The sequence below is a fragment of the Bacillus rossius genome, chromosome 13 (assembly GCF_032445375.1).
Source record: "Bacillus rossius redtenbacheri isolate Brsri chromosome 13, Brsri_v3, whole genome shotgun sequence".
In the NCBI taxonomy this organism is placed as follows: Eukaryota; Metazoa; Arthropoda; class Insecta; order Phasmatodea; family Bacillidae; genus Bacillus; species Bacillus rossius.
The window spans coordinates 4,618,399-4,690,487 of NC_086340.1; the positions used below are offsets into that span (position 1 = coordinate 4,618,399).

At 39.7% G+C, this 72,089-nt stretch overlaps 2 protein-coding genes across 3 annotated transcripts; both read right to left on the bottom strand.

Annotated features, from left to right (window-relative positions):
* Positions 1–19,831: 19,831 nt before the first annotated feature.
* LOC134538136 (UDP-glucosyltransferase 2-like) lies at positions 19,832–39,343 on the bottom strand. Of its 2 annotated transcripts, none has more exons than XM_063379176.1 (5): positions 39,124–39,343; positions 31,126–31,954; positions 26,762–26,984; positions 26,024–26,243; positions 19,832–25,379 (listed from the first exon to the last, which is right to left on the bottom strand). In XM_063379176.1, exons 2-5 carry the CDS (start codon positions 31,948–31,950, stop codon positions 25,112–25,114), a joined length of 1,536 nt encoding a protein of 511 aa, XP_063235246.1. In that variant the 5' UTR covers positions 31,951–31,954; positions 39,124–39,343; the 3' UTR covers positions 19,832–25,111. The 2 variants fall into 2 exon arrangements, with proteins under 2 accessions (XP_063235246.1, XP_063235247.1); XM_063379177.1 differs by lacking the exon at positions 39,124–39,343 and adding an exon at positions 33,146–33,235.
* Positions 39,344–41,184: 1,841 nt separating this feature from the next.
* LOC134538632 (UDP-glucosyltransferase 2-like) lies at positions 41,185–55,534 on the bottom strand. Its single transcript, XM_063380067.1, has 5 exons — positions 55,505–55,534; positions 48,382–49,210; positions 47,269–47,491; positions 42,059–42,278; positions 41,185–41,524 (listed from the first exon to the last, which is right to left on the bottom strand). The coding sequence occupies exons 2-5, from the start codon at positions 49,204–49,206 to the stop codon at positions 41,257–41,259; spliced, it is 1,536 nt and encodes a 511-aa protein (XP_063236137.1). The 5' UTR covers positions 49,207–49,210; positions 55,505–55,534; the 3' UTR covers positions 41,185–41,256.
* Between the last annotated feature and the right edge of the window lie 16,555 nt (positions 55,535–72,089).

Consider the following 72,089-nt stretch of genomic DNA (forward strand, 5'->3'; position numbering starts at 1 on the left):
GTTGGGTTCTGCAAATTGAAGAATTGAGATCTTCACAAAAATACTGTGTTAGGGGGGTAGTTATTTATAAACCTCATGTAACAAGAGGTATCATATGTAAAAAAGATTTTAATTTTAATTTTTTTAACTTGAATTTCATCAAGCAATGAAAAATTCTGCTTTTAAGTGGTAGAAAAGGGGGGGATGGGGTGTTTTTTTTTAAAGGTTTTGTATTATGTGAAACTCCTTTATGGAAATCAATCGTAGACACTCATTTTCCTGTTATTATGAACTTAAAGAAAGCAATATTTTATTAAATCCGCCTTTAAATAAAAAAAACTGATTGAAATTGGTTCATCCTTTCGGGAGCTACGATGATACAGACACACACAGATAGAAGGTCTTCAAACTTATTACACCCCTATTTTTGTGTTGGGGAGGGGGGGGGGGGTTAAAGTAATATAAGGTTCATCACTTCCAGCCGTAACTAAAATTCTTCTTTAAGGGCTGGGAAAGAGGAACTGAGTTGGTGACCTTCCTCTTGTTTTGAAGGTCAAATGTGCAAAGTCTCATTAAGATCGGAGTAAAACTAGAGAATTGTAAAAAAAAAAAAAAAAAAAAAAACCCTATCAGACGTACAAATGCAGAAACCAACAAATGGAAACAGATACAAACATTGAATTAAAATTTTGGTGTGTTGCATAATTTAAGCAGGGAGAGCCTTTAGAGCTTTTCTCGTACCGAGCTCCAGTGGTGGGGGTAAATAGTGGACTTGCGAAAGTGCTATTAATGTGTGGACAGACAATTAATTGTTATAATTTAAATAACAGTGTGAATAACAAGTAACAAAATAAAACTGAAATTTATTGATTGGACTATCTTTTTCGAACCTGTTTCCACTCTCGTAAGATAATGACTTTTCAACACGTTAGAAATACAATAAAATAGTCATTTAATGGACTATTATTATTTGTTTTAAAAATTTGGCCAACCCATTCAACTGGAAGTTATTTCACACCATGCAATGTGTTAAAGAAATATCTCTGTATGCTTCATCTTGGTCCTTCTATAGGCTACGTTAGAAGCTTAGAAATTAAACATGCCTCAATAATGAGAATAATGATATAGATCCTGCCGTACTAATGGAAATAATACTAGGTTTCGATATAGATCCTTCTTTACTAATGAGCAGCTTCTATGTCGATCCTACCTGACACTCTTCAGTCGTTTGCCCTCCCCAGAACTCGAGGCTGGGTCCGCCACTGCCCAAAGACTCCGACGAACGGCAGGCAGGAAACGGGAGGGAAGGACGAAACGAAAGAAGGGGGGGGGGGGCGATAGAAGGTGGAAAATGAGGAAGGGGGGAGGTGGGCGGAGGGGGATGACGAACAACAATGCCCGGCCCGCCAACATCTCGTTAAATTGTGTCGAACAATTTTCACCCCTCGCCGCAGTGCCGCGGTGGCTTCCGGGGGCTGCGACCCCTCGCCGCGAGATGGCGCTATTGTTCGCCCGCGTAATGGCGGGCAGCCCCTTCCCCCCCACCATCCCGCCCCCACCCCTCGCCAACGAACTCAATTACGCCCCCGGCGAGGGGGGGGGGGGAGTTTATCGCCATTATGCCGGAGCGCCTGGAAATGGCCAGGGCGTATATACTCACTCTCCCCCGCGTTTGGCTCCCGGCTATTATTTCATTTATAATAAACCGACAATTTTTTTTTCCTTTCGTAGTGCTGGCTAAGACGAATGGTAGGAAAAAAAAACCTTTCCATTTTTTTTCCGAGCACACACAAAAAGAAAAGTCTGAACATCTGTATAGGTCTGTATGCATAGTAAGTTAAAAGATATCCGTGGAGAAATAAAAAAAAGTTTGCGAGTCTTTCAGTACTCTCCAGATATTTCGTGTAACATCTAACCTTGGAAACAGGAAAATTAATGTGTTCTCAAGTTGCGAATCCCTACTTAATAATACGAAAGTGGTGTTTGTATGTTTGTCCTTCTTTCATTGGGCAACTGATAGACATATTGCATAGAGATAGTTTACGGGCCGGAGAGGACATATAATACACATAATTATGAAATTCCACCCCCTAGAGATGTAAAAGATAAACATCTAAAAATAAAATGATTTATAATAGAAAATCATAGGAGGTTACAGTGAGTTTGTGTCATTTCTCTATGTCCGCCACACGGTCATATAGTAAGATCTGGGAACTTCCTGTCCTTCTCCTTGGCGGAACCCACCCGCTTAGTGAATCTCGCGGCTGCTAGCGTAATAAAAGGCGCTAATAACAGTTTAGTTTGGATCTTCGTCAAAAGATGACGTTGCATTGAATTCGTAACGCGCTATAGTTTGGTACGTTAGTCACGTCTTGCCTAGGGGTTACCTGCCTTCCCACAAAATGAAGCTGACGATAGGCGTCCCGGTTTAGCTGGTGCGTAGCCTTGATTCACCGAGATTGTGTAATCAGTGTGACTTTAAAATCAAAATGTGATCAAAATTATTTTGATTTGATTTTGATCACGAAGCCCTAATTAGAAGGATAACTATTCGTCCATGATGATCCAGCCGCACTGTCTGTAGGCTTTCTATATGATTCGATATTGATCATGAAGCACTAATGAGAAGGCTGTCTATAGGATTCGATGCTGATCCTGCCACACTAATGAGAAGGCTGTCTATATGATTCGATGATGATCCTGCCGCACTAATGAGAAGGCTGTCTATATGATTCGATGATGATCCTGCCGCACTAATGAGAAGGCTGTCTATATGATTCGATGGTGATCCTGCCGCACTAATAAGAAGGCTGTCTATATGATTCGATGATGATCCTGCCGCACTAATGATAAAGCTGTCTATATGATTCGATGCTGATCCTGCCGCACTAATGAGAAGGCTGTCCATAGGATTCGATGCTGATCCTGCCGCACTAATGAGAAGGCTGTCTATATGATACGATGGTGATCCTGCCGCACTAATGAGAAGGCTGTCTATATGATTCGATGCTGATCCTGCCGCACTAATGAGAAGGCTGTCCATAGGATTAGATGCTGATCCTGCCGCACTAATGAGAAGGCTGTCTGTATGATTCGATGCTGATCCTGCCGCACTAATGAGAAGGCTGTCTGTATGATTCGATGCTGATCCTGCCGCACTAATGAGAAGGCTGTCCATAGGATTCGATGCTGATCCTGCCGCACTAATGAGAAGGCTGTCAATATGATACGATGGTGATCCTGCCGCACTAATAAGAAGGCTGTCTATATTATTCGATGGTGATCCTCCCGCACTAATGAGAAGACTGTCTATATTATTCGATGCTGATCCTCCCGCACTAATGAGAAGGTTGTCTATATTATTCGATGAAGATCCTCCCGCACTAATGAGAAGACTGTCTATAGGATACAATGCTGATCCTGCCGCACTAATGAGAAGGCTGTCTATATGATACGATGGTGATCCTGCCGCACTAATGAGAAGGCTGTCTATATTATTGGATGGTGATCCTCCCGCACTAATGAAAAGACTGTCTATATTATTCGATGCTGATCCTCCCGCACTAATGAGAAGGTTGTCTATATAATTCGATGAAGATCCTCCCGCACAAATGAGAAGACTGTCTATAGGATACAATGCTGATCCTGCCGCACTAATGAGAAGGCTGTCTATATGATACGATGGTGATCCTGCCGCACTAATGAGAAGGCTGTCTATATGATTCGATGCTGATCCTGCCGCACTAATGAGAAGGTTGTCTATATTATTCGATGGTGATCCTGCCGCACTAATAAGAAGGCTGTCTATATGATTCGATGATGATCCTGCCGCACTAATGATAAAGCTGTCTATATGATTCGATGCTGATCCTGCCGCACTAATGAGAAGGCTGTCCATAGGATTCGATGCTGATCCTGCCGCACTAATGAGAAGGCTGTCAATATGATACGATGGTGATCCTGCCGCACTAATAAGAAGGCTGTCTATATTATTCGATGGTGATCCTCCCGCACTAATGAGAAGACTGTCTATATTATTCGATGCTGATCCTCCCGCACTAATGAGAAGGTTGTCTATATTATTCGATGAAGATCCTCCCGCACTAATGAGAAGACTGTCTATAGGATACAATGCTGATCCTGCCGCACTAATGAGAAGGCTGTCTATATGATACGATGGTGATCCTGCCGCACTAATGAGAAGGCTGTCTATATTATTGGATGGTGATCCTCCCGCACTAATGAAAAGACTGTCTATATTATTCGATGCTGATCCTCCCGCACTAATGAGAAGGTTGTCTATATAATTCGATGAAGATCCTCCCGCACAAATGAGAAGACTGTCTATAGGATACAATGCTGATCCTGCCGCACTAATGAGAAGGCTGTCTATATGATACGATGGTGATCCTGCCGCACTAATGAGAAGGCTGTCTATATGATTCGATGCTGATCCTGCCGCACTAATGAGAAGGTTGTCTATATTATTCGATGAAGATCCTCCCACACTAATGAGAAGACTGTCTATAGGATACAATGCTGATCCTGCCGCACTAATGAGAAGGCTGTCTATATGATACGATGGTGATCCTGCCGCACTAATGAGAAGGCTGTCTATATTATTCGATGGTGATCCTCCCGCACTAATGAGAAGACTGTCTATAGGATACAATGCTGATCCTGCCGTACTAATGAGAAGACTGTCTATATTATTCGATGCTGATCCTGCCGCAACAATGATAAGGTTGTCTGTATGATTCGATGCTGATCCTGCCGCACTAATGAGAAGGCTGTCTATATGATTCGATGCTGATCCTGCCGCACTAATGAGAAGGCTGTCTATAGGATTCGATGCTGATCCTCCCGCACTAATGAGAAGGTTGTCTGTATGATTCGATGCTGATCCTGCCGCACTAATGAGAAGGCTGTCTATATTATTCGATGCTGATCCTCCCGCACTAATGAGAAGGTTGTCTATATTATTCGATGCTGATCCTCCCGCACTAATGAGAAGGTTGTCTATATTATTCGATGAAGATGCTCCCGCACTAATGAGAAGGCTGTCTATATGATTCGATGCTGATCCTGCCGCACTAATGAGAAGACTGTCTAGGGCCCGCGCGCGTATCGGCCCAGCACCCGGGCATTCGGCTCGTCCTGTACACAGCATTTCACGCGCCAAGATCAATTGCTTCCTGCCTGGTCCGGGGAGACCAGGACCCAGGGGGCTGGCAAGGGGGGAGGGGGCAGGAAACCCCGCCAAGTGCTGTCGTAGCCGAGCGGAGGAAATAGCGCTGTAGTTTAAAAGTTTTCCGGTGAAAAGGGAAGAAAAAAAAACGTGGGGGGGGGGGGGGGGGTGTTTATATATATATAGAGATAGATACATAGAGAGAGGGAGAAAATATCTCCGAGTGCTGTTTCGCACAAAAATGTTTATTGTTTGCCAAAATCTACTGACTGCGATGATTTTTGATTTGAAGATGCGGAAGAAAAACCCTCAATACCTGCGGTAATTAACAATTCAATGTAATATCCTCTGGGCGTATGTATACTTAAAGAGTTAAATTATTCATTAGTTGAATAGGAAATAGCAACGCCGAGATAAACTATATTCACAAAAAAAAAGTTGGAGGTTAACGCAAATATAAAATTTAAAAAAAACTCAGGGTTAGAAAAAAAGGAACAGGTAAATTATATCGAGGACAGAAAATATACAGCACAAGCAAATAACTGTGGACGATACAGCGCAAAGACTGCAGAGATGAGCACAGTAACAAAATACTGATATTGAGGAAAGTCGCTTGTCAAAAGGATGGTTTTGTTTCAGAGTTTTGGCTGCCATAGTGAATTATATTGTAGTGGGTTATTAAGGAAAGGTTAACATGAAAAAAAATATTTTATTATATTTTTATGAATTGTATTGGTACCTCTCTGTAATAACATCGTGTGTCATTATTATGGGAACTACTGGATCCTTTAATGAGGAGGATTATACGTTTTTAAGCACAATGAACATGGTTGCCACATGTCTCTTCTTAAACTTTGCTTTCACCGAAAAACCTGCAAACCGAATGTTAAGTCATTATTTTTATAACAGGTAAATTAGTCTAGTGTAATACAAAAATCAGTGTGTGATTCTTACTTTGTTGGTTCTATTTCCATCAGAACTGCAAAAAAAAAAAAAAATAGTAGCCTACTGTTACACTGTTTCGTACACCATGTTTATTTAATTTTAATTTTATTGTTATTTCTGTTATTTAAGGGCTATTTATGAATTTCCAATACGATGCGTGTAATGCAATGGACGCAAAAAGTATCGCCAGCGATCGTAATTATATATTATCACTTGCACGATCTTCCACACAAATAATATTTGACTAAGTAAGTATATGTTGGCATATTAGTGACAAAACAATCCAACCAATGCAAGCAAGGGCGTCGCCAGCCGATTGCCAAAGGGGGGGGGGGGGGGCAAGTTGTATTTTTTTTGCATTTGGCTACATTTTTTTGAATCTCTTGGGCTCTGGGGGGGGGGGGGAGGGAAACTGCCCCCCCCCCCCTACCCCCTCTGGCGACGCCCTTGGATGCAAGGGAGATATCGTGTTAAACGTTCATAAAATAGGACGTGACGTGTGAAACACTCGTGAGGCTTCTTACGTCGACAGATGTTTTAAACTTTGTCGTGAAGTGTGGTTGGTGGTGGTTCGAAATGAAGTTGTTGTTGTTGGTTAAGAATGACTGTTGGATGCCGTGTCTGGTGGTGTTGGGGGGGGGGGGGTTGTCCTAACATCTCCGGACGACGACCAATCAGTCCGCACGAGCTACAAGAGACAAGACGCCGGACCGTTCATCTGGTTGTCCAATAAGAGACCCGGTGGCGGCAGGTGACTTCGTATCAGATCGTCCCTCGGGTGATTCCGGGTGTCCTCGCAGGCGTTCGTCACGACCTTAAAGAGGACGCATCGAAGTGGCCCGCGCGTCCGAGATGCGCCTGGGAAACAAATATATACGGCGAGATCTTATCGCAGCTTATCGCCCCCCCCACCCTTAACCTTTGCGCCTTTCCGCCGAGGGGATGCAACTTTAACCATTCGTCCAACTGCCTGTGCTTACCGGCTGTGCTGTAATAAACTAACAGTTTAAAAAACATAAAAAAAACGCTTTTGTCGTTGAATGAACAAAAAAATTAAGAAAATTATAAAATTTAAATTGAAGTATTTTGTCCAACAGCCAAATAATGCGCAGTAAATTAAATTCCTTTCTTTTCAAAATTTAGGGTTGTTAACCCCACCCCCTACGAGAAAATTATGAAAATTTGACAGAAAATTGTGTAAACTCTTTTGAAATAAAAAAAAAATCGTACCTCGTTAAGACGAATCGTAGTCCAACCTAACCTAAATATAACAAACAAACCTCATTGTAACGAATTATGTCCTTGGTATAACGAATATTTTCTAATTCCCTTAAGTTTCGTTAAAACGAGGTTGCACTGTATAATCAATCTCCCCTATTGCAAGAACCATTAAAAAAAAATTAATGTTTTATTTAGTATTTGAAATCCGTACGTTTGCAAAAAAAAAAGTATTTAGAATAAAACTACATATTTTTTTCGTAATAATCTCAAAATATCAAGTGTAGTATGTATGGAGTATTAAATTTCATAGCAAAATTATTATATCTACTTAAGTTGTTAAAATGAAGGAAAGGTTCGCACATAAATTTAAAACACAAAAATCATATTTTACTTTGTACAATTTTGTTTTGGACAGAAATAAACATACACAACCATTAAATGTACTTTTGATACTGTAACAGTTTAAACATAATACATGTTTTATACTATTACACGTAGAAATATTACACAACCAAAATATTTAAAACAACGTATTCCACCTTTGGTTTCAATTAATTAAATAGCGATGTCACTTTCTGTGGTTGTGTGTACTCAAAGAAGTTCTTGTTTAATAATCCCGATGATTTAATTAAGTTTCTGAGGGTTTGATTGTATAAAATAAAACATTTATGCTCCTGCTAAACTGTGATTTATGCTCCTGCTTAACATTGAGATAAGCTATTACCATGAATTCTGTACTCAGGAGTACTGCAAGTTCCAATAAATAAGTAATCAAATCTCACAAAACTAGTGTCATCTAAATTCTTAGTCTTCACAAACTGTTCGATTTAAGGTCAGTACTATCATTACCTGAAATTCCGGTGATGTCAGTATGAAAATGTTTCTTTTAATTTGGCATCTCCAACACTATCATAGATTTAGTACTTAATTTAAGATTTTGAAATTGCCTATTTGCAAACAGTTGTTTGAATAGCTTTCCAGTATTAGTTACGCATATTAAGCACGGTAAAACAAAAAAAACAGTGATATAAAAATGTTAACTTTACTGTGGCTTTAAAACCAAATAAATTAAATGTTTATACAATAACTTCATGCTCGTAAGCACACACATATTTTAACTAAACACACTCTTTCAATATCTAACATTTATTTCAAAATAACTTTATCATCGACAGTGCAAGCTCTTACATATGTTTTTACTAGTCTATATTTCTATATAATTATTGTACAGCGGGACTGTAAGTTTGTTTGCAGGAAATCAGCTACAAAATTGACAGACTAGTAATACAAATTATATTTCACTGTTATGAAATTACATAATTCATGCTGAACGAACAACATAAGAACACATAAATTTGTTCGTTACCGAGGTTAGATGTTACTGCACGTGTCAATGACACACGAAACTACAGTAAACTCGTGGAATAACATCATGTCAGTGTTAGGAAGACTGCCGATTGTCGCTCTACCGCTCTGGTTCTGGGGTAGAGCGCTTGCCTTGTGACTTGTAGGACCCGGGTTCGCGCCCCGGCTCCTCCAAGGCGGATTGCCCAGACAAAATGGTGGCATTTTCTCTGGTAGGAATACATTCCCTTGTAACAAGTCAGGCTACCAAAGAAACGGTGGGTGGAACAGAAAAAAACCTTCCAGGTGGCTTCCAAATGGGGAGCCTGTTTCTTTTCTTGGGCTCCCCATGCGGTGGCCATTCCGGGGGTTTCTCCGGGGGAACGGAGTTTTGAAAAATTATTTTTTGTAGTATTGTAGCGTTTTAGTTTTTAGTAACTGTAGCATTATCATTCTAACATGTTATAAATAAAGCTCAAACACAAATTTAAAACATTAAAAAGATTTATTTTTGTACAAAAATATTTGAATTACATATATGTGTATCAGTCAGTGATTGGTTGTATAACGATGTTGTGTGTGCAACCATTTATCGGTATATATTTTCTTGAAGTATTATTGACGGTTAAATTTTAGTCACAAACTATTGACCAATACCTTTGTTATGTAGTATTTAGAAGTTTTCGACAAAAAATATTTATAGGCACATTAATTTTATTCCTAAAATACCACATAGTTTTCAATCAGGATCGTCTTTAACACACATACATACGTGTGTATGTGTGTTAAAGATGATGTGTGTGTACCAGTATAACATCCAGATATAAATAAAATATTATATTAATTTCAACATTTGATTCTTTCCAACACAGTCTTATGATTAAAAAATGTTCAATTTTAGGCCTCGTCAAGCAATGCGTGGTATATATATATGTTTTAACTATCTTACAAATAGACGCTTTTCAGTCAAATTTGCAAATGCAATTTCATGGTATAAGATGTTTCGATATATTCCAACTGTAATAACAATTTATCAAGAAAAGATGCTGATGAAGAAAAACATCATTGGGAAATATGTTTGTGAAACTATTCAGCAAGATATTTCAGATGTCCATATCTGATTTTCAAGTTAACAAACGTCTCTGAATTACGATAGCATTTATTGTATAACTTTCAGTAAAAAAAAAACTAATTCAATTAATCAGAATTATCACATAGTAAGTATTGACATTAAACGTGGTGTCCTCTTTTAACACCTTCGAGTTATATTGGATGCCAAGTTTTTTATCCACCAATATGTAGATAATACTATTAGCAACATATGAAGATCTTTAGGTATTAAATTTATAACTTTATCTGCATGAACTAATTTTAATTAGAATAGAATTGAAAGTATGCAGAAAATTTAAAAATGTTAGTATTTTAAATTATTTTGAATATGCTACATTCCTATATAACCTATTTGCATTTCAGTGATGCACTTTTTAAATATATACATTTTATTACCATTTTTGTTGGTTCAGACATAATATCTCGGTTTGGATTAAGAATTACAACTTGCTATTACAGAGTTAGTGACTCTTTTATAAACATTAGTAACTATAAAATTAAAAAAAAATATATAGCTCTTTTTGAATAATCTAGAAACATTCAATGGAAAACACTTAAGGAAAAAGTTATTTTAAACTACATCTACATATTTATTTTGTATACACCATTTTAGTTTCTGTTTAAGATTTTTGTAAAAAACAAAGTAACCAATTAGTTAACATGAACTTTATCAATCTGTGTGTTGTGTTGTTTCGTGTTTTGTCGCAAAGTTATTGATATGTATCAGTGTATGTCTTGTGTTTTTGTTGTTATTCTATGTCATAATTCGTTTATAGGTGTTGTAAGGCACATAAAACTGGATTTCAATTTGATCTGACAGATTTAACGAAGCAGAATAATATGTTACGCATAGTAATATTTTTTATTTTCTAATATAAAAATACTTAAATTTTAGCAGAGTTTATTTTTGAAAGACTGCAAGCCTGTGCAAAGTCCACCAACATTCGATGTACGAGCCTATGTCTCCCCTAGAGCGCCTGTGCTGCTTGACCTACACTACACATTTTTGCATCTCAGCACCTTAAAAATACATTTTGTAGACTTTAAATAATTTAATATGGATGTTAAAAACCTTAATATCTGAGTTTGTGTTGGATGTTCTACAATTATTTTAATTATTCCAGAGTGGAAAAATGTAAATTCTATGAAGTTAGTTACATTAAGATTTTATGAGTTAGGCCGGTTTCCTCATTCCGTAGAATATATACGAAATTTTGGCAGAATTCCCCTTTGTCCTTTAAGTTATGGCAGTTTTCCATTATGGTACTTTTCCTTCGCCTCCGTCATAACAGGAGGAAAAGTAAGAATATAGCGCTGCTCCCTATAACGCATTTTTGGAAACATTTGTTTCTACTAGTGCGCGATCTATGCTGTGATTTGTGGTTGCAACTATGACAGCCAGAAGCGTTATCTGTAGGCTTTAAAGTTAACCTGAGAAACAGCTAGAGGGTTGACAGCGCTACCTACCCATATTCTATAGAATACTTCGAGAGCAATGCTGCTGTACTCATTCAATGGAGTGTATAAGAAAATATGGCAGAATTCCGTCCCGTTATGGAAGTTTTGCGTTATGGTGTTTTTCCGCCTTTTTTGAAGAGGCCAGGCGGAATTCTGGCATTATTGTAGTTTTCCATTATGGTAGTCTTCCGCGCCCCCTATTTCTCACTCTGACTCTACGGCCAGAACCGACTATTATATACTACTAGCTGCTATACCCGGTGTTGCCTAAGCGAGTTAAAGCAAAATGGATATCGCTATATGACAGAGTGGTGGAGAGAAATGAAACACAATTACTGTATGTATTTCTAAGCTGCAGCGCTATCTAGCGGCAAGTTACAAAAAAAAATGGATAGCACAAAAACCTCCATGAAAAAAAAAAACACTTCGATCAGCCAACTTTCATGGCGATCGGTCAAACGGTATCCGAGTTTATCAAAGTCGTACATGCCAACATATATATATTGCATATATATATTGCATATAAGTATATAATTGGATGTGTATATATATATATATATCGATTAACCTGTTATTAATTCGGTATCACACATGCAAATGTTTAATATTCGTGTGTTCTTTAATACTACACATGTAAAATTTATTTCAATAGTCAACGACTAACGCTATTGCAAAATTTCAACTAAAATCAATCTTGTCCGCCAAAACTAAAGTTGAAACAGGAGAAGAGGCGAACAATCTAAACTGCAAATAATTCCGTAGAGAACGCGTGTTTCACATACAGGCGGTTTTTATCCCGCACGACAATAACGTTGCCATTAATGACCAGCAATTTATTTTACGTTTCGACTGAAATAGGATAGTAGCTATTCATTTATTTATATTTTTTGAACTAGTACCGCGCGATTTGCATACAGGCCGAGGGCTGGGAAGAAGTGAAGTGGGTAGAAGCAGGAGGCGGTGGCCGAGAGCGCATAAAAAGGGATTTGGTTAACCCCTGATGGTGGTTATTTCGGCGAGGCAGGGAGGGGTTGGCAGGAGGACAGGAGGTGTACTCACGGGCAATTTGCTCGTTGAAGGGTTTCGGCGGAGAGCTGCAGCGACACCGCTTACATTACGCGGGATTATGCGCGCGCAACGCAGGGAAGAACTCCCACCCCCTTGCCAAGGGGTGGCTTACAAGGGGTGGGTTAGGGGTAAGGGAGACTTGCCCCGGGTGGGGGTTGGTTTCCCCCCCCCCCCTCCCTCTTCCAAAGCTGCGACGGAGGGGGCCAGTTCCGTGTTTCGATTATTTAAGTTTTGCAGAATTGTAATGCGGGCGCCACTTCAGTGCTCATACGTCTGGGCATGCGTCGAGAGGTAGCCATTGCCATCTCTGTTCCCGATTTCAATCAAAATATAGCAGTGCAGTGTCTCGTAGAGATGCAGCGATTCATACCAGTCAAATACTACATTTATTCACCTACCCAACGCAATTTCAATTAGTCACAAACTCTAAAAACTACAAAATTGTAGTTCTTTTCAGGGCAGGGAATGACATCCCAGACGGATATTCTTGGACTTGTCATTATATTAATAGGTGGGTGACTATGTGTAGTGCATATATGTGGTATTATTTTGTGTATATCTCTACGAGAAACAATTAGGTACGTAAAGGTAGGAAGCACTAAGAAATGTCTTTATAGTTGTATATATGACAGAAGTCGCGACAGATAAACACTTTTTTAAGGTGCTTGTTATTTGTATATTTTGTTATTAAAATTCCTTTTGGTAGGGGTTTTTTTATAAAATTTTTGTTTAATCCTGTTTCGATTACAACGTTTACATCCGTCGTGGGTTTTTTCAAATTTTTTTATTTTGCTTCTTTATTTTAAATTTTTTAGAGAATTCCTTACGTTACTAACTAAATGTAGGTATGTCTATTTGTCTGTTTTTCTGTATGCTGGGGGGGGGGGGGGGGTCCTTACAAAATATCATACCCCTACATTTTACCCCCGCACTGCTCCATTTAATGAACCCAACGATGAAACTAACCCGGTATTCTGGAACACACAGCGTCGACAGCAACGACGAACCGGTAGGTTTCTATTGACATTGTTTAGTTTCATCGATGGGTCCATCTGTTCGACATTAAGCTGATTTAGGCTTCTTCTCTGTGTGTTTAGGTTTCCAATTTTTATATTTTCCACGGAAAAAAAAAGAGTGCAAAACTGCAATGGCGTGCGTTAAAAAAAAATTAGTGTTAAATCGGTTGTTTACTGGCCGATAGTGAAGAGGGAAGGACTGCAAGGGAGGTGACGAAGTGCCGTGTGTTTGCTTCACGCCGCCCATCCTCGTACCTGAACAGCCGATATCATCTTGGAACTTTCAGAGTCTAGCTTTCTCCTAGTGCTTTGTAGCCGACGCGGTGACAATAAACATCTTAACTGGTGATCGTTCGTCTTTTCCCTTTCTCCCCCCCTCCCCTCACTCTCACCCCTCCCCTAGCGTCCACTGGCCGTAAGTCACGAGGCCTCTTTGCGGTCGCGGACTGCTCGTTGTCTTATGACTTTACGTAACGGTCGTGTTTTACATTCCAGATAACGAAGCGATAACGTACATTTACCAGCGCGCCTTCTTATTTTTCTCTAAAAAAAAAACCTTCCAGCCGAGTTATGTTCGACGCGACCCATAAACCAAGCAACCTGACGGCGGAACAAGGGAAAACAAACGTGCAGTTTGTATTTATACTAATCTTGAGCTGTTTATTCCCACCCCACCCAAGCGCGGCTTTTACTGTATAAATCGTTATGGAAATCGCAGATATTTCCTACCCCCCCTCCCCCTTCCTTTTTTTTTTTTCCTCCTGCGCTGCTAGGATGAAATAAATGTTTCAACAAATGCAAGCTGGCTTTATCTTCGTTCTCGTAGTTTTTTTTTTTTTTAACTTTTCTTTCGGGAGTGTCACTGAGGTGAAGTGTATCTGCCGCGAGAAGTTGTACTTAAGGGGAAGACAGGAACCGAAAGCAGCCATTTTGGTTTCAACAGCTTTTAAGCCTTAACTTTTTTTCTATCTTTTAGTTTCACAAATTTTCTTCCTTAAACCATAGTTCGAAGCAATAGCAAAAACCACTCTTTTAATCCGTATAAATTTGGAAACATCATATAAATTATTTTTCACTATTGAATTAAATAGTTTACAATTGAATTATTTTTAAATGGAATTTCTATATTATTATTGAATATTTGTCTGTTTGTTTTTTCGAGTATAGCGCAAAAAACTAATGGACAGATTTAGATGAAACTTTTTGTGTTTAAAAACTTATGACTAGAATTGAAAATTGGTGTGTATTTTTTCTTGTTACGATGACGGGACCAACATAAGTTGAGCTCCCATTTCTACCAACACCCACTTCTACCAATACTAATATGTACCAAATACATAATATATTTATGCTATCAGAATCAATAGATATTTCACGATTGATAACATTTTATTAATTAATGAATTTAAGTAAAAAAAAATCACAGTCCGATTATGCACACAGGTACACACACTAGTTTGCCATTACAAACAATAATAAAATTGTAATGATATGAAAACTTTTGAGTCCAATATAGCGCATTTCGGTCCCTATCTCTTACCCTTAAATAAATCTAAACTATAAAAAAAGACATGCAATTGCAACAAAGTGTGTCTGTTAAACATTTGAGTGAATTTGAATCCTTATTAACATTATTTTTATATTTTGCTAATACAAAAAAAACTTTAAATTTTCAAATAGCTATTGTTTAATATTTCAACAACTTTTCGAGGCAACAAATATTGGTTATAAACATTTTCAATGACATTTTTCAGTATAAATTTGGTATATTATTTACGATGACACTTTATCTCAAGCAAAACAAATGTATAGACCTGCTATAAACCAAAGAACAAAAGCGTGCGTTTATTATCCTTGAGTTACAGGCTTTAGACTCTACCGATTTAGTGCAGCTCCTGAAATATCACCAATTCAGCTTATTCAGAATAATTCTTTTAATCCCCTACCTCCCCCCCCCCCACCCACTCTCCCTCATCCGAGCGAAAGTAAAAGTTGCTATCTGCTTATACAAACCAGCGGAGACTTCATTTCTCGCCCAGAACGAATTCGCTCCTATTAAAAAAAAAGAGAGAGAGAGAAAACTTCTACAATAGACATCATTGTCGTAACAGGAACCGTCCATTCTCTTTCATCCAGCGGGACAAGAATAACAGTCTCCAACGCAGAGCATGCCTTTTCCCCCTTTCAGCCGTCGTTATTGAAATTTTCAGCTGACAATTTCGAAGAGAAAACAAAAAAAAAAGGATGGATGGAAGAATTTGTGTTGGGGGGGGGGGAGGGGGGCGGGTAGTGAGACAGTTGGATTGGGGGAAGAGCACCAAAAGAGAGAAATTAGAACTGTATAACCGGCGCCCGAACGAAAATCCAATTAAATTTTGAGTGCGTTTTCAGATTCGGCTCTGATTAACTGAGAAGTCTAATTAAAAACTTAACGCGGCGGCGGTGGATAGCCGGAGGGGGAAGTCGTATTTAGCGATTCCCCGTGGCTCTCCAAGTGTGGTTGTCAGGCGGCAGTGACGGCGCGCGTCCGAGAGGAATTAATTCGGCGCTAGCTCTACCCCTCTACCCCCATTCACCGCCCCTACCAGCTCAACCCAGGGCGGGCGGCGTCGGAAATACTGCGGCGTCGGGACGCCTGACAGGTCCTCGGGACTCGACGCACGTCCATGTTGGCAAGCCTGCTCGTCCTCCGGCTGGAACTGCAATGGCGCCCGAGAGAGATTTGTCGTCCTTGGTCACCTTCATGCATAATAAACTTACTTCACAGGAGACGAGCTGCACGAGTAACTTATTATATGTTTTGAAAATATTATAAGTATTACTTTCTTTGCTGAGGAGGCTCCAAATTTTCGAGCGTTACGAAAGTTCCGATCGCACGAGGGGAATAAGTAGTTACAAATGTTGGTGGGGGAACCGGCAGGGGAGAGGTAGAAATGACGCAGCATACTCGCACACTTGAACACTTATACTTGAACATTTGCGTACTTTCACACTTTAATACTTGCATACTTTACAGTTAGTTGCATACTTCAATACTTTCACACTCTCATATTAGCGCAATAGCATAACTTATAACTCGTATGATTGTATATGTATATCCTCAGCCACATAGAATTGTGTTTCCGATACCTAATAATTAGAGACCGGAAAAATTCGCGAATTCATTTCGCGATAGGCTAAAATACAAATCGTTGTACCTCAGTGCTGCCTCTGCTATTGGTTCACAACTCACCTGGATGACTCTGGGCCGATGAGAAACACCCGACCCAAAGCTTTATCGAATCACAGGCTGCTACGCTGGGACGTCTCACAAGACAGCAGCCAATGAGTGAGTGGCATTTGACCGAGTGTACGTAGAACTATGGAGTTCATCCTGCAGGTCATTGAACCCGCGAATTTTTCCGGTCCCTAATAATAACAATATAATAAGCAAGAAGTTTCGCTTCAGACGCGCAAGGACTCCCGCGCATACATATTGTTTTTTTTTTTTGAAGAGGAAGTCTAGAGATGAACTCAGAATTGTGCTGCCAAGGTTTCGGTCACATGAGCGACAAAAGAGTGCTGCAAATTTGCGGGCGGCTGTTGCTAAAAGCATCCACCCCCACCGCCCCCCTCCCTTCATCCCCTTCCCCCGCTGTACCCACCCGACACGCGCGCGTCTTTTATAACTTCCCTTTCCCTCCGGCGCCCAAGATGTGAAAATGTTCCAGGGGGAAAGGGGGGGTGTTTCGGTAAGTGGCGCATGACACATCCCAGCCAGGGCAGGGCAACAGTATAGTTTCCCAGGCTTGAAGGGGTGTTAATCTTCGCGCCGGCTACTAATGAATTGATTGCCCCCTTACCCCCCCCCCAATCCAGCCCGAAGGACTCCATCCTCTGAAACTGTTAGGGGCACCCCGCCGTCGGCGAAAAACCACTCTCGCTAAGGCGCGCGCCCGTTTACTTTTCAGCCACGTGCTTGGACGCCCTTCTCTCTCTCCCCCTCTCGCCATTTGTTGCTGCTCACGCCACTGCCTCGCACTCATTTCCCCCCCCCCCCCCTCCTCCCACCCCGAGTCACGGCCTGTTTGCGCCTCGTCTCAGAGAAGGCTCCGTCGGTCCTCGCAACACCGGTCCATGTCCTTCGTCCTTCCGTTCGCCGAGCGACGCGCCGCAATGCATCCTGCTCAAGGTTAAAAAAAAAAGCAACAACAGTTTTTATTTTTTAAATTACGTAAGTTGTTTTGATTCCACAGCATCAAGTGGTGGGAGGTCAGTTCGCCGATGGCTTCCAGATCCGTAGTCATTTTCATGATCGAATGACCTCGCCGGGTTTTAACTAATCACTCCGTTGGTGATTTTTGATTAGAATTTAAATTAATTTATTGTTTTCAAATTTTAAATTTTCCCCTGTTAAATCATACAATAATTACGGAATTTCAATACGTCGTTTTTATATTAAAATTTTAATAATATAAATTTTTTTTTCTGATTTTCAAGCATAAAAACTACGGATTTTCAAGATGGTGGCAGTAACGAAAAGTGCAAACGTTCATAATCAAATATGGCGGGTTTGGCGTAAGCAAGGATTTTTTATAATTTTAATTTAATAGTAATTAAGATTTTAAAAAAATATTAATAAATTACATGTTTACTCTAGCCGGGAATAAATCTAGGACCGAAATCGATAAAGTAACTAAAAATTGGAAGTAAGATACTATTAATTTTTTTAATAATTTCAAGTTTATAGTCAAGGTCAAGACCTGGGCGACTTAGGGTGGCTTGTTTTCGGGAAATTTAAGCCACTTCGTGAACTTTTGGTTCTTTCCACGGCAAGAGTCTATTAAGGGTTTTTCGAATTTTTGAGTTTTTTAGGAATAAAAATTTCCTCAAAACGGGAATTTTCCCCTCAACATAGGGAAATTTTTTATTTTTCAATTTTTTGAGATTTTTGGCGGAATGTTATTCTAAAAAGCTGGACATTTTTGTGGATTTTGGACAAATTTGGGCAAATTTGGAGTAATTTTTAACAATTTTTGCCAAAATTTGAAGGTCAAGGTCATCCAAGATGGTCGCCGTGACGTCACAATTCAAGATGGCGAACCGGCGCCACGCTTCCTCGAGGGAACATTTATTGTAAACTGCATATATAAACATAAAAATTTTGTTAAGAGTTCAGGCCACTTTAAAAAAAGTCTACAAGTTGAAAACCGTGTTGAAACATTCTTTAACACGAAACGTCTTTCCCCACGTCGCTTCGGAGCAAGCAACAGTAGAGGTGAGTTGTGGGCGTCTCTGTTCCTTGGGTGAAGGGGGAGGGGGTGAGGGGTCAACTGAAGGAAGTGGTCGAATGAGTGGAAAAAAAGGAAGGGGGGTGTTTGCGTTGTGCCGGCCGACGAGGGAATATATACGTGAATAAAAAAAATTATATATATATTTTTTTTAATTTTCCGCGCCGGCGGCGGTCGAGCGCCGGGCGCCGCCTGGGAAATAAAAAATAAAAACACGCGAGACATCCCCCTACCCCCTTTCCAACCCCTAGAGGACCCATCACTTTCCTGCGGCATGGCCGTCCAGGGACAAATCTCCCCTCCCCCCCCTTCCAGCGACCCAGTGTTCTCAGGAGGCGCAACCGGTCAGTTTTTGTTTAGGGGGGATTATGATTCGCCATCTTGCAATTGAAAATATTTCGATACTGCTTGCGATTCAGCTTCCGTGCTAATTTTTGAAGTGACAACGTCTAATAAATCGATAAACGCCGGCTGCACGCACGAAAAAGTGTCCCGTTACGCACATTGTCCCGTTACGCTGTGTCCCGTTACGCTCATTGTACGCTCGCGCCGTATATATCTCTCTTCCACTCGATTGGAACAACCGTCGATTTGACTTTTTCGAGGCACATTAAACTTGAAACACTCCCATTCGTTTCCCACTTTTCCTATCATCGTCCTATCCTTAACAGAATAACACAGATTGGAAGAAGTTAAATAGCAAACATGTATAAAATTTATAGTTAAAATAATCTCTTCGTTAAAGTAATAAACATATTTGAATTAATGAGTGCAAATAAAAGTAAATTTATCAATTAAATTGTAGATTTCATTTCACTCCTTCTTTGTTTCCATACAAAATAGTGATAACAATAAAAATGATTCAATTTTATTCATAAAAGTATGCAATCATTTCATCAATGTTTTGCTATGACGTTGTCACGTTAAACTATCGTCCGTAAACCGACTTTACAGACCACCAATTTTTTATTTTACCAAATATATCCCAGGGTAGTTTCACTATCATAAAGTTACATTTGGGATACCAATATTACGAAAGTGACTATATACGGTATGAATAGTTTAATGAGACTTTGTTCTAAACTCATATAAGTAATTCAACGTAATAACTTCTAACTTTAAAATACATGTATTAAATTCTTTAAAAATATTCACAGGTGTCAGTGCTAAAACCGGAGTGTGTTCATACAGTAAGGTACAAATTATGCCAAGTTTGAAATAAAACTGCCGAAAACTATATCATTTTGAAATTCTATAATTCCCTCTAAATTACGTTTATCAGATGGGAACATATAGTGTGATATTACAAACTAACTTGGTCCAGTTCAGAACAAAATGACAATATCCTTTGCAATGATATTTAAGTTTACCATCAAAATCAATACCAGCATCTTAATTTCTTCTGTACCAGTGTTTACTATATCATAACAATATACCCATATTGTATTGATTATAGCACAATATTTACCACACATGAAATTTTATGGAGTCAATAAAGTCACAAATAACTCATCTAGGTAAGATCTAAGAGCAAATAAAATAATTAGGCTTCTATCTACTATGGTATCCTCAAGGTGAATAATGAGATAGTAGCACATAAAGTTATTGTGTAAAATAGTGGCAAGACAAAAACATATAGCATATTAAAATTTTCAAATGTAATAATCGGAATTATCACATTTACTATGAGAATTTGAAATCAGTATGTTAATAGTTGACAAATACATGGACATTTTCATACATGATTCACCTACCCTTTACATATCTATTGGTTTATAGATCATGGAGTATGAAACCTACAAACACCTTTAGTAGTACGTGTTCATCTGTTCATCACACAAACGTGAACTCAGCTTGTAAGTGTTCTCTAAACTATGTTTCAGGATACGCAGTAGTTCGTGTTGTCGTAGTTTTATAACTCGACGTGACGATAAGTGGTAGTACGATGATCACCAATCTTCTATCTATCATCCCACAGTAGAACTGAAGTTCACGGAGTTTATCTAGTGGCTCTTGGTATAAACTATCCACTGTACATTTAAAATAGTCCGTTTCTAAAATAGTTCATTTCGATGCCATACAAATGGATGTCACAGTAGAAGCCAATTAAAAATGTCCGTCGGTCAATTGAAAATCATGTCATACGAATGATTTCCCAGAACGTCACTTTGATAAGAATCTTTCACTTCGACGTCCAGCTGCACAATAATTACATAAAATCAATATTTAAGACGTGTCCTAAATAATAATTCTTCGTTTAATGCGTACTACCAACGATATTTCTGGTTTCAATTATGGAAGACTTATAGGCCTAATAATACATGTTTCAGATGATGGTGGAAATCGTACTGAAAATGTTCTAAAATGGAACAAACTCCAAACTTTCACAACTGCAATTTTGCATTATAAATAAAATAAAAAATCTGTCACTTCTTAAAAATAAAGATTTCAAAACAAATTAGTGGCTTGAAATCATACACATTAAATCACAGAGAAAACATTATAGTCATGGAATATCATACATTTTGTTGATGAAAATGATATTACTCTATGGATGAGTTATATTACGTGACACAGCTTTTTTAAAACTTTGCTCTACAACGGGTTTATGTTGCTACACGTGGGTCCTCCATCTTGTTTACACATTTCCGTACATCGACTTCCGTTTCATTTCCACGAAATCACTCCTACTATATAACGTGTATCGATAGATAAGATGTTTGTTTACACATTAAAAAAAAGAAATTGACTTCAACTACGTTGCATAATGCCATCGCCTGACAATATTCCTAGCTCCATTTCAGAAACAGTAAACGCGCCTGTGCCAGCGAGGGGAGGTGTGTGAGGTTGATGAGAGAGAGAGAGTGGGGGGGGGGGGAGAGTAGATGATTGAGACCCGGCGCCTGCGACGAGTCAGGGATGGAACAGCTACTCCAAACAAAAGCCAGGCTTGCGGAAGGGGAAGTGGGTATGGGTAGGGGGGGGGGTGGAGAGAGAGGTATTGGTATTGAGCAGCCCCTGGCTCGAGGGCCGACAGAGATTATTAAGCCGCCGGTTAGGGGTGCGGGTCACGTCCCAAGGGGTGAGGGGTCGGTGAGGGAGGGGGGGTGGGATACACCCCCTGACGTACAGACGCCGCGCTACCGTGTCGACAGGGGGCGTAGAGCCGTGGGACAAGGTGGCTCATGCAAATGTTTGCAAGGGGGTGGGAGGAGGGGAGAAGGGAAACTCTACCCCCGCTGCACTCCGCTCAAGAGAAGCGACGTTCTCGAAACTTCGCGATGAGACGAACCTCCCTCTTAGCTCCACCAAGAACAAGAGGACGGCATCTCCCACCGAAACTTGCAGATTATCAAATTTCGCTGTCTTCCAGCAGGAGATGGGGCGACGAGTCCACAGGCCGGTTTTGGAACCTCCAGGCCCGGAGAGCCACGAAGCCTTTATCTGAAGTTACTCCCTATGTGCTGTTACCAACCTCGAAATAATGCATCCAGCCCTTATGATTTAAAGGTTCCCTGTGTATTCGAGGGAAAAATAATTGTTTTCCGAAACCTAAAAATTATGCTGCATGTTAAAATATTAAATGGCTAGTTAATTGAAATTATTACCTTTATTGTAGACACTTGATTTTGTTTTTGTGGAAAATGTTTACAGCATTTCGCGGGTTTATGATTTATTTTTTCTTTTTTGCTCGATAACTTAAAATTTCTTATTGAATTCGTATCTAAAATTGAAAATAGGCCAGAAGAACTGCTGGGTGAGAATTATAAACAAAACTACATTTCAGAAAAAAACAGACTATTGAGAAAATAACTAGCCTATGTAGGGAAAAAAAATCAATGAAAATGCCACCGCTGTATTGCAGTTAAAATATTTTTTTTTAACATGTAGATATAAAATGTATTTTGATAAAAGTAAGACTTTAAACTTTCAACATGAATATATTAATTATTGGCATTAGTATACAGGGTATAAATACTACTACAAATTTTAAATTATTTTTTACATATTATTTGATGGTTTTCCCCCTGTCTCTACATTGACTGAGGTTGGTACGTATACAGAGACCTCATGGAAGGTCATAATATTTTGAAGTGTTGTCTAACCGATGAGGGGGGGGGGGAGGCCTTGGCTGGGGGTTACGGAATAACCACAATCCCTTCCCCGGAAAATTTGAAAAATAAACTCTTTCAAACAACGATTTTATGGACATCTAAAACTTCAATTTCAACGATGTTTATTTACGCTCATTTTTCTTTAAAAAATTTTATATTTTTTTCCTAGTAAATTATCCTTCCTTTAGTTTTATGAATTCATACGATCAAATTCTGGTAGCATCGCGTCATTGTAGGAGGCAATAAATACACTTGAAATATTTTCTTATACGATATTACAGATTGGAATGGCCTAGGTATTGATCAGCACTTTAAATGACACATGCTAAAAACAATTTAATTTTTCTGTTCCTGTTATCTCCAGATTGCGGCACAGACAAACATAGCGGGCTGATAATGACGAGGCAGTTGTTAAAAAAAAAAACAGACAAAGTAAACAGATATTGTTGGCAACACAATGATGGTGGCACAGATAAACGCAGTAGGCTTCCCAAAATATATATATATATTTTTTCCTGTTCGTTATAACTGCCTCGTCTTTCCCCCTTTTTTTTTTCGGAATTATTCCCGTGTTGTTTGTCTATTCATTTAATATCAGCTGATTTTGGCTTGTTTTCTTTTTGTTTGTGTATTACACTCTTGTCCATTCTTGTGGTTTCTCAATGACGTTCAGTAAAAACTATAAATGGCGAATTGTGGCGTGTCCTCTATCTCCTCTTAGTCTGATATTTCAATTTAAACGTGTTTGGTTTTATTTACGTTTATAGTTCCCGTTAATGGCAACCTGATTTTTTTGAGAAGTTAAATACTGTTATAGTTCTTTCCGGAAAAGTTGGGTTTATTTATACGAATGGTTTGAACTGAAACAGAGTGTTAAGTTGGTAATACGTTTCAGAAACTGTGAGAAGTTTTAACCAGAAGTTAATGAAATGTATTAATTTTTAGTATAAAATATTTAAGTTATTGAGTGCTTTATATTGTATGGAATATATTATTATTAGTAGAAATGGCAACTTATTTATTATATGTGTAGTTTTATAGGATTATAAAGTAATAGTTATAGTGTGGGCGTTATTCAGTTCGCTTTGGACTCGTGATTCGAGCGCAGCGCTAGTGGGCGTCGTATGCTACGTAAGTTTCAACTGCATTGTTGTCCGCAATGTCACGAACTCTTCGCCTTCGACGCGGCAGGAGCGCACAAGCAGAGCAACCTCGGGTAATAGCCACTGAGAGCCACTGGGAGCCGCTGTGAGTCTCTGGGAGCATCTGGGAGCCGTTGAGAGTAGCTGGGATCCGCTGGGAACCACTTTGAGTCTCTGGGATCCACTGGGAGCCACTGTGAGTCTCTGGGAGCCGTTGAGAGTAGCTGGGATCCGCTGGGAACCACTGTGAGTCTCTGGGATCCACTGTGAGTCTCTGGGATCCACTGGGAGCCACTGTGAGTCTCTGGGAGCCGTTGAGAGTAGCTGAGATCCGCTGGGAACCACTGTGAGTCTCTGGGATCCACTGTGAGTCTCTGGGATCCACTGGGAGCCACTGTGAGTCTCTGGGAGCCGTTGAGAGTAGCTGGGATCCGCTGGGAACCACTGTGAGTCTCTGGGATCCACTGTGAGTCTCTGGGATCCACTGGGAGCCACTGTGAGTCTCTGGGAGCCGTTGAGAGTAGCTGGGATTCGCTGGGAACCACTGTGAGTCTCTGGGATCCACTGTGAGTCTCTGGGATCCACTGGGAGCCACTGTGAGTCTCTGGGAGCCGTTGAGAGTAGCTGGGATCCGCTGGGAACCACTGTGAGTCTCTGGGATCCACTGTGAGTCTCTGGGATCCACTGGGAGCCACTGTGAGTCTCTGGGAGCCGTTGAGAGTAGCTGGGATCCGCTGGGAACCACTATGAGTCTCTGGGATCCGCTGGGAGCCACTGGGAGCCACTGTGAGTCTATGGGAGCCACTGTGAGTCTCTGGGAGCCGTTGAGAGTAGCTGGGATCCGCTGGGAACCACTGTGAGTCTCTGGGAGCCACTGAGAGCCACTGGGAGCCGCTGGGAGCCACTGGGAGTCACTGGGAAACGTTGAGAGAAGCTGGGAGCCGCTGGGAGCCACTGAGAGCCACTGAGATTCACTGAGAGCCGCTGGGATCCACTGGGAGCCACTGTGAGTCTCTGAGAGCCACTGGGAGTCACTGGGAGCCGTTGAGAGTAGCTGGGATCCGCTGGAAGCCGCTGTGTACCACTGTGAGTCTCTGGGAACCACTGTGAGTCTCTGGGAGTCACTGGGAGCCGTTGAGAGTCGCTGGGAGTCTCTGGGAGCCACTGGGAGCCGCTGGGAGCCACTGAGAGCCGCTGGGAGCCACTGGGAGCCGCTGGGAGCCGCTGAGAGCCACTGAGAGCCGCTGGGACGCCGTCACTCCGCCTTGGACTTGGCGCGGGGGGCCAGCAGCGCTCGGAGCAGCGCGCGGGCGGCGCAGAGCGCGGCGCAGACGGCCAGCAGGAGCGCGCCGGCCAGGTCCAGCAGCAGGTAGCGGTGCAGGGGCATGTCGGCCGCCGCGGTCCGGAGGTGCGGCGCGCCGCCGTGGCGCAGCACGTACTCGGTCCAGAACACGGCCGACTGCAGCGCCGTGGCCGGCCGGTCGCGGAACAAGGCGGACACGCGCCTCGCCGACTCCGAGTACCTGTGGGAACACCGCGAGTCTCAGAGCTGCAACGGCGTCGACTGAGGAAAATTGTGAGAATGCAGAGGCATTAGAAATATTACTCTGCAAAAAAAAAATTAATATTTAATAGTAATCCTGAATTTTACCTTAGACGATTGTGCATACTATTCAACGGTCATATATAGCCAAACACATATAGAAATAACACGTAAAAATAACTCCGTTGCACAAAGCCATGGTAAATAGTGAGCCATTATTAAAAACTTTAGTATTTATATTTACATGTCATTTTCAAACACATTTTTACGAATGCTGGTTATCATGATACTTGTTAAAGAAAATTTTGATGTTGCGTTTCATTATTCAATATAAATTTTAAAATAAACACTTAAATTAATTTGATTTGAATGTTCGCTAAAATGCTATAACATGAATTCAAGTGAGCTCATTCTTTTCATTACCAGCACAATATTTGTCAATAGGTTAACTGTAAATTTAAAATAAAAACACACGGAAATTAGATACAGGATTTTGGACAACAGCAGTTTTGAAGGAAAATAAAATTGAATTATGGTACTAAAAAGCTACTTAATATCTAAATTGCATTTTTGGAATCATAGATTTATTCTATTAAAATATGTATGTTTATGGGTAATATTTACCTTTTGTCGTCGATGACGGTTCTTATGTTCTGTAAAAGAGTGTCCTTGGTGAGGTCGTTGTACTTGAGCATGGTGGCCATGCCGAGGTGCATCATCCTCATGATGTTCAAGTCCTGGTCGGCGAACAGCGGCATGCCTATCATTGGCACACCCGCGTACACCGACTCCAGGGTGCTCATTAGTCCTCCGTGGCTGATGAACACTTTCACCTTGGGATGACCTTGAGAAGTCAAGACAAGCGAGGTAATAGGTATTGCCATTATTTAACATAACATTGAGGTGATGAATGCATTGCCACATTCTCATGACCAAAAATGCTATTTAGTTACCAATTTTTTAAAAAAAATCCACCAACGAACAGAACGTGGTAACATAAATCCTAAATTTGATATAGCCTTTCATACTTGTAAAGTTAACAGCTTTATAGATGATTGAGTAACGTTTTTAAAAAAAATTTTAATTTTTACTCCCTTCGAGCTTGCAGGTTATGAAATACAAATACAACAAAAATTGTGTAAAGTAGCTTGGCTTCTGGGTTGTAGCCGTGTCCTTGGCTAATAATTCACAGACGTTTCGGTCGACATTGCAGTCGCCAACATCAGAGAGCAGTAGCAGCTCCCTGATGAGGGCGACTGCAATGTCGACCGTAACGTCGGTGAATTATTCACCCAAGGACACGGCTACAACCCAGAAGCCAAGCTACTTCAAACAATGGCCGTGAAAGCCTGTTGTACTCACTAAGTATCTCAAGTTGCGGCAGCCATTTCCTCACCATCACGTTGTATGGCTTGCCCGGCAACTCGCTGCCGGTGTACTTGAGCAACACCCGCTCCGGCAGGGCAGCGAAGGCATCGAGGAGTGCCTGAAGTTTCTCTGGCGAGAAAGACTGAACCTGGACTAAGGAACCCAGGCTGAAGTACACTACCCCGTGCTCGGACTCGTCCAGGAACGTCTGCAGATCCTGTTCAAAACATACACATAACACGTATACAAGCCGCGAGGAATGGAATCTCAGCAAAAATTATGTCGCACCGAATTTTTCTTTTCTTTTTGCGCCACGGTTAATTCGGTTGTTTCTTTTCGTTTGCATTCCTTTCTAGAGCATGCGGTGTTAAACCGTCTCCGGGAAATTTAACGTTGTGCCGAGCTGAGTACCATGTTGTTGTGGATGGATTTTCGGGAACGGGTGGCACGACCACGTGGGGGTTGCCTTTGTCAGCTGACTGTTCGGGGAATCCTGTCCACTGCTGGCCTGGTTTCCGCTCAGCTGAGTTTGTTTTCTGCGCACAACGCCCCGCGCAGGCTGACTCCGGCCGGTAGGTGTCGCAACCTGCCGGGCGAACGTTGAACTGCGTTGGTTCGTTGGTGGAGGGGGATGGGAGTCATCCACTGCGCCGAGAATGAGAGTTTATTTTCTCAGAAACTTGAGGTGGTTTGGTGAATTTTACAGCTATGTAAGCTCTGCAACCTTTATTATTTAAGCGCGTAGCGAGTGGGGCGGGGACTTGTTGCCTGCCGACACATTCCGACCGCCTGTTGATAGGAGAATAGGGTAAAGTAAGGTAATTTCGTGATAAAATTAATTTTTCGCTAATAAATATTGTTTTATTCAACCATTACTGTCGTATTTGGCCAAAATTGTTTAACTTCTGTGTAATACTAACATTATAAGTAATAAACTTGAAATTATATACATATTTTCAACACAAAATTTAATTTCAAATTTTAAATGGTTTGCCAGGTAATTTCGTGATATGGGTATCTAATTTCGTGATAGGGGTTAGGCAATTTCGTGATACAATAACAATACAAATATTTTCAAACAAATACCAACTATAATAAAAAATAATATAATTTTAACTTGTAACATGCATTCTAATTGCTGTTTTCTTCATTTCTTCAAAAAAATGTTCAAATAACCTTCGAAAAATTAGGTTTAGTCTAGTTTTTTTTAGATGCTTACCTCGCTCAACTCACTTTCAGCATTAGCACAATTATCACACATGAAAACTAGTTCCCCAGAATCAGCAGGTTGGCACTCTTCATGATAAGGCATCAAGCAATAACAGCATTGTACCCATTTAGCGCCATTTCTTATTTGAACGTCTCTGAAATAACTGTTCCCGCACATACCACAGATCCAATCTTCATAAAGAATTTGGACTTCCTTTGATTTTGTCTTGCATTCGCGAAGTTCTGGACCAGATATGAACGGTTATAATGTTGGTGTCGAAGCTTTTGAAGTTGAAGGGACAATATTGGAAGTTGATGGGACAGCCTTGGAAGTTGATGGGACAATTTTGGAAGTTTATGGGACAGCCTTGGAAGTTGATGGGGTAGCCTTAGTAGTTGATGGGACAGCCTTGGAATTTGATGGGGTAGCCTTAGTAGTTGATGGGACAGCCTTGGAAGTTGATGGGGTAGCCTTAGTAGTTGATGGGACAGTCTTGGAAGTTGATGGGGTAGCCTTAGTAGTTGATGGGACAGCCTTGGAAATTGATGGGACAATCTTGGAAGTTGATGGGACAGCCTTGGAAGTTGATGGGGTAGCCTTAGTAGTTGATGGGACAGCCTTGGACGTTGATGGGGTAGCCTTTGTGGTTGATAAGATATCCTTCGATGATGGCATTACAGGATTCGATGTTGGTAGGGCAGCATTTAAAGTTGAAGTGGCAGGTCTCAATGATGCGTATTTTATTGACCCCAAGGTGGTAATTTCTTCTACTGGAGTAAGGCATCTTGCACTTGAGTCTCGCTTTCTCTTTCCTTTGTTAATGAGGGTGTCTCTTGACATTGATTGCAGGACCAAGATCTTGTCAGCTGCCAATATCTGATCCTTTTCCGGCTGTTCTTGAGGTAGAGGCTTGTTTGTTAGTTTGGAGGGTTCAAAAGCTTCCTTAGGAATAGCACACTTGTTGAATGGATGAATTCCCGTTTTCTTGAAAGAATTTGTAATGTTCTTAGTGCAGAAGCTCTCAATAAAGGCAGTATTCATAATCGTATGAAAATTTGTTCTATTTGGTTTTTCCGTTGGATTTTCCTTCATGTAGGAGTTAAATGTTGACCCCAATGTGATTTTAGGGATTTGTAAACTCCTACATCTAACGGTTGCAACAAATGAGTTCTATGGGCTGGGAAAGTAAATAAGAAAATCTGATTTTCTTTCGCAAACGAAATAACTTCAGGGTTAATATGCGATGCGTGTGAATCCATGAAGAGGATGACTGGTCGAGCAGGAGGAATGGAGGCTACAAAGAACTGGAACCATTCAAAGTACAGATCACTGTTAATCCACCCTTTTGGAGACAACTTCCCTATTGCATTAGGCAAACAATCTCTCTTTAGGTTATCGTTCCACCTGACACCTTTGAAAATAATCATAGGCGGAATACATGTCCCATTTGTGCACACACATCCCAAAAGTGTATGTTATTCTCCCCTGTCTGCATAAACTCTCTTATAAACATATCGCTTTCCCACTGCTGTTACAACTTTATTTGCTTTCACGACATACGAAAGACCTGTTTCGTCACAGTTCCATAGCCTATCAGGTGCTTCTTTGATATCCAATCTGTCCAGTAATTCCTCTAATTTGATATAAAAATCCCCAATGATTTCTTCATTTGCCATAGAAGCCCTGTATGCTGCAAGGTTTTTCTGGAAATCTTAATGAGTGATTGTACCTACTCTTGAAATATGTCCACCACCATTTGCTTGCACTTTCACTGTCGGAATTTAATAAATTTTCACGGCCGGCACTTTTTGCGAGTTCATGTGCTAATTTCCTTACTGTAGAAACAGTTAAACCAAATCCTAACTCTTGCATCTCTATGATGTAATTATACAGACTAATTTCTAGGTTTGAAGTGAGAGCGAATGGTCTTCCTAGTTTTGGCAGAGGTTCATTTCTGTTTTCACAGGTGCTATTTTTTAGACAGTCTCTTAGTGTACTCCATGGCACACCCATTTCCTTGGAGGCTTTATAAAGTGAACAATTTTGTTGTTTAACGAATTCAGCAGCTGCAATTAACTGCCTTGAGTCATATTTTCTGTATTTACTTCTTGTTTTATTCATCATTCAACTGAAAAATAAAATAAGAGCCAATATATTTTTGTGGTAGCCAATAAGTAATTTCGTGATATAGGTAATTTCGTGACACACTATAATTAGCTTTCTAAGTGAAACTAAGTTATTGTAAACTTAATTTACAACACAAACTCTCATAATAATTTTGTTCTAACAAGCTTAGAAAACTTACAAGATCAATTCATATTAAAGGCTTTGAAAATGTATCTTTAACAAGGACAAAAATGCTAAGAAACGCCATGAACAACATAAGCAATAACAACTGTATGCAGACGTGGAAAATCATAAAATTATTCACACTGTAAGAGGTTTAGATTCTCTACAAAACTGTGTATTAAATGCTAACATACCATGTACATGGATCCTTTTATGAATATACGAAGTTAAACCTGCAAAAGAGTACTCAAATTTAACGACACTTTGCTCACTTTTACGAAAACTTTTGTTTTGTGACGTTGACGCATTCCAAGACACGAACGATACATACCACATTATCTAATGGAGAACGCTGAAACTACCAGACCAAAATGCAGCTCCAAAAAACCGCTGGTATTTTCGTTACAAACGTCATAAAAAATGTCACGAAATTACCTGTGTCACGAAATTACCTTACTTTACCCTACGTAGCGTGAGACGTTTCGATGAGTGAGAGAATATGGCGGCTAAGTTAGGCTCAATTATTACGACTATGGTTTTCTATGAAGCTTAAAAGTTTTGTTACAAAAAAAATGTAAGTTTTCATACCTATTTGATTAAGGAGTAATAAAAAATCTTAGCTCGTAGTTTGGTTAGGTGATTGTGGAAACATTAGTATATACCTAATGTGTCACAGTAGTCTAACATTGGCCTCTCATTTGGGGCAACTCAGGCTATAATCCCGGCTATAATCAATAGGAATTTTTCCTGAAGTTGCTAAGTGAAACAATGGACTAATGACATCGACATGGACGTAATGGAATCCACTCCCTCCTCCGGAATGTGCGCACAGTTTTGGGAAGGTCTTGCCTCCTCTCACCTGGGGCAGCTCCCCCGGAGGTTGAATGTGAAGCCCGGCGACCTCGACGAACCCCGGGACCGCCGGCCTGGGACCGTTCACGCTGAAATGGCTGTTGACCAGGACCAAGCTCGTCCTCTTGTGTATCTCCCCGACCGTCGGCACGTCGGCGCCGAACAGCTCCTTGAGCAGCGAGTGCGTGGGCGCGTCGTTGAACACGTGGTTCCCCACCTCGAAGAACACGTGGTACAGCGCGTTGACGACCCTCTGCCAGAAGGTCATCCTGTCCGTGTAGGGCAGGGTGTAGCTCGGGACGTAGGCCGGGTGGTCGGGGTTGCCCAGCCGGCCGTGGGTCCAGGGGAACGCCACGCACGAGACGATGCTCACCAGCGGAGCGTCGAACCTGTGCGCGAAGCCCGCGGCGCACTCCGAGCCGAACACCTCCGTGATCACGAGGTCGAACTTCTGGTCGGACCGCAGCAGCGCCCGGGCGTTCGGGTGGCTCAGGGACTTGCGGCATATCTCGCGCGTCTCCACCCAAAGGTACTCCATCAGGCTCACGAAACGTAGTTCTTGGACGTACTTCACTGTAAAGTTGTCCACTATCTGCGGCACGGAATCGGACACGTCGATGTCGGTGTAGTTCGGCACGGGCTTCTTCTGCGGGAAGTGGCCCAGCACCACGACCTCGTGACCTCTGGCGGCGAGGGCCTTCAAGAGCACCTCGAACATGCGGAAGTGACTCTTGCTGTTGAAGTCGAACACACCAAGAATTCTTGCGCCGCACCCTCCGTGCACGTTGGCGCACATAACGGCCAGGAATATAGCTGCGGCACTGATGTTCATCTCTCTGAAATTATTAAATGAAACGATTAATGCATTTACTTTCTTATTTTGGTGTAGGTAGCAAAGTCAGAATGTTCTTTGTGTATTGGATTTCCACTTCGGACATATATAATTAAGAGTTTAGAGTTTTTTGTTTCAAAAATAATAAAGTGGGAATAAAGACTTAATTTTGATATATGTTTTTGTATTTAAACGAGTATAAAGTCACATCACATGATTGGTTTAGGATAATTCTTACTTATTATATGTTGGATTACATACTTATGTTTCTTCTGGTTACCATAATGCTGAAGTGTTTAGGCATTTTAATCCTTTATATGTGGTTCGAACTTATGTCAATATTTATGGCTATGACTACTAGCTCCGTAATTCGGACAACTACTTACGGAAAAACAAAAGAGTTTGCATTACATGCACAAATAAAATTATTTGTGCCCTCAGGAGTTTTCGTAACCGAGACGCGAAGCTTCTCAAATTATTCAGAGTGTTTTCACATGATGTAATTAAAGAGATAATTTTTTTTTTGTTATAATGGGCAAAGTTCTATAGACCATTTACGTGATTTTAACGGTTTCATTGCGAATTGTCTTAAATTATACTGGAAATACATTTTAGGACTAAAAACAATAGTATGGCCATGCCAGTACAAGTTAACTTTTTTTAATTTGGGGTTGGAATTTCTGTAGTATTCTTACTTTATAAACATGTGATCTGTTTATTTTATCATAAAGATAAGTTATCAGTAAAATTGAAATAGTGTTTTCTTAAAATATAATTTTTGAAGTAGAAAACAATGGTTTAAGAATAAAAAAAACTAACTAATAAGTGCGATGTTTCGTTGTATAAGTCAAGACTCAGTATTGAAAAATAATTACATATAGAATTTGTTATATACCGTTCGATACAAATATGCGCAGGAAACCATAAAATAACTAGAAAAATAAGTAAAATAAGCTTTGAATATATTTCCAGCGATTTTAGGAGCGCACAATAATCTTGACGATAGTAACACTCTCCTTTGAGCTCTAGCTGTTTTTCAGAGAACCATCGGATGTATAAAATCAGCAGGATGTAAGGTAATAATCAGCAAAGATTGAGTTTGGTTTCCAAACATGTAACATAAAATATTCAACTCGCGGTAGAATAGCAAAATTACCAAGAATGATGTTCTCGTAAGGTTCGAATACCTGATTACCTTGAGAAAAGCAGCTACTGTATCAAGAAAGTTGGAAGATCTGTTGGTACTTGCTATTCGTCCCGTGGAGTCCTCTTCCGTAAATGTGCTAGTATCTCTCGTCGTGATGAACTGAAGTGCTGTTGTTCTCTTATGTAAACTTCAATTATGAACACGGTTCAAGGTCGGGATGACGAAACATTTCGGAAAAAAATGATAAGAGATAACACACTGACAATGTAATACAGTGTGTTAAAATGTTGTGAACTATCGCTCTGTCACTCAGTCGATGCCCTACTTCACATACATTTACTATCTTGTTTTGTGCCAATTACCACATAGGCTAAGGATTGCTCCAAATCGTATCCTCACATTCCCTCATGCTTATTGGTGGCCGAGAGTAATTAAATGGGGACTAATATTTGCAAACTTGGTTTTCTTAAACCGTTTAGCCATTGTGTTTGGAACAAATTTTGTATTTCATTTCGTGGCTGACATGACATAGAATATAATAAAAATCTGTGGACAACTGCAACAATTATGATATCTCTGGTCGTCTGCATGAAATAATCAGCTATTTCTTCTCGCTGCTTAGAGGCTATAACTTGTTTATTAATATCAAAGTGTAACAACGGTAATATTTCTGTAACAAAAATATTATTGTTATTTAAAAAGGAAAAAATAAGGGGGGGGGGGGGGGGTAAAAATCAGTATCACATGCACATGAATTTGTATACGCAAGCGAAGTAAACCATGAGAAGGGAGGGGAAGATACACTTATGTTGCTAGGTAGGCACTGGAGGAATGGTATATTCAAAATTAAACTCGAAGTTATATATAAAAAAAAGTTTTTTCTCAGCACCAATTAATGCTATATTTAGATATATAAGTCACGACTCAGTGTAGAGTATTTCCATAAAAGGATGTATCAATTATAAAATTTAATAGTATAAACTCTAAGCATTGTAGTGTGTTGGTCCAAAGTCACAATTAAACAGTAACTCAGTTTTAGAAAAGCGCATACGCGAATACTGCTTTGTTGTTTTCTCGCTTGCAGCGCGAAATAATGGCTCTTTTCCCAATTAGTAGAAGGTGAATCTGTTAAGTTTATTCGGCAACAGGATGGAGTCCCTCCCCATTGGAATCTCTTTGTACGAGAGTAGTTGAACGTCGAAGTCCCTGACAGTTGGATTGGTCGTAATGGTCGAGACGTCAGAGCTCTTTCTCGCTGGCCTCCACGTTCACCTGACATAACGCCACGTGATTTTTTTTACTTTGGGGCTTTGTAAAAGATGGTGTCTATGTTCCGCCACTACCTAATTATTAGCCAGAGTTGAGACACAGAATTGAAGAGGCTATTGCTTTCATTACTCCGGACGTGTTAACCAAAGTGTGGGAAGAATTGGAATTTATGTTGGATGTGTGCCGTATAAATAAAAGTGCACATATGGGACACTTTTAAGAAAAAAACTAGGTTAGTTTACCTGTAATTTGATGTATGATTTGTTGCAAATAGTCTAAATTAAGTGGTATAATATACCATTGAAACTGGGGCATTCTTTTAAGGACATTCTTTTATGGACATCCTGTATTTCAATCTTCGAAAATACGATGTGTTTGGGGAAAAAACATTGGTGTATTTTACAATATTTTCCATACATTGCATATCACGATATTGCCAGTAGGCATATCACGATTTCGATAAAGCTATGGCAGTTGGTAGATTTTCTTTACCGGGCAACCTTATGCAACATTAAAAGTGTGGGAACATGTCCCATGCGTGGGTGCAGATGGAAAGAGTCGTAGAAAGGATAAGGAATGTCTTTACATCGTTTGGTTATAGACACTGGCTTAAAACGGCGGGGGCCATACGATTCTAGTAGATGGCGAATAATTTTGATACCACTTTGTGCTCGTAACTTTAAGAAACCCACACCGCATGAACGTGATGCATTAGCAATCAACGCCACCTTTTTAAAAATAATTTTTTGGTTGATAATTTTTGTTTGAAGTCTTGATGTTGAACCTGTGTAATAAATTTATGCGACAAATTAACTGACTGCGAGACATATATGTGACTAATCAAGATCAAATTAACAACTTTGCCTTACTTAAGACTCGAATCTAAAACCTTTGAGCCATCATGCATCTTACTGCATCATGAAGACAGCAATTACTAAAATTTTAAGGTAAAGCTAGCCTCAGGATTGCTAACAGCCATATTTGTAGTGTTCTCAAAATCCCATAACCTCATGTCTTTTGATTAACTGACCTCACAACATTAACACACTCGTTACTAAAACTATGGTTCAAGTCTGGTAAGCTTGTATGTATTTTTGGGTATATTACGCCTATGTTTATAAATCATGTTGGTTTTGTGTAGAGAAGCAGAGTTAGGTAAATCACAAAGAAAGTAAACGTAAAAGTGTTTTCATATAAGATAAAGTTGATTGCATATAGAATCACTTCAAATTTATTCATAACATTTATATAAATATAAAATTAAGCTCAATAACAAAAAGAATACTTTAAAGTTAATTTTTGTTTATAAATAAGTAAAATATTAATAATTTACATGCAGATAGGTGTTTGGTGTACCTATGTTGAAATAAAAAAATGTAATTACATAGTTTATATTTTCTCCATATATTAAAACAACACTTATTTTAGCGTAACAGCAAACTGAGGGATTGTTATGAACATAAACATGTAAATACAATGCCAAATTTTATCACAATTTGTTTGAAACAGAAATGAATAACATATTTCAGTGACAAACACATCACATATTTAGCTTAAAATAAGGCATTAAGAAATGACACCAAATATCTCTCAGCTCGCAGTGAACTTAAATACATATGGGGCAAGTAAAACACACATGTTCATTCATCAGCATTAAAATGTAGTAATTTTTTGGTTGAATAAAACAGTTAATACTATCATAGTAAGGGAGAGTGGGGTAATGGTGAACACTTAAGGGAAATCTTAATTTGAATTGCTTCATATTACATATAATATTTCTTTCTTTGTTCAAATTGTTAAGTATTTAATGCCAAACACTTCTTTATATGACAGAATACATTTTATAGAAATTCTGCATAAGTATAATACATTTTGTAAAGTTATGCAATGTTCGCCATTACCCCACACCGTGGGGTAATCGTGAACACATGTTCGCCATTACCCCATTCCAAAAGGTAATGATGGATACCCATTACTTGATACGCCAGAGACATGTTTACTTTAGAAAAGTTATAAATTTTATGAAACTGGTACTTTATATGATCTTACTAATAAAAAATTTAATAAAACAAATAGGCCTACATCATTTATAACATCCTAGTCTTTTGGTGAATATTGTGTTAAAGATCATATGGGCAAATGTAAGAAACATGCAAACAACTTAACAACAAATAATAATTAAAACAACTAATACAACCATTTGCATAAGAAATTCAAAAAGTTGCAGTTAAATTGACAGTTTTTTTTAGCACAATATTTAAATGTAAAAATTTATCTTTTCAAACAAACATCACAGCAGAAACCCTCTGATCTCTCACAGACTGCACAATTTTTATGTGCCCAATTTTCACATGAAACACACTTGAACCAAATATCATTATGACCAAATTCCACACAAATACAGCAAATATCTGTACTATTTGCAATCAAGTCAATTTAATCTAAATAACCATCATCACAGAGCTGCGAATCATCCACATCTTCCTCAGACGATGATTCAAACTTGAGATATGTGACCATTTTTCTCCATTTCTTCCCAGGAGCTGATGATTTCTTCTTCTTAATTGCTTTCCCACAATTCATTTTTCTTCTTTTTGCTTCCTCTTTTCTTTTTCGTCATTAACAGCTTTCATCGGGGTAGAAGTAATAATTTCGGAATGCTGTTTCTGTCTTCGTTTTTCTGGGGGTCTTTTTGAAGGGCCTGGAATGTCTGCTACTGTGACGGCACAAACCACCTTTCCATTTTGGGTTTTTTTCTCAGCAAAGTTAAGTGTTAGGAATCCTCTCTTCTTCACTTGGTTCAGCTGTATCATTCAGGACATGGGTGGTCACTTCTTCTACAACACTTGGTGCTGAAATGTCATTTGATGAATTCTCTTCATTCTCCACTATTGGCATCAGTCGTCATCAGAAAATATGCTTTCATTTAAGGGAACCATTCCTGCCTTCTTGAAACCAGAAACTGCTTTTTACACGTTTGCAACAGCAACATAAGCTGCATTGAAAATGGATGCTACGTCAGTAGGAAGGATCTTCTCTGCAGAATGGTGTTTCAGAAACTGGTCACATTCCTTGTTGAATACAGTCTTCAAGGGTCCAAAGAACGAAATATCTGAGGGTTGAAGCCTGTGTGAGGAATGTGGTGGAATTGACAGTAGTCCGATTATCTTCTTTTTGCAGTACTCACATGTTGCTAAAGAAGTGTGGCTGGTGTGGTTGTCTAGAATGATAAGAACTGTGTCATTCGCAGATGGTTTTGTAAAGCTACAAAAATGTTCAAGCCATGAACGAAAAAGCTCTTCCGTGATCCACCCTGATTTCGAACACTGATACAGAGCCCCAGTTGGTCCACCCCGACTAAGTGCAGGATTCATTCTTTCCCTAGGGAATATAAACATGGGAGGAACATACGTTCCTACAGCATTCATAGCACAGCAAACCGTTATGTTTCTACCCCTTTCCCAACTAATTGCTGAGCCTACTTGCTTTTGCCCTTTTGGGCCAATTATTCTGCAGGGTTTCTGAACTGTAGATAACCCTGTTTCATCAACGTTGAATATACACTGTGGAGGAAAATTGAATTTATCCGTGACTAAGGCCATAATCGAAAGAAAAAAAACGCTCCACTTCAACTCTATTGAATCAAAGTATCCGATTAATACTTGTGTGTTCTGGTTTCCTCAAACGCAGCTGTGGATTCCTCTTCAAAAAACCATACATCCAGTCCTTGCCTGCCATACCACTAGCTTCATTAAAGTTGCAGTTAATACCCTTATTCTTAGCAAATTGGAATGCCAAACGCCTTAGTTCATCAGCTGACATGCCGTATTTTTTTTTTTCCAAATTCAGTGCATGTCCGGCAATCTCCTTTTCTTCATCCAGTGTTAAAATGTTTCTCAACAAATGAACCTTATCATATGTTTTAAAATTATAAAATATTCTGGACTTTGGTAAAATTTCTGTCTTGGTCCTGCCTGTATTATGAACAATTCCTGAAAATATTTTATTTGTGCTCTTTTGTTTCGTTCCATTTAAACACAGATATTATCCATGAGATATTCAGAGAGGCTCTGCCCGTGTCGTTCAGTAGTTTTCCCAGGTAAGGTTTTGATATTGAACATCCTGTAGGTACATTTAAAAAGTTTTAGGTAGGTAACTTACTTAAATCTTAAGTATTTTCATTAATTTGGTGTACGTGAATATTACAATAAATTATTTCAGGCATATTCATAATAATTATACGGTATGGTATAACTATTGTTTATTATAAATTAAATTATCTTCAGTTATTTGCTGACATGCCTCATACCTATTTAAAACATATTCCTAGCAAGGTTAATACATAGGCCTACTGCTTGTAATTTTGAAATACATTTACTAGTGTATATTTCACTGTAGGCCTATCATTGGTTCATTGCAATTAAAAAAAAACATTATTAACTAGATTTGCCATAAAATTGTTCGAATAAACAAAACAATAGCATATAACCTATTTTACTTATGTTGGCCTTTTAAATTACAAAACTTGAAAAGGCATTTTATTCAACACCGTGGGGTAATGGCGAACACTGGGGTAATGGTGAATAAAAAAATATTATTGTTCACCATTACCCCAAAACGCGCCATTTTATTTGTGAAGCATTGCTAAAGTTACAAGTTCTTATTTTATATAAAAACATGGCACAAACACTGGCTGATATACCTCAGTGTAATTAATATTCATATAAAGGTTGTAAATTTAAGAAGTCGAAACTTACTTTACTTCAAAATCCGCCTTTTACTTATAACATATTGCAACAAACACACAAAAGTCTTCTTCACTGCCAAACAACAACTCCACATTGAATGGTGGCGCAACGGAAATGTTTTTAAAGATAACCGACAGGTGGCAGCACTTATCGCATTTCCTAAGAGCTTGTAGATACCCTGGTTTTGAGTGTTCACGATTACATCATGTCCACCATTACCACACACCTTAGGAAGCACAAATTTACTTCCGTGACATGACAAAAACTTATTTAAGATAAAAGTTTGAGATTTTTAAAATAAATTATTGCTTAAATAAGAATATTTTCCCCTGATAATTATGTAGTTGAGTTAGCATTCAACTTGAAGCACAAATATATCGTAAATCACATGTTTAACACCCAAAAAACCAAGCAGTATTTATAATTTCGAATGTCTTGAACTACGTTTTAAAGATGTCTATCTAAGCTAGAAAAGTATTGTATAGTTTTGGGCAACATATCAATCACTATTATCAGGAAAGCAGACTCCGGATGCAGGAAACTGCTACCTTGAAGATGGCAGCTGCAATCACAGGCAAAAATCTGTAGGATTTCGGGAGAGGCCAGTGGTATAGCGTTTATCATACTCATTTCACAGTTACGATTAGACAAATGGAAGAAAACCCTTTCAGACTTAAATATCATACAGCACAAGAATTTAATGGAAATACGGCAGACAACAAAACCTGGAAAACGCTTCAAATATACAAACACAACGATGAAGATAAGACAAAAATTGCAATAGCGTATGTCCAAGAAATTGTAATAAATCAAAGTAAGATTTCAATTGTTAACCGATTTCGCAAAGGTCGAGAGAACAATCATGAGCATGGCCTTCAGTGCACTCGCTTATGTTTTTTGAATTTATAATTCAGCCTTAATGTAAAATAATCGCATCGTAGGCGCTGTCTCATGATAAAAACACTCCCCTTGAATATGTCCTCGAGAGCAACTGAGAGCCGTTGAGAGCCGCTGGGAGCCACTAGTAGCCACTGAGAGCCATTGAGTGCCGCTGAGAGACACTGAGAGCCGCTGTTAGTCACTGAGAGTTGCTAGGATCCACTGAGAGCCGCTGTTAGCCACTGAGAGTTGCTAGGAGCCACTGAGAGCCGCTGTTAGCCACTGAGAGTTGCTAGGAGCCACTGAGAGCCGCTGGGAGACACTGGGAGCCACTGGGAGCCACTGGGAGCCGCTGAGAGCCGCTGAGAGCCACTGAGAGCCGCTGGGAGCCGCTGGGAGACACTGGGAGCCGCTGGGAGCCGCTGAGAGCCGCTGGGAGACACTGAGTGCCGCTGGGAGCCACTGAGAGCCGCTGGGAGACACTGGGAGCCGCTGGGAGCCACTGGGAGCCGCTGGGAGCCACTGAGAGCCGCTGGGAGCCACTGAGTGCCGCTGGGAGCCACTGAAAGACACTGAGAGACACTGAGAGTTGCTAGGAGCCACTGAGAGACACTGAGAGCCGCTGAGAGACACTGAGAGCCGCTGGGAGTAGCTGGGAGCCACTGGGAGCCGCTGAGAGCCACTGAGAGCCGCTGGGAGCCACTGGGAGACACTGAGAGCCGCTGGGAGCCACTGGGAGCCGCTGGGAGCCGCTGGGAGCCACTGGGAGACACTGGGAGCCGCTGAGAGCCGCTGGGAGCCGCTGGGAGCCGCTGGGAGCCACTGGGAGACACTGGGAGCCGCTGGGAGCCGCTGAGAGCCACTGGGAGCCGCTGGGAGCCGCTGAGAGCCACTGAGAGCTGCTGGGAGCCACTGGGAGACACTGGGAGCCACTGGGAGACACTGGGAGCCGCTGGGAGCCACTGGGAGCCGCTGGGAGCCACTGAGAGCCGCTGGGAGACACTGAGTGCCGCTGGGAGCCACTGAAAGACACTTAGAGACACTGAGAGTTGCTAGGAGCCGCTGGGAGCCGCTGAGAGCCACTGAGAGCCGCTGGGAGCCACTGGGAGCCGCTGGGAGCCACTGGGAGACACTGGGAGCCGCTGGGAGCCGCTGAGAGCCACTGGGAGCCACTGGGAGCCGCTGGGAGCCGCTGGGAGCCGCCGGGAGCCGCTGAGAGCCACTGGGAGCCACTGGGAGCCGCTGGGAGCCGCTGGGACGCCGTCACTCCGCCTTGGACTTGGCGCGGGGGGCCAGCAGCGCTCGGAGCAGCGCGCGGGCGGCGCAGAGCGCGGCGCAGACGGCCAGCAGGAGCGCGCCGGCCAGGTCCAGCAGCAGGTAGCGGTGCAGGGGCATGTCGGCCGCCGCGGTCCGGAGGTGCGGCGCGCCGCCGTGGCGCAGCACGTACTCGGTCCAGAACACGGCCGACTGCAGCGCCGTGGCCGGCCGGTCGCGGAACAAGGCGGACACGCGCCTCGCCGACTCCGAGTACCTGCGGGAACACCCCGAGTCTCAGAGCTGCAACGGCGTACTCTCGCACGTGTACTAAAGAAATGAGGAAAATTGTGAGAATGCAGAGGCATTTGAAAAATTATCCAGAAAAAAATTTAATATTTCATAGTAATATAGAAATAACACGTACAAATAAGTCCGTTGCACAGAGCCATGATAAATAGTGAGCCATTATTAAAAACTTTAGTATTTATATTTACATGTTATTATTAAACACATTTTTACAAATGCTGGGTATTTTTTTTTGTTTTTGTCAATATAATAACTGTACATTTAAAATAAAAAACACACGGAAATTAGATAAAAGGATTTGAAAAAATACTAACTATAATACACTAAATGGACAGCAGGTTTGAAGTAAAATTTGAATGTTAGAAATAATGGAAAAAATTACAAAGTGCCAGCTAAAATAAAATTGAATTATAGTACTAAAAAGCTACTTAATAACTAAATTGCATTTTTGGAATCATAGATTTATTCTATTAAATTATGCATAGTTATGGGTAAAACTTACCTTTTGTCATCGATGACGGTTCTTATGTTCTGTAAAAGAGTGTCCTTGGTGAGGTCGTTGTACTTGAGCATGGTGGCCATGCCGAGGTGCATCATCCTCATGATGTTCAAGTCCTGGTCGGCGAACAGCGGCATGCCTATCATTGGAACACCCGCGTACACCGACTCCAGGGTGCCCATTAGTCCTCCGTGACTGATGAACACCTTGACCTTGGGATGACCTTGAGAAGAAACAATCAGGAAAAAAAAATCATTGGGTAAACTGCTGAAGATTTTCACCTTCAATTTACGGTGAACGCTAGAAACGAATTATGAAGGGATCTTCCTAAATCTACGGCTATCTTCGTGAATTTACTGAAACTGAGCTCACTTACTTTCAACATGAGTCAAAAATACTATTCATGGTATATTAATAAAACATTCAAAAACTGGTTAAGTCTACAACAAGAACAATCTTCTTTTGTCCACGTGCTTGTTTAGAACGAAACATACATCTCGGAAGTAAAAATACGGCGTAGTTTTTACGAAGATTCAATTATTTACAATTACGAAGATCTCTTCGTTTATTTGAGTTTTTCTAACGATTATATTTTCTAATATGTTGTATTTATGAAAGTTAAATTTTACATTCGCATATAAAAAATACAGAAATTAGTCTATTATTACAACAAAGAAAAATTAAAAAAAAAGTTTGTTTTTGTAAAATTATTAGTATAATTAATATTTAGTATTTAATGTGTTTACTAGATATTTACAAGTAACATTTTAAGTAGAATTAAACATTTTATAGGCTCTACAACATTACACTAACACTATTGTTACTACACTGTAAAAACTTACTCCCAATAGGGTAACAACAATACCCCTTTCCGCAGCATTATGTTTAAAATTATATTCCAAGAACAAAACTCAAGAAATACCATGTTATGAAGTAACATCGAAATACCTAAAAATCGTCCGTTATTTGCACATACCACTCAGATTTCATGGGCTACTTATAGACATAAAAATAAAACCTCAAAAATTTAAAATCAACTCCAGACTGCAGAAAGCAATCTATTGCATAAAATAATCGAAAAACACGTCATACTTCAACTGTTGACTCGTGAAAGAGAGAACCTCACGAGTGCTGCTATCTGTGAAGGAAGAGACGAACTACTGCCAGTTGTGTTTTTGAAATGGTTGTAAAGTTTAACAACTCGCCCCGTGAAACAACTAGCCCCGGTCTCACCTGAATTTTATCATATGCGTAGTCACACGCCATTGTAAAGCCTTAAGACGGATAAGGCCTCGCCAGCTTGCAATTTCAAATATTTTGTTACCGCTTGCCATAAAGCTAGGCGAGAGCCTTACCAACTAGGCTAGGCTGGCTCGCCTGGCGCAACGGAAAATGTACCAGTCTAAAACGTTCGTATAAAACTTTAACCACAATTTTCGCGAAGACTAAGGTGCATTGGACAAAACCCTTTTAGCTTAGTACTCTGGGGGCCTCCCTCCATAACATATATGTAAGTTCTATTAAAATCCGTTTGTACCAAACTTGGTGGTTTCCTTGTCAGTGGTTTGCATGGATAAGTGCATATCAGTTAACATCAATTTATTTAAGTAATTCCTTTGAATGATTATTGCAATAGGCAAATTCTTTCGAAATATTTTTATGGACATACACAATAACTGGTTTTCACTGTTCGTCATAGAGAAACCACAAAACAAGGCAAAATCATCTGATGTTCAAATGTTAAAGAATTGACGGCTCAGAGAAATTTTTCCATGGTGAAGGATTGTCTTCCTTTCAAATAAAACAAAGTTGTCACCCGGAAAAGTGAAATTTTCGTGTCTTTGTATTTCTTCTCCATTTTTATATTTAACACACGAGTTTTTCTTTTAGGTACCAGAAAGGGCGCGATAGTACTACAGATAAGGATAGAAATCACCAGCTTCTCAACAGAAAATGCCGAATAACAAACTGGCCAAGAGTTCGTCTACATACATATTCCAGAAGTAAAAAAAATAAATATTGGATTTCATATGCATCACTTGATTTATCTTCCCTGACTCGATTAAATGACAAATTATGTAAATTGTTCGGTTTACCCGATCTCTAGTGTTCTGGTTCATCAGGGCGCTACAACCTGAACAGCTGCACTCACCCGTACAGACTACTCCGTAGTCCAATCTGATATGCTATCTCAGATTACGAGATTGTGAAATCGCCTTGTGTGATTTCAACTTTTTTTTTTTAAGGTAGTTGGTGTAATTCAAATGGCGTTTAATCTGGAATATTCTATTCACTGTTGGGAGATAAACAAACATGAAGGAACTTTATACTGATAAAGAATCCGTGATAACATTGCTAAAGTGTAGGCCTAATCTTTAGTTTTATTATTTTGTAGATTCAGAGTGATACTTTAAAAGCTGCTTGATAACGTCTACTAAGATAAGAACAGTCTGTGATGTTAAGAGATTATAAACATGAAAATTTTAAAACTATTGCGCTTCGTTGGTTTAGAAACAGTTAATATTTAAGTGAATTATGCCTTTTTATATGTTGCTCTTTTTTTGTATACAGAATTCCCTGGGATAAATTAGATTTTTTTTTGCCAGATGTTAAGAATTACGCATGAATCTAAAATAAATTCTTACAGTAATAAAAAAGGAAATTATAATTGTATTATCCTATTTGTAATATAATGTTAAGAACTTATTTTAATCTGTAAAATTATAAAATCAAAATTTTTAAAGTTGTTGTAATTGAGATGAACTACTTTCAGATTGCCTGGCATAACTTTGGTTAGCAGAAAGCTACGCCATATGCAATCTGGAGAGAGGATAAAACCATTATACAACCTCTTAAAGATATCTATGCGTAATTAGTGAAACGCCCCTCGTGCCTCAAAATTAAATTATTTTAAATTAATTAAACAAATAACCTTGGAAACTGCTGGGCAAAATACTAAGAAAAATAAAGTTATTGACCAGAGGTGGCACGAGGTGGAGAACAAGACAATTTGGAACTTCCTGTACACAAGCAACTTGGGAGCTAGTGGATCGTTTAAAAGGATATAGGTGAATATGAAACAAATAAATCACAATATAGGTAGATTGGTCTATAGGTTTCCTGGGTTTATTTAGAATGGTAAATTAAATCTGTTTTTCCTTTGTTTTGGTTTTACAATAAAATATATTAACACCTAACAAGTAGGAGGGCCGGCCCGATATAATTAATAACACATTATATTATATTAATTACGCATCATCACAGAAACAAAACAATTGAAATATTCCACCCTATTAAATTCTTTCGCTGATTACATAGATACTAGGCTCATTGATTTTACATATTCTCGTCGATTAAGTTCTTAAGTCACTGTTCACTGGTATGTATTTAATTAATCTAGTTCATTATATGTAAGGGGAAAATATATTTCTAATATCACCCGGGTCTTCAAAGTATGACGTCGGGCTGGGAAAAATTCTCTTCTTAAGGGGACTCGGAGCTCGAGGTCCCGAATGACATGCTGGGAGCAAATACGTCCCCCAACACTTGGGCCCTGTATGAAACACAAGTCAAATTCCAAAAGAATTAGACCTGCTTCCAGACAGTCAAACAAGGTCGGCGCGAAAAGGCCAACAAACGGGGATTCGGGGAGGAAAAAGACCGGATTACTCACCAAATAGGGTGTAGCTCCTGGACTCAGGAAATGTCTCGCGCTGACATCCAAATAGCGCGGACCGAAATGGATGACGAGGAAGAAACCATGATTTAGGAAGATACAGAAATAAATAAAATGTAAACTAAAACATTATTCGTTGCCTAAATACAACGACTAACCGGCTACTGATACATTAGATTCTGGGATCACATCCCTAAACCCCGATGACTACATTCCCTATTTAGAAGGCAGAGTTCGTCGTTGCCGAGGTGACGCCGAGAAGACGCGGTAAGTAGCCGAAGTCAGAGTACTAAGTGCGTGGTGGCGGACAAAACTCCTAAATAAAACGGGCGGTCAGCCTTAGGGAAAAGGAGGGGGAAGGTTCGGTTCTAGGCCGAAAATTTCCAAAGGAGTCCGAGGCGGGCGAGACAACAACACGACATGCGCGCTCTCTACCGGCGGTAACAGGAAGCTACAAAGAATCGACTTTGATTGGTGGCGACTTGAAAGCATAGGGGCTTATGGCGCCGCGAGCAACTCTCTAGCGGCGTAAAGGGGAACTAACGGAGGAGGTGAGCTGAATCGCCGCCAGGTGTCACGGGCGTGGGCTCTGCACGCTGGCGACCAGGGCTGAAGTTACTTTTTCTGTCACTAGGTGTCGTGGAGGGCTCTGTAGGGCAAGCGCGAAAGTCCTTGGAGTAGGCCACTGCCTTGGCGAGTTCACGTACGGTCAATGATCCTGGGATAAATTCTTAGAATCAAGGGGGGGGGTGGAGAGAGAGGGGAGGGTGGACAGAAAACGCCACTAGGCTGGGAACGGAGGTCCACGGGATACTCGTTCGTGCCGAGATTAGCTAGTCTCAGCAGGCCTCTAAGAAATAGAGCTTGCAGGCCAGAAGCTGTTCTATGCAATTTTAGTCATGTAGGGAATTAATATTGCAAACCCGGGACGTGCCTACAAGCGGGAGAAATGTCATCCGGGCTGCTAACGACTACCTTAGACTAGCAAAATATCAGATTGTCTCCTGAGACAAAAGGTGCCTCGAACCACCGCCGTAAAGTTTAACTCAGTAGAGTACACCAGCCTAACAAAGTGTAAATCACCCTTTTGTAACCAAATTATAAAGAAAAATAAAATTTCCAAAAATAATTTAAAATTATAATAACCAATTAAAAAAACCGGTCGAAATTCCTAATTTCTGGCACATTAGTGAATTAAAACTTCTTTTGACCCAACTTTGTACGTACTAACTCCTCTGTACCATCAAACAGTAACTGATTTTAACTTATTTTATTTTATAGTGAAAATTTAAAAAAACTATGAAAAGAATTATGTAAGTTCGTGTTTCATGACACAGTTAATATGTATCTCAGACTAGACAAGTTAACTGGACTTGAACATTGGAATATTATTTCTTCTTGCGATAACCACATATCGATACATAATCATAGATGGTTGGCTATCAACATCGAAAATGATAACGTAAATACAAAATGCATGGACTTAGGTATCCTAAGGAAAACAATTTTTTTTGGCTCAACAAAAATGTGTACTCACTAAGTATCTCAAGTTGCGGCAGCCATTTCCCCACCATCATGTTGTCTGGCTTGCCTGGCAACTCGCTGCCGGTGTACTTGAGCAACACCCGCTCCGGCAGGGCAGCGAAGGCATCGAGGAGTGCCTGAAGTTTCTCTGGCGAGAAAGACTGAACCTGGACTAAGGAACCCAGGCTGAAGTACACTACCCCGTGCTCGGACTCGTCCAGGAACGTCTGCAGATCCTGTTCAAAACATACACATAACACGTATACAAGCCGCGAGGAATGGAATACTAGCTAGGATATAAAACCTTAAACATATAATATCCGTGTTATTTTTAGGTCTTTCTTGTATGTTCATGAGATTTTTAGTGAAGAATATCCAAACCTTTTTATAACAACAATTTCATGTCTTAATGTATTTATTGTAAGATAAATACTTTTTTTGAGATTAAAATAAAATTTTTATTATAACTGCTGTAGGTTTGACCAGAAATAACATTATTTTTTGGAGATCATGAAACATGTTGGCACTAGTTAGTCATACAAGCTTTATTTTGATTATATTCTTTTACTTTGGTTGTACATTTCTTGCATCCAGGCACAAAGGTATGTTTTGTTCAAAAAGCAATATGCATTCTTTTTTCTCAGTTATACAACCAGTATTAATTTTTTAATTACCTATTTTACTGTAAACAATTCTTTCATTTCAGGAAAAGCTGTCGGTTACTCAATATATGCTGTATATCATTAGCAAATACGGATTCTGAAACTAGTTTAAAATCTTAGCTCGAAGTTTGGTTAGGTGATTGTGGAAACATTAGTACATAATGTGTCACATTAGTCTAACATTGGCCTCTCATTTGGGACGACTCAGGATAAAATTCGTATTCATTCATCCTGATTTCGGATTACGAAGTAATTTAGGAATCATTCCTGGCAAATGCTAATATCGTTACAGACGTATTCACACAACATAGTATAGTAGGAAGAAATCCGCTATAACAAATAGGCATTTTTCCTGAAGTTGCTGAGTGAAACAATGGACTAATGACATCGACATGGACGTAATGGAATCCACTCCCTCCTCCGGAATGCAAGCACAGTTTTGGGAAAATCGTGTCTCCTCTCACCTGGGGCAGCTCCCCCGGAGGTTGAATGTGAAGCCCGGCGACCTCCACGAACCCCGGGACCGCCGGCCTGGGACCGTTCACGCTGAAGTGGCTGTTGACCAGGACCAAGCTCGTCCTCTTGTGTATCTCCCCGACCGTCGGCACATCGGCGCCGAACAGCTCCTTGAGCAGCGAGTGCGTGGGCGCGTCGTTGAACACGTGGTTCCCCACCTCGAAGAACACGTGGTACAGCGCGTTGACGACCCTCTGCCAGAAGGTCATCCTGTCCGTGTAGGGCAGGGTGTAGCTCGGGATGTAGGCCGGGTGGTCGGGGTTGCCCAGCCGGCCGTGGGTCCAGGGGAACGCGACGCACGAGACGATGCTCACCAGCGGAGCGTCGAATCTGTGCGCGAAGCCCGCGGCGCACTCCGAGCCGAACACCTCCGTGATCACGAGGTCGAACTTCTGGTCGGACCGCAGCAGCGCCCGGGCGTTCGGGTGGCTCAGGGACTTTCGGCATATCTCGCGCGTCTCCACCCAAAGGTACTCCATCAGGCTCACGAAACGTAGTTCTTGGACGTACTTCACTGTAAAGTTGTCCACTATCTGCGGCACGGAATCGGACACGTCGATGTCGGTGTAGTTCGGCACGGGCTTCTTCTGCGGGAAGTGGCCCAGCACCACGACCTCGTGACCTCTGGCGGCGAGGGCCTTCAAGAGCACCTCGAACATGCGGAAGTGACTCTTGCTGTTGAAGTCGAACACACCAAGAATTCTTGCGCTGCACCCTCCGTGCACGTTGGCACACATAACGGCCAGGAACATAACTGCGGCAGCGATATTCATCTCCCTGAAACATTAGTTAAGAGGTAAGGTGGTGCTTTTCATTTCACAGGAATGCTTGAGATTATGGTACTTCCAAGACTACAGTGTGCATAACCTATTGGTTCTTGCAAGTTGATCCTTGCTGATGGTTGGGAAAGACTACGGGGCAACGGAAGACTGCCATATAGGAAGACTACCATAATGACAGTATTCCACCTGGCCTCTTCGAAAAAGGCGGAAAAGTACCATAACGTAAAAGTGCCATACGTACAAAGGACGAAACGGAATTTTGCCATATTAATCTTACAGCTGCTGGAATGAGTACAGCAGCATTGCCCTCGAAGTAGTGTATAGAATACTCGGTAGGTAGCGCTGACAACCCTCTAGCTGTTTTTCAGGTTAACTTTAAAGATAACATATAGCGCTTCGGACAGTGATAGTTGCAATAACAAATCACTTGTAGATCGAGTACGAGAAGAAAGAAATGTTTCCAAAAATGTATAATAGTAATCTATTCTATTACGACGATTAAAAAAAATGTGGTACCTAGTATTCCATTCAGCCAAAATTTCTTATACATTCTACGGAATGAGGAAAACGGCCTTACTCGTAAAATTGTAATGTAACTAGCTTCATAGAATTTACATTTTTGCACACTGGAATAATTGAAGTAATTGCTACATCATTATTTAATGAGTGCAAATACAACACAAATATTCAAGGATTTTCTTATGTAATGTTTTCATTATAAGGGTGACTGAACACAAAAAAAACCTCAGATACTAAGGTTTTTAATGTCTATAATAAATTATTTAAAGTCTATAAAATGTGTTTTTGAGATACTTAAATGGGAACGAAATATTTTTGTTTAGTGTAGATTGTTGGCACAAGGCAGCAGCACAGGCACTCTAGGGGAGACATAGGCTCGTACATCGAATGTTGATGGGCTTTGCCCAGGCTTGCAGTCTTTCATATTATCCTGCTTCATTAAAACCGTCAGTTTTATGTGCCTTACAGCACCTATAAACGAATTATGACATAAAAATTTGGTTGTCTGTAAAGTCGTTTAACGGACGATAGTTTAACGTGACAATGTCATAACAAAACATTGATGAACTTTTATGAATGAAATTGAGTCATTTTTGTTTTAATAATAAAAGAATAAATACTTGAAATTATACTAGTACTTAATCAGATTTTTAAAATGCAAGAATAATTAACCTTTATTGCCAAAATTGTTGTAATAATCAATGAAAACCACATTAACTTTTCACTTTATAAACAGTCGACGAAACAGTTCACGCGTAGATGACTTGTAATTAATTTTAAAAACTGGCGTTTAGCTATAAAGTTTAAATATAATTATGAACAAGTTTTCATATACATAAACTGTAATCAAATATCGATCATCAATTATATTGTTACGATTTACCGTGGGTTCGTAAAGGATAGCCCAATTAATAGATTTTATTTCACTCACACAGTTTTATTTATTACCACTACTTGTCACTTACAAATAATCTTCTAAATTGGCAAATAATTAATTACACTTAAATCAATGTCAATTCCCCAGTTACTCGTTCCGCACACCTCTCTGGGCCACACCTTTGGCGCAACTCTCGCCGCAGCACCCCTCGTGGGTCTCCGCCGCTGCCGACGCACTTCCTCTTCGCCGAGGATCCGCTCGACTCCTCGCTCGCAACTTCACTCGGGACTCCGCCGCGCCCGCGACTCTATCGCCCGGAAACTCCACCGCGGGAAAACTCCCGACTCCACTGAACTCTCTCACTCCCTGCCCTGGAACCTTCGTCCAAGGACTTCGCCACTCTGCCGCACCCGCGGCACTATCGCCCGGAAACTCCGCTGCGGGAGAACTCCCCACTGAACTCCCTCTCGAAGGTCGGCCCAACCTCCTTATATAGCCCTTGGGTTCCCGTCCAGAACAATCGGGCATGTTTCCGAGATATCGCGCGACCTTCGCCGTCGAAATGCCTAGAAACGCGTCGTGAGTCCTCGAAGGACGCGGCGGCTGCTCAAAGAACGCCGATAAACTCAACAAGCATCGGGTTCCCACAAAACGCGCCGATAAACATGTCTAAGTCCTTTTATTCCGCAGTGCGGCCTCTTTTAAGTAACTCGATCTGAGGCAGGTGCGCGTTGCGACGGTCAGGATGTTGCGAGACAGTATGACACGAGATACCAGGGAGAGGATGCGGGTGGAAGGGGGGCGCAGACAGGCCGAACGAGCACGGCGATGCCAAGCACTGCAGCCAAGCGCGATCGTAACAATATGAATCACCATAATTTTTTAGTCATTTGAAACATAACCTATTATTACTGCACTCGCCGACAGCGTAACGGAACAATGAGCTTAACGGAACACTGCGTAAGGGGGCACTTTTTCGTGCGTGCAGCCGGCATTCATCGATTTATTAGACGTTGTCACGTCAATAACAACAAAAACACATCAATAACTATGCTACAAAACACGAAACAACACAACACACAGATAGATAAAGGTTGATAAAGATCATGTTAACCAATTAGTTACTTTGATTTTCACAAAAATCTTAAACCTAAACTAAATTGGCGTAAAAAAATAATTATGTAGATTACCAATCTTTCAAATACATTTTTCCTTAAGTTTTTTTCCATTGAATGTTTCTAGAATATTCAAAAAGAGCTATAATTTTATAGTTACTAATGGTTTTAAAAGTGTCACTAACTCTGTAATTGCAAGTTGGAATTCTTAATCCAAACCGAGTCATTATGTCTGAACCAACAAAAATGGTAATAAAATGTATATAATAAAAAGTGCTCACTGATCGAACGTCTAATAAATAGAAAATGAAAATAGGTTATATAGGAATGTAGCATATTCAAGATAATTTAAATGCCTGAAATTTTTAAATATTAATTTAAGAACGTTTTCTGCATACTTTCAATTATTTTCTAATTAAAATCATTTGATGCAAATAAAGTTTTTCGTGTGTTGCTAATATTATCTACATGTTGGTGAAAAAAATAGCTTGTATCAATATAACTCGAAGGTCTTAAAAAGAGGACACCACGTTTAATGTCATTAATTACTGTGTGATAATTCTGATTAATTAAATTAGTTTTTTGACTAAATGCTATCGTAAATCAAAGACGTTTATTAACTTAAAAAGCTGATCCGGACAGCTGAAATATCTTGCTGATTATTTTCACAAACATATTTCCCAATTATATTTTTCTTCATCAGCATCTTTTCATGATCTATTCTGATTATAGTTGAAATAGCATTTATTAGATATTAAAGAGTATTTGAGATAAACAACTACTTTGCGAAACACCTAAGACTATGAATTTGCATTTGAAAAATTGACTGAAAAGCATATATTTGTAAGATAATTAAAACATATATACCAAGCATTGCTTGACAAGGCCTAAAATTAATAATTTTCTAATCATAAGATTATTTTGGAAAGTATCAAAGGCTTTTATCATGTTGAAATAAATAGAATATTTTATTTACACACACACAAAAAAAGCATGTGTTAAGGACGATATTCCTGATTGAAAACTATGTGGTTTTACAGAAATTATATTTTTAGGAATAAAATTCATTTGCGTATAAATATTTTTTCGTCTAAAACACAGGTTTCTGACTAAAATTTAACCGTCAGTAATAATTAAAAAAAAAATACACCGATAAATGGTTGAACACACAACCACTCACTGACTGATACACAATTAATTAAAATATTTTTATACAAAAGCAGAATTTTTTTTTAATGTTTAAATGTTTTTTGAGCTTTATTTATAACATGTTGGAATGATAATGCTACAGTTACTAAAAACTAAAACGCCACAAAACTACAAAAAATATTTTTGCAAAACTCCGTTCCCCCGGAGAAAACCCCGGAATGGCCACAGCATGGGGAGCCCAAGAAAAGAAACGGGCTCCCCATTTGGAAGCCACCTGGAAGGTTTTTTTCTGTTCCACCCACTGTTTCTTTGGTAGCCTGACTTGTTACAAGGGAATGTATTCCTACCAGAGAAAATGCCACCATTTTGTCTGGGCAATCCGCCTTGGAGGAGCCGGGGCGCGAACCCGGGTCCTACAAGTCACAAGGCAGGCGCTCTACCCCAGAACCAGAGTGGTAGAGCGACAACCGGCAGTCTTCTTAACACTGACATGATGTTATTCCACGAGTTTACTGTAGTTTCGTGTGTCATTAACACGTGCATTACGTGCAGTAACATCTAACCTCGGTAACGAACAAATTTATGTGTTTTTATGTTGTTCGTTCAGCATGAATTATGTAATTTCATAACAATGAAATATAATTTGTATAACTAGTCTAGCAATTTTTAGTTACTTTCCTGCAAACAAACTTACAGTTCTTGCTGTACAATAATTATATATAAATACAGACTAGTAAAAAAATATGTAAGAGCTTGTACTGTCGATAGTAAAGTTATTTTGAAATAAATGTTAGATATTAAAAGAGTGTGTTCAGTTAAAATATGTGTGTGCTTACAAGTGTAAAGTTATTGTACCTATAAACATTTTATTTATTTGGCCACAGAAAAGTTAACTTTTTTATATTTATTTTGGCTGTCTTTTGTTTTACCGTGCTTAACTTGCGCAGCTAATACTTGAAAGCTATTCAAACAACTGTTTGCAAATAACTAAATATTGGAGGTATTGGGGCAACACGAAGCATAAATGGTAACACTATTTTGTAGTGATACAGTTATTTTCATGTAAATGTACCAATAGGCCTATGTAAGTTTACATGAATATTTCTGTTCCATTTAAAAATAACATTTACGGTGCATAACGGCAAACAGAATAACGCAACGATGAAACTTAACAGATAAAAATTGAAGGAAAAAAACTGCTATACAGAGACGCACAGGTGAACCCAGCAATGAGAATAAACAGTGATGACAGCACAGACAAACACCGTAAACAACAGTTGAGCGAAAAAACAGTTTAATGAGTAATGGCGTATATTCGAAACTGAAACTACATCTTGAATTGATTTATCTATTAATTAAAATGTCCACCAAGCGGAAATTCACAGACAGATAACGGAGGTTTATGGTAATGTGATGAATGCAGCGTGTGTTAGAAAATGGTGCAACATGTTTAATGGCGGGCGAACAAATATTCATGATGAAGAACGCGTAGTACGATGAAACTCAAATTAAATCAAGGATTGAGGGAAACATTGAAAAATAATGTAAGGTGTATAGTTAGTGATAACATGGTGTATTTTAGGTAGATTTCGAAGAAATACTTCCTATTGTAGCCTTTAACATGGTACGACTTCAGGATAATTTTTGTATAGTTTTTCATTTCATGGTCGATAGACCACAACAATATATATATATATATATATATATATATATATATATATATATATACACAATATGAAACAATTTTTGATAATAAAAAAAATTATAGCAAGGAGTTAAAAAACCTGGGTTTGGAATAAGAAAATAAATAAAATTAATCTCACATGTACACTATCGAATTAATTCTTATTTTTGTTAAACTTTCTAAATATTGTCTAAAACTTTGGTTAAAATAAATGTTTATCTAAAGATATATTACTGTAAGGAGGGTAAATAACAATGTTTGAAATTATACTATCAAATCCTTTATTATTTATTGTATCAATCCCAAATTTTATCTAAAACTTTGTCTGAATTTTTTTTGATTAATCGGATTATTACCATAAAAACATTGGTTGAAATTAAAAGAACATTCCAAACTTTCTTAGTATCAAATACGTAATAACTTATTTAAACATATCTTATTATCTTAAACCTTGGTGAAAAAATTTTTTTACGACCACATTATTACTGCAAAAGATGAAAAATATTTTTTGAAATGTAAAACAATTGAATAATAAATTACATTAGTTGGCATAAATTGTAATTCGTTCTAAGTTATTCAATGCTGAATGCATTAAGAAAAAAAATACGTTCATAATATTTTCGTTGCATGGAAAATATGAAAATGTTTAATCGATCATTTTGTAATATTGAAGAATATAAATATGTTATGTACATTAAGTTCTTAAAATGTTACAGAATTTTACAGAAGTTTCCAAATATTTCCAGGAGAAATAGGTACTTCGAAATCTATCTATGCCTGTAGGCTGTGCCGAAAAAAACATTTTTGGCAATAAAATTTCACTTTGAGAAAAAATTACGAAAATTACTTTTGGAACGTCCCTCCTATCTAACAGGTACAAAAAATTACCAAGGAAAACGTTTTCAATAAGTTAAAAAAAAGGTTGATTTGAATAATGCAACTTACTTTAGCAAGAATATTAGAAGTTCTGTTGATACTCCTTACTACATCTACTCCCGAAGCAGTTTCTTCTCGTCTTATAGACGAACTTAAATGCGTAATGTTGCTATATATCATTTTCGCGAGTGCAGGAATTGTGAGGGTGACGTTTCTGATATTTACACGTAGATAACGGCCAGACATAGATAAACTGTGTTTATCTATCGCAAACTTTAACTTCGACATTGAAGTAGAACCTGGGACTCTTATGCGGTGACTTGGCTAAAATATTATTGTTACGAACTAATATAGGGAGAACTGGGTTCGTAAGGGATAGCCTAATTAAGTTTCATTACAGTTTTATTAATTACTAATATTTACATTAATAATAAATAATTGTACTTAAAAAATGTCCAATCATGAATAACTGGCACTTAAAAATGTTTATTCGCAAGTCATTTGATGTGTGTCAAGTTACGCAGTTCGCACTCCTCACTGGAGCTAGGCTCGACAGTGGTTCGTCCCTTACACACAGTCTCGAGCCACTCAGTCGCACTCTCACAGTCCCGTCGCTCCACAGACCACGTCATCACGCAGCCTTTGCCACCCACTGCTTACCACGAGGTTCCATCTTCATCTATGAGAAATCGTGTGAAATAGGGTCAGTCATTTACCACGAGGGCGGCTCCAGGATTAATTTTTTTTTGGGTAGGCCCGGTCTGTACCCGCAGGGGCGTATGCACGTCTTTGAAGTCCATGGGGGGGGGGGGGGGGGGGAATTGGGGGGGGGGGGGGGGTCGGTGGTAGAATCTGGCCCCCATATAATATGGTGATGCGGGAAATTTTTAAAATTCTGATGCAAAATTGTAAGTTTTGTGGCTTTTCTGAGCGTAATTTATTTCTCTCTGAAGTACAATATGTGTTATATATTAATAATAAGAATTATTATAAACTTAAGATTTTATGTCAATAAAATACTCATATATATATATATATATATCACAAAGTTAATAGTCAGGATTAAACGTGTGTTAATATAAGGTGAATATAACAACACAACTCGTACATTAATGTAAAATGCAGGCAAATGTATAGTTTCATTTCATTGCCAACTGTTCGTTTCAAAATAAACTTAACGTGTATAATTTTATAAAAAAGCCTTGAATCCAATTTTGAATTTTGAAATGTCGGGTCGCCCGGGCCTACCCGCTGGAGTTGTCACTGCATTTAGAAACATCCGTTTAGTAAACCTGCACTCGCACACATGCACTGTCCAAACCCACACTCAGTAAACTAACAAAAAAAAATTGATTGTCTGTAAAGTCGGTTTACGGACGATAGTTTAAAGTGACAACGTCATAACAAAACATTGATGAAATAATTGCATACTTTTATGAATAAAATTGAATCATTTTTATTGAATTATCACTATTTTCTATGGATACAAAGAAGGAGTGAAATGAAATCTACATTTTAATTGATAAATTTACTTTTATTTGCACACATTAATTCAAATATGTTGATTACTTTAACGAAGAGATTATTTTAACTATAACTTTTATTCATGTTTGCTATTTAACTTCTTCCAATCTGTGTTATTCTGTTAAGGATAGGACGATGATAGGAAAAGTAGGAAACGAATGGGAGTGTTTCAAGTTTAATGTGCCTCGAAAAAGTCAAATCGATGGTTGTTCCAATCAAGTGGAAGAGAGATAGATGCGGCGCAAGCGTACAATGAGCGAAACGGGACAAAGCGTAACGGGACAATGTGCGTAACGGGACACTTTTTCTTGCGTGCAGCCGGCGTTCATCGACTTATTAGACGTCGTCACGTCAAAAATTACGAATATTTACGAAACCTACTCGTTAGTTGTATTAATATATTGTTTTATATGCTTATAAGAGAGACATTTTCTTGTAGATAGTATTTGACAAACTGTTTGTAGCACAAAAATTTTGATCTAAAGAATGTTTTCGGAGTTAGCGGAAATCAACACTAAAAGTATTTCCAAAGTGAAAGGGATTTTATCTACTTACTTTGACCAAAATAAAATTTAATTTTGCCTTGCCAGTATTTTAAAATCACTTGAATACTTAAGCGCGTATAAAGTAAAAATAAAAAGTTCTCTAAAATTGGCTAAAGTGAAAAATATATTTAAATGATCAAGTCATCATTACGAGTAGATTAATTACTTGATCATCAAGCACATTCTCCTATAATCTATTTATAAATACAGACTACTCATTTGAGAGTTTTAAAACATTGGCACAGCATAAGTTAATTTTTAGTTCTAAATAAGCACGTTCATGGTCACAGAACTAGTTTTCCTGAAGATTTGAAAAGCAGTTTCTCGGAGATGCTCAAAAATTTGAAGCAATTCGAATGCAGCTAATATTCCCAGTGTCGCTACGGACGATGTAGCCACGGAACACACGACCATGTCGTTGAACCGCGAGGGGAAGAATAAAACATGCGCTAAACATGAAGCTAATTTGTCATAATTCTTTTTTTTTTTTTTTTAATCACTCGTGCGCTCCCAGGAGACCCGCGCGTTACGTAATTACACGGCTGCCTTCGCCAAAACCCAAAGTAGGCAACGAAAAAATTAGCATGATTCTTGTGCGTGCCGGGCGGTAATCAGCGGCTTCGCGGCGCGACCATTTTGGTGGCGGTCTCGGCGACGTATCACCACTCACCTGCTTATCCATCCCCTCCCCTACCCAACCGGCCCCTGGAAACCCATTAGGCACGCCTGGCATCGCGCCAGCTCGCACATGACGTAATTAATGCAAGGCCGCATGACGGAGAGCGAAGTCCGACCGCTGTTGCCACCTATCGGCCGCCTGCGCAACTAGCAGCTGGTGCCGGCTCTAGCCTGAAATATACCCACCCACTCACCCAATTCAATTCAATTCAATAGGTTTTTGTTGACACACTTTTATTACTCTTTACAGATCTTGTTATTGCAACATGGCATTCCAGCACTCAGTGCTCTTTTACCTAATTTAATTGATATATATATAAATATATATATACATACATTTCTGATATGGTTATAGTAAAACAATATTTAAATTAAAGGAAATTTTAAAAAAACCTTTAGCAACGTTTTTTGGAGCCTATTTTGGCTCAATGTTTTTGTTTCGAGTCTACACCTAGAAAATATTACACTATATATTATACGCGGACCGGGCAGTGATGACAGTTGTCAGTTCCGCGACGCCTTTGAATATATATACTGTATAGAAGTCGCGAGTGGATAGGATTTACTCCACGTTTTTCAGGAGCGTAAAATGAGCAGCTTGGGAACTTCACCGCTGCAGTGCGCTGCCGTAACGTCCTGTATCGTCTTAGTTGTTATTTACACGTTAAAGCGCAGCACTGTCACCCGCTGTCATTCCCCCGCATCCCCCCCCCTCCCGCACAACACCCATCATTCACTGCAGCTCAAGGTCGTTCAGCGGGAGGGGGAAGGGGTGTATGAAGAGTTCGACACTTTTCCGCTAGGGACCACCACAAGTCGAATGCCCCTAGAGATGGTGGCGATTGCGGCGGTGAATTAATCAACTACCTCAAAACCGTATTAGAAATTTTAACCTGGGCTGGCGACTTCTATACAGTATATATATATATTCAAAGGCGACGCACTGGTCGCTGACTGCGCTGACCGCACTGGCAGCTGATCTGAGACTTGGCAGCCGCGCCCTGGGCCAGAGGAGGTGACAGTGCGTGCAGGGTGTTGCGAAGAGGGGTGCGGCGGGGAGGGCGGTGACCCCTGAACTCCTGTGGGACAGCGCCGGCTCCCCGCGGACCGCAGAACCGCGCGGGCCGGAACTCCTAATGTGTTTTCCGTGTACGATGCAACCCCCCCCCTCCTCACCACCCTTCCTCCAGACAAGCCCGAACCGCGGGGAACAGCCCCCTGACACGTGTACACGACTATCGTCGTAGCACGCGCGCGACAATCGCGTATTACCGGGACCACCTTCCCCTGGCTCCAGAGACATCCCTCTCCAGCTTTATATGTATATGTATATATAAAAATTGGTTGTCTGTAAAGTCGGTTTACGGACGATAGTTTAACGTGACAACGTCATAACAAAACATTGATGAAATGATTGCATACTTTTATGAATATAATTGAATCGTTTTTATTGAATTATCACTATTTTGTATGGATACAAAGAAGGAGTGAAATGAAATCTACAATTTAATTGATAAATTTACTTTTATTTGCACTCATTAATTCAAATATGTTTATTACTTTAACGAAGAGATTATTTTAACTATAACTTTTATACGTATTTGCTATTTAACTTCTTCCAATCTGTGTTATTCTGTTAAGGATAGGATGATGAGAGGAAAAGTAGGAAACGAATGGGAGTGTTTCAAGTTTAATGTGCCTCGAAAAAGTTAAATCGATGGTTGTTCCAATCGAGTGGAAGAGAGATGCGGCGCAAGCGTACAATGAGCGTAACGGGACACATCGTAACGGGACAAGGTGCGTAACGGAACACTTTTTCGTGCGTGCAGCCGGCGTTCATTGATTTATTAGACGTTGTCACGTCAAAAAATGTCCCCATGCTACAAAAGGCCCCGTCACACTGTCAGAATTTTTCGCATACAACATCTTCCATAACGGCTGGAGAGTTTTGACTTCGTCGAAGACGTCACTAGCTCAGCCATCGTTACCAGCTGCCTGGTAACTTTCTCCCAAGGGTTGGCAACACTGTTCAAGTTTGGTAGTTTAGTTTTCTCAAGTCAAATACTTGTAAATTTTTCAGGAAGCTAATTTATTGTTTTCAATACTATTATATTTTTTTTAAATTTTGGTTCAGTCATAACTTAAAGGATATGTAAATACTTTAGTCTGAGCAGATTATTAACATTTAAAACTAAACGAGAGACTGAAACAAATAATTTGTTTGTTTTCTTCTGCTCGTGTTTTGTCGCCAAACTTGCCACTTACGAACTACGTGCGTTTGTTTGACAAGTTGGATGACCTGAGTTCCCATCGAATATTTTGCATATACGACTGGTTCTAAAATATGTTGGCTGTTGAATGCGATCAGCCAATCAAAATCAACATTTGGAAAACGGGAATTACGTCCGTTTCCGTCACAATGAATCTTTAAACTGCCGAAGAACACATCGGTGATTAAAGTGAAATAACTTAAATAATTTTAATATGAATGACGTATGCGAAAATAAAGTTTCATAAGGAAATTATGTTTATATAACTTAAAAAAACACTACTTTTATTTCATTACGAGTTAAATATTATTGTAAATTAATTGTATGCATTATTTAAAAAAAAAAATGCACAAGTAGCATCACAAGTTTAAAAATCCCACTCAGCAATACAATGCAGTATTTCATTTCGTATCTGAGATTAAAATTGAGAAGTTTAAGATAGCTCAGACAAAAAATACCCGGCTGACGTTGACCGGCCAGTGTTTATTCATTTACCCCATATTCATCTAAATTGGATGGCTTGTATGTAATATAAGTACTATCTATAAAACATTTGAAATTGTATTATATTTTTAACTCACTCACCTATTACCAATAGGTTGTTATTGAGAATAAAGGTCAGTAAAAAAATTTACGAATTTTCATGGCGTTCGATTGAACGGTGTAGATGTTGAAGCGCAGCCACGCCATATGGATAGCATAGAAACCTTCTCCACGAATAAACACTTCTAGTAACTTCTAGTAACACTATAGCATAGAAACCTTCTCCACGAATAAACACTTCTAGTAACACTACTGGTAACATTACGATGTTTTTTTAAAGCAATAATTACATTAGAAGTGTAATAGCTCATAACTTTAATGCCGCCGTATGATCGATAAATATAAACTACCGTTAAAATGCATATCTACTCTATTCTCATCTACTGTTACGCAATGGAATTTAACATAAATAAAAAAAAATCATAATTTCCCTCCCAGTACGCACGATCTCTCTCCCATGCATTCGACCTTATTATGCGTACTTGTGTTTAGGTAAGCTGTGCGCACCACCCGCTCTCTACGTTGCTGTTGTTTTATTTTGGACTATCTAATGCCCAGTAAGCCTTCATTTCACAGACGAGAGAGCCACACCCCAAGATCCCCGAAGTTCATGCTCGCTTTTTTTACCCCCGTTCCATCTCATTGTATAAACCGGTGTGGCATTAAATTTTGCGGTCGATGATAGGTTAGCTACATTATAAATACTTTAAAACATTGTGGATGGTTGGTTATATTAGGTAAGTAAAGCTACATTGAAAATACTGTAAAATCATTTTATGGTTTCTTAGCAAATAACTTTTTAATATGTACCTATCCAGCGCTAGGAAACAGTTTACATGATTTCACAGTATCTTTAATGTAGCTATCCTAACCAAATCAACCGTTCACAATGTTTTAAAGTATTTATAATGTAGCTAACCTAACCTAATTGATCATTAGTTATCATGAGTTACAATGAACAAAAAAAAAAAACCCGAAGATGCACGATCGGGCGTTTGGCTCTCTCGTCTGTGAAAAGTAGTCTTTCCGTGCGTTCTAGTGGCTCGATATATATATATATATAATATATAATATATAATATATAATAAATTACAATATATATATATATATTGTAATTTATTATAGTAGGTACACATATACAAAGCATCTCTCTATCTCTCTGTGTATATTTATATATCTCTATCTACATATATCTACCTCTCTCTATCCCTCTATCTCTTTATACAAATATCACTCTCTACATCTACGTATCTATATCTCTTATCTATATATATATATATCTGTATCTCTCTATACCTCTATTCGTGCCACTCTATAGCAATGAGAATATTAAAAATCTATGTTTTTCCGAATCTGTATTTTTATCTATCTTTTTTTTTACCTGTCACAATTGTGACTTAGATATCTAAAACAAGCGCGTATTCGAATGCAACGTTATGTCAAAATTTCAAAGCAATCGGCGAAGAACTTTAAGAGATAAGCTATTTTGTACAAATAAACACTTATATATTTTTTTATTTGTAAAGATTGTGACTACAGCCTTAAATGATGTCACGCTGAGCATTGCTGTGTGCGCGTTCAAGAAGTTGTGTGAATGGAGCGAAGAGAGAGAGAGATAATCAAGGGAGGGGGGTGGGAGTGTGAGTAATATTTGTGAAAAGGTGGGGGTGGGGGGGTGTAAAGTCGTCGAAGGGACGGCGGATTTCCTCAGAGACAACCCCCTCGCATCCTGACGGCGCACATCCAGAGTGCTTGCTCTGTTGCCGACACAACAGGAAGACGACCGTTCCACTTTAATGTCCCTTCCTTAACCCACCAACCTTACCAACCACCCCTCCCACAAACCACACGAACCAGTATGTGGTGAAGTGTTCCCAACCAAGAAATTTCCGATGCTATAATTCATTCCTGCTCATACGAATCGATTTCAGTTAAATCACAGTTATTAGGGATGAGTCAGAATTCTACAGACGAACATCGGCTGAAAGATGTCACGGAAAAAAAAAGTTGACAAAATTCACGCGTTTCATGATCTAAAGTAATTTCGAAAACTAGTATTCGCCTTTTGAAGTTGGAGCTGAAAAACTGGCGTATTGCAAATAATACAGGAAGTATTAAGCTAGAACACTTAGCGTCTTAATAGTGTACAGCTGAATAAATTTACACAATCATAGTGATACTTGTCGATGTCGTAAAATTATTTCTTTGAAATAATTGAAATCAAAGCAATTACAATTTTTGGAAAATATTTTCAATATGAATGACATTTTAATCAATCATTTATGAGTATTTTTATGGATTAAAATTTTTATTCTGGCGGAAGATTTAACCAAAAAGTTCAATTGATTTAATGATAAGATATGGTGAGTAATATTGTCGCGGGTTTTACTAAGGACAAAGGAAAACCCTAACAAGGAGGAAAAAGGGACGTTTGCGGGTGGTTATGAAATTAGTTGCTAAGTTAAATTCGATCCAATAACAATTTATTGACAAACTTAATAACACCAAAAGGAATTGCATGGATTCTCAAACTGACATAACACTTAAACAAGTCGGGTTCTCGTGAAGACGAACTGCTGATGCAAGTTCGCTATAGAATACAAAACGTACGAATTAACGCTAAGTGATCGCTTCCAGAACAATTAAAACAAAACAAAACAATACCCTTAATTGTGGCGAGCCTTGAGCTCGTCACCACTAATGATCGATACGCCGTCTATTTAAACTAGTAAGGCTATACCACATACAAAGTCTTAATGAACATGCTTAATCTAAACATTACTCAATGTTACACGTAACAAACAATACCGATAGTTAATACCAGTGGTGGGTTACAATCATATACACGCAACTAGTCATGTATCACTGTCAATGTCTATAGCTTGGTTTTCAGCACTCTTCCCCCGGTACCATGTGAAGCTTACTCCGCCTTCCCGCAGTAACGCCTAAGTTCTTAATCTTGACCGCTGTCTCTTGTGTGTAGAATTACTCGTTACGATTCTTCGTTACCGGTGGTAGAGTTAGTGTCCAAACTGTGTAGCGAACTGGTCGCGATAGTGTCCTGATAGTGTCGTGATTGTGTCAATACTTCCGCTCGCTTGGCCCTCACGGAGTTTGCTAATGCCCGCCCTCTTTGCCCTTGTGGCTGAACCGTAGTTTTTAGCTAATGTTCGTTCTGAAAGATTTTATGCTTAATCCAGCGACGCTTCCCCATGAACTGATTTTTTTTCCTAGCCTAAGTTAATTCTAAGTGTGTAGGGGAGGGTCCAGGTTAGGGGAGGACCTAAGTGTGTCACAGGCCGAAGCCTATACACTCTACCATGCGGGTTTTTAACCATGCAGGGCAAGGGCGCGTGCATCGTGTGCTTATTGGGGTTTACTGGCCAGCCATGGCTGCGATTGGCGCCATGACTGACGCCCCATTGGTCGCCTAGCTTAAAAGCTAGCTAATGTGACCCAGGTAAAACCTGCATAGACACAGGGAAAACCCTGGGCCGGTTCATGCGGGGATCAAATAACATGCATTACGCAAGCAGGTAACTACTGGACAAGAGGAAGAAGGGTCCAGGTAAGAAGAGTTGGAGGGGCTGAAAAATCAACCATGGTGGAGTTGGGTGCTTGGGCCTTGCGGCCCGCTTTTAAAGTTGGGAGCTCCTGGGTTATTATTAACCAGGGGCGGGCGACATCACGCGTCAGCCCAGCCACAGCTGCCCAGGCAGCCACAGTTAAGACAGAGGTGGGCAGACGAGCAAGTAAACCGGCTCGAACTGCTGGCTCTCGGAGCGAAAGGCAGCCTGACATTGCGCCATCTTCATCTTCCTTTTTCCAGTCAACAGCCAACGACCTTTCAAGCCAGGGTGGGGGTAAGTCGTTCAGGCGAATGAAGTATCTTGCGAGTCGGACCCTCTTGCCCCCCAAATTCCCGGGTCGGTTGAAGGTCGCGCCGCCCAGGCTACCACTGGCTCCAACAGGGCCCCAACTTGAAGGCGCCGCCATCTCTTCCTTCAGAATTCCGATGCTGTTCAGTTCCGTTGCGCGCGCAGCAGTTCACAGCTCCGCAAGTTCCAGCCCGCAGTTCGTCTACACTTCGCATCCAGGGCACATCGAGCTCCCCTGCGGTGCCTTCGCCGACGAAGCTGCTTTCTGCCGCGCGCCGAGCTACATTCAGGCTACCTTTCTCTCCGACAGCCGTGATAACGACTCCACAGGCCGGCCATTGGTCCGCGGACTGCTATTGGTTATTCACAGCCACCCCAGCGAGATTGCAACTCTCGAGCTGGGCTCCCGTATCCGCCACCCGCGGGACGCGGTCGTTAGCAGTTGGCGCTGCTAGGCCGCCCCCAGCACGCACACAAATCCCACACGCACTGCCAGCCTTCGGTTACCCAATAGGTCGCAGGGAACTCCCAGCCAACAGCCCGCGAGAGAGATGCGCGCGCCCCGAGAGACGACCACTGGTTTGGGCGCATGCCCTTTTATACTCGCAGGTTTCCCTGACGAGCTGGAAGAAGAATAGTCTCGTCTATTCGGGGGAAGCCTGCCCAGCTCACTGTTGCAGGTGGTATGCCGTGAAAAGTCAGGGGTACAATACTTTGCAAGTGTACGCAGGTACACACGTTACAATATATATATATATGTATATATATGTATATATATATAATTTTTTTGGAATACTGTACTAATTTTTGGTTAGTTTTTTTTCCAAATTTTTCAAAGTTGCTGGCCAATATGATCGACAAAATGATGGAAGCTATGAGGACTGACTATCTGATGATAGATGCTAGTGTGCTCTAGCGGGTAACATGACAAGCTAAATGCCGACCGATAATGGCATTGCGATGCAATGTAACGGTAATCAAACATGACGTCCTGATGTCACATTGTCGGATGTAATAAAGGCTTGGAAGTAGTGGTGAGGGGTCAGTCTGCTAGCAGACATTGTGTGGAAGACGGCTGATCTGTAAAAATTATTATGAGCTCACCATCGGGAGTTGAAACGAGAAATGATTACGAAATATATGCAGTTTCATAATATATATTTTTGTAAATTTTTAGAAAAATATTTTTCAGAATTTTTGTTTTGAAAATACATGTTTTCTCTCACCGAGGAAATAAATGTGGATAGTTGATTTGCTTTTAAATAAATTTTTGTGATTTCTTACATTTATTTAAATTAAAAAAAATATATTTTTAATTTTTTTTATGTAAACCTAATGTATCCTTTTTTCAGTCAAGTTATCGTACTTCAAGATTCGAGTTTGTCACGGAAGTGTAAGATAACAGGTGGGCATTGACCCCATGTTATGTCCTCAGCCGGGAGCATGTGCCAGACTCGCCATAATTATACTACTTACATCTGATAGTAACTAATAAAGTAAAAATACTCTGAAGAATACCAAAGTGCTGTAAATACTTAAAAAATAATAATGTATAAACATCAAAAGACAGAAAATAATCATATATATTGTTATCGTTTTGAAACTTCGCAGTTAATGCTTATTGCTCTCGAATGAAATCACGTTGAATGGAAGTTCATGTCAGTAACCTTCATTGCGTGTTGCAACAGTATTAATTAGTGCATTAACGATGACAGAATAACCTTGCCACGAAGCTATACATTATCTGAGAGAGTAAAACGTACTTGTGGAGTCGTTTAGTTTGCTTCTCTGTTTCTTTGTTACATACTTGCTTAACTAACGGGGGAAAAAACCTTATTAGACCAGTAATTGGCAAAGAGAAACTGGTTGTACGTTTGTTAATCTTAGAATTCAGAGCGGAAATTAACTTTGTTGATGATAGACTTCGTTTTTTTTTTTTCGTCGGGAGTAATTGAGCTCGTTGTACATAGAAATTCCGTTATTTATAAGTCTTAAATAACTGCTATTATGTTTTTGTACTGAAGACGTTAGTTTTAGAAATATAACATTGGATTTACCTAAATTTAAATTACAGTTTTTTGCCATAATTGATTTTTAAAATACATTTTGCTCCTACGTCTGTATTATTATACATATTAGCTATTGATATATTATGCAGGAACAAATTTAAATCAGTCAAAAGATAATGGGCTTCCTATAAAATGTTGTAGTACTGCATTTAGTCGCTACGGTAATCGTGTTCAAGTAACACAACACATCATGGGTACGCATAGACAGTACTGTACCTGGCTGATATGGCGTTTCACATATAATTCTGGATCCGTTTTATCTACGTGTCTATGTTAAGGGATCTAGGTACAAATAATCATTTTCGGACCTATGTTCACTGGATAATTTTTTTTTTTGCCTCATCCGCATTTCATGCATACAAAGCAAATAAATTTCCATGTATTTTATAGACAGCCTATACTTTTCTCAGTGAACTGAATGTTTCACAAGCAGCTGCCGCCGATCACGCAGCTTATTCTTTACGCCATTTGTATATGTTACGCTATAAACGTGGTCCCTGTTCCCAGTATTGGCGTAGCAATTCGATGAATTAGAAATCTTTTATAATGAAAAACTTATTGTGTACGGGGACAAATGAAAAAAAACATTGTCTACCAAAAAAAAAAAGCTATATATTTTTCCTAGCCTAACTAAAACTATGTGCATTTGTGTGGGAAGGGTCTGGGTTAGGGAAGTTTCTAAGTGCGCCTCAACCGAAGCCTACACGCCTAATCATGCTGAATTTCAGCCATGAAGAAAGGGGAGCATGCATCAAGTACTTTGATCGGGAATCGGCCAGCCACGGCAGCGATTGATGCCATGACCAACTCCAGACTATGACTAGTCAAGTTGGGCCTAGGTAAAACCGGCGTGGACACAGGGAAAACCCTGGGCTGAGTCACGCTGGCACTGAGCTGGCAGGTCCAGCACAGGACGAGAAGGATGGTCCAGGAAGAAGAGTTCCAACCATGCTGGGGTCGGGAGCTAACTAATGGTTGTGCGCGTGTGGGTTGGTACCAGTGACGCATGCGCCCCTGGCGGCGGGCGACACAGTCAGCTCGTGTGCTCACAACCATGAAAAGGAAGACGGCGTTGTACCTATTGCAAGTTAAATCACGTCAGTTGATCGCCAACTGGTGCATCGGTTCTCGCTCCAGTCAAGCACGCATCATGCTACAGTATATTTAAGTATAACGTAGTCAAAGAATATAATATGCCACAATTAGTTAACGAAGTAGCTTGGCTTCTGGGTTGTAGCCGCGTCCTAGGCGAATAATTCACCGACGTTGCGGTTGACATTGCAGTCGTCATAATCGGAGAGCAGTTACCTACCGTAGGTAACTTCTACCTGATGATGGCGACTGCAATGTCGGTGAAACATTCGCCTAGGACACGGCTACAACCCAGAAGCCAAGCTACTTCAGTCAACAGCCGTGTAAGCCTGCGGAAATTATTAATTAGTTAACGAATTGGCAATTTAACGAAAGCTTCTATCCACAAACAAAAATATGCATGTATTTTGATGAACAAGTGAAAATGTACATATCCAATGCTTACTTTATTCGCCAATTCGGGATCTGTATTCACTAGAGCAGGATCGTAACTATTCTCTACGTAGATTTTTCCTTAAATGGTTCTTGCCTGCCATTGATAGGGACTGGAAAAATTCGCGGTTCCAATGACCACTAGGATAGACTCCACGATTCTCTATGTACTCGGGCAACTATCACCTGGTCATTGGCTACCGACTCGGGACAACTGTTTACTACGATTCTTGTGATTCGATACTTCTTTTGTTGAGTGTTTGCCATTGTCTCAGAGTCCTTCAGGTAAATTGCGGTCCAATCACTGACGCAGCATTAAGCTAAAAGAGTTTGGATTCCAGCCTGTCTCGAAAGGAATCCGCGAATTTTTCGGGTCTCTAGCCATTGATAGAGACCTGCAAAATTCGCGGTTTCGATGGCCTTCAGGATAGATTGCACATACCCCTGTACACTCGGGCAAGTAACGCAAGTTCATTGGCTGCCGACTTGTAAGTCGTCTCAGCTGGTTTGTCTGTGATTCGATCCTTCTTTGGTTGTGGTGTTTATAACTGGTTGAGATTCGTCCAGATGAACAGTAAGCCAATAGCCAAATTATCTAAGAGGTATATGTGTTTGAATTCTAGCCTATCACCGAATGAATCCGCGAATTTTGCAGGACTCTAAAGATTGGGAATAAAAAATTTTATGTCTACAAATATTTTTGTTGTTGTAATTAACGTCTCTTGCCGTCAATTCTCAACATAAAATTATATGCAATATGTTTAGAGTTATTCAAAAATGTGACATTTACTTTTTTTAAATTTTGAAAAACTTGTAGACGCCTTTCTTCATTTATAAATATACACATATATATGTGTGTATATATATACACACACACACACACACGCAAGTTAGTTGTAAGGCACCTAAGGCGCCCGTTGAAAAATTATGAAAATAACAAACACTTAAATTTAATATACGTGAAATATTTATTCAAAATTCAATTTAATTGATTGAATTTATTTAAATGAAATTTATTTCTGATATAGGCCCCCTATGTATGAAAAGATAAAAAAAAATGTTTGATAAATAAATGGTTTTTAATGAAGAACTCCTTGAGAAACTACACTGTGAGTTAATTGTTTCTGTTCATTCAATAATATTACTTGATGAGGATTCGATTCAATACACACCAGGATGGAAAAAATATTGGCAGTGCGATTCGTATGAAGGTGCTCATTTGAACAGGGTTTCGCATCGATGTCTTTCTTCTCAGCAGCTTGCAGTGTTATGGCGAGCTGTAATAAGCCCCGTGAGTAGGGTTACCAGACGTCCGGCAAAAGGAGGACATGTCCTCCTTTTTTTTTTTTTTTTTTGCGTCCGGCCGGATTTTCCTTAATGCTCCAAAATGTCCGGCTTTTTTATAAAGTGAGATAATTCCTGCAGTTACACTCCGGGTAAAGCGCGTGGTGCGCGCTAATGCACTGTCTGCAGAGTCACCCCACTAGTAAGTAGTTATATGACAGCTTGACAGGTAGCAGCACATGCAGAAGCACGTGTTTTTAATATGCTGTATATGCATAGTTTATTTGATTCTTTATACTGAAACTGTATTAAATGCCAAAACATTGTAAAATATCGTACTCCATTGCAATTAATTCATGGCTTTTTTTAAAAAATATATTGCCCTCCTTTTTAGTGAAATGTCCTCCTTTTGCGAGGTGAATGTCCTCCTTTTTTGTTATCAGTGTCTGGTAACCCTACCCGTGAGACGTGGCGAGACCTGAACTCGAGGCACCCCGCCCGCGGCGATCGACTTGCTATCTGCAGCGGTGTTCCGCGGCGAGCCAGTGTCACACGACCATCTGCCGCACTCGCCTGATGGCCGTCGGCGCAAGACGGATGGGCCGTTTCTCTCTCTCTCTCTCTCTCTCTCTCTCCGCTAAGTGGTCGTCCGACGCGACGCGACACGACACACTTTTGGCAGCGAGCAAACTTTCTGGCCAATGATTTAGTTGTTTACCTTCGGGCCGTCGGGGGACGGAGCCTTCCTGTCGAGCTCTCGATACTAAAAACGAAGGTTCATTATTGCGATATCCCGTTTCCCTTGCCCCCCTCCCTTCATTTCAGAAAGCTCAGAAAATTAGTTTCTATACTTTTTTTTAAAACATTTTACGTATAAATAAATCGTTTTTTGACGTGACAACGTCTAATAAATCGATGAACGCCGGCTGCACGCACAAAAGTGTCCCGTTACGCACATTGTTCCGTTACGCTGTGTCCCGTTACGCTCATTGTTACGTTACGCTGTGTCCCGTTACGCTCATTGTACGCTTGCGCCGCATCTATCTCTCTTCCACTCGATTGGCCTATGCGTCCGAGGAGAAGAAAGACAGCGGCAGCACACAACTTACATCTACACGTGAACTGTTTCGTCGACTGTTTATAAAGTGAAGTGAAAAGTTAATGTGGTTTTCATTGCTTATTACACCAACAATTACGGCAATAAAGGTTAATTATTCTTGCATTTTAAGATACTGATTACTATTATAAGTTCAAGAATTTATTCTTTTATTATTAAAATAAATATTATTCAATTTTATTAATAAAAGTATGCAATCATTTCATCAATGTTTTGTTTTCACGTTAAAATATCGTCCGTAAACCGAATTAACAGACAACCAATTTTTTTTATATATCGTTTGAATGATAACGAAAACGATAAAATATTAGCTGAAAAGTATTGATATATCGGCTTATTAGTCAATAGAAGCTTTCGCCCACGTTTCGCCTATCATAAAATTAATATTTAACTATATGCAGGCAATATTGTGTTATTTATACATACAACGTTTTATTACGAGATTGCCTCATGCAAGCTCAGATCTGACTGGCAAATGAAAATACAAGTGGATAATTTTAAAATTTTATAATTAGTCATTATTCTCTCTCTCCTAAATATTTCGAGAGCTTAATTTTTTGCCAACGTTCGGATTAATTTTTATGTAATTTGTATGGGACTAATTATCAGTAAAAAATATTTTTTTTAAAGATGCCCTTGAGACTGAGGGTCAATATCAGTAACTTTACCTATTGTGGAGTATTTATACTACAATTGGGGTGAATCGACATTAGATTTTTTCCTCCAAATACTTGTAAAAAAGTAAAATATCATTACATTTAATGTCGATAATATCGGGACAAAATATTGATGTTAAGAAAATTTTGGAATTTAAATATCGATGAAGTAGCTTGGCTTCTGGGTTGTTGCCGTGTCCTTGGCGAATAATTAACCGACGTTTCGGTCGACATTGCAGTCGCCATCATTAGGAAGCAGTTACCTGGGGAGGAAACTGCTACCTTAACAGGTAACTGCTCCCTGATGATGGCGACTGCAATGTCGACCGAAACGTCGGTGAATTATTCGCCAAGGACACGGCTACAACCCAGAAGCTCAGACAATGGCCGTGAATGTCTGCGAACATTATTATTTAAATATTGATACCAAAATATCGATATATCCGATATATCGATACATCTTCATCTTCGCCTGAGCGGCTGCAGTTGACGCAACACTTTTACTAGGCCGAGAATGGTGATTTAAAAGACGTTCCCAGTGTTTGTCTAGTCATAAAGATTAAAAA

What these genes read in the sequence shown, in the direction of transcription:
- LOC134538136 (XM_063379176.1), bottom strand. Translation starts at nt 31,950, where the DNA reads ATGAACATCAGTGCCGCAGCTATATTCCTGGCCGTTATGTGCGCCAAC. An exon ending in GCCGCAACTTGAGATACTTA is followed by an intron (nt 26,244 to 26,761) that starts GTGAGTACAACA and finishes TGACTTCTCAAG; the next exon opens with GTCATCCCAAGGTGAAAGTG. An exon ending in ACCGTCATCGACGACAAAAG is followed by an intron (nt 25,380 to 26,023) that starts GTAAATATTACC and finishes GTGTTCCCACAG; the next exon opens with GTACTCGGAGTCGGCGAGGC.
- LOC134538632 (XM_063380067.1), bottom strand. Translation starts at nt 49,206, where the DNA reads ATGAATATCGCTGCCGCAGTTATGTTCCTGGCCGTTATGTGTGCCAAC. An exon ending in CTCCGGGGGAGCTGCCCCAG is followed by an intron (nt 47,492 to 48,381) that starts GTGAGAGGAGAC and finishes TGTTTTGAACAG; the next exon opens with GATCTGCAGACGTTCCTGGA. An exon ending in GCCGCAACTTGAGATACTTA is followed by an intron (nt 42,279 to 47,268) that starts GTGAGTACACAT and finishes TTTCTTCTCAAG; the next exon opens with GTCATCCCAAGGTCAAGGTG.